This window comes from Myodes glareolus, chromosome 18, assembly GCF_982192425.1.
Source record: "Myodes glareolus chromosome 18, mMyoGla1.1, whole genome shotgun sequence".
NCBI lineage: Eukaryota > Metazoa > Chordata > Mammalia > Rodentia > Cricetidae > Myodes > Myodes glareolus.
This window is the reverse complement of record NC_142043.1, coordinates 18,114,311-18,186,399: the sequence shown is the minus strand read 5'-3', so window position 1 is coordinate 18,186,399 and position 72,089 is coordinate 18,114,311. Positions and strand designations below refer to the sequence as shown.

The 72,089-nt window shown below is 40.6% G+C and overlaps 1 protein-coding gene across 1 annotated transcript; it reads right to left on the bottom strand.

Annotated features, from left to right (window-relative positions):
* Positions 1–15,689: 15,689 nt before the first annotated feature.
* On the bottom strand, positions 15,690–64,263 carry Tfap2d (transcription factor AP-2 delta). The gene is made up of 7 exons (XM_048445823.3): positions 63,654–64,263; positions 60,196–60,256; positions 51,299–51,464; positions 51,003–51,121; positions 35,643–35,784; positions 32,127–32,240; positions 15,690–18,265 (listed from the first exon to the last, which is right to left on the bottom strand). The coding sequence occupies exons 1-7, from the start codon at positions 64,200–64,202 to the stop codon at positions 18,046–18,048; spliced, it is 1,371 nt and encodes a 456-aa protein (XP_048301780.3). The 5' UTR covers positions 64,203–64,263; the 3' UTR covers positions 15,690–18,045.
* Positions 64,264–72,089: the final 7,826 nt, after the last annotated feature.

Here is a 72,089-nt window from a genome sequence, read left to right as displayed (position 1 = left end):
GTGTGATTTCTTTGGGACATAATGAATGCAGGAACCGGGCAGGACAATAAAATTGGTCATCAAAAGAATAAATAATCCAATAGAAAAAGGGAGTACAGACCTAAACATTTGCTCTTTTGAAAGAACTGAGTCAAGTAGTTGAGCCAGACACGTGCAAGTGTCCTAAAGAGGAGGGAACATTAAGGACAGGTCAGTCTGATGGAGGTTTTTCCTCAGTTCTTAACAGAAGTTCCTTCTTCCTAGTAGTATTAATGCTTTTTCAGAGCTGAAAAAAAGCAACCAGCACAGAGAGGGGTGGAGAGAGAGAGAGAGAGAGAGAGAGAGAGAGAGAGAGAGAGAGAGAGAGAGAAACAGAGAAGAGCAGAGAGACAGAGACTGAGACAGAGAGAGAAAGACCGAGAACTGGGTGACGGAATGAGAAGAGAAAAAGAGTTAATAGATAAGAAAGAAAGTCAAAGAATCAAAACAGTCAAGTGCAGACCTGGGAATGCAGGCTTTCAAACATGAAGACACTTCAGCAGTGAACATGAATTTGCACAAATTCTCAACTTTACCTTCATGAGTACTGATGCAGTTAGTATGGAAACCGGGAAGTGGAGCGAGGTGTTTTCCATCGAGTGAAGCTTTCAGCAAAGCTTTAAACGTGGTTTAAGCCAGTTTTCAACTTGGGAAACACAGTTGGGCATGCACACTTTTGGAGTGAATGTAACCCTCCTGGAATTGAAGGAAAAGGAAAGGCTAAGTAGCAAAGAAAGGATGAGTATATACACAATGGAGTACTACTCAGAAAGAAGGGTGGAATGTGCCCTTTGCAGGGATACGGATGGACAATGGATAGCAGATCTTCTCTCATATGTGGAATATAGATTTTGAAAAGATTCATTAAAGTCAGCCAGGTGGTGGTGGGCACGCCTTTAATCCCCAGCACTCGGGAGGGAGGCAGAGGTTGGCAGACCTCTGTGAGTTCAAGGCCAGCCTGGTCTATAAGAGCTAGCTCCAGGACAGGATCCAAAGCTATGGAGAAACCTTGTCTCAAACAAAACAAAACAACAACAACAACAACAACACACACACACACACACACAAGATTCACTAAAGACAAAAGGATGCTATTTGGAAAGGACTGGATCCTGGTGGGAGAGAGACAAAAGAGAGTAATAGATGAATATGACCCAAGTACTTTTTATGAATGTATAAAAATGTCACAAGGGAACTTATTACTTTGCGCAATCAGTATGTGCTGAAAAAAACTTAAACAATGCAAAGACAACTTGGGATTCCTCATACTTCAGGGGGTAATAATGGTCAATCAGCAAGCTGTGCCAGTAAAAAAAAAAAACACAGCATGATGAAATGGCACAAATCTGAGGATGAGCTCTGGGCTTCAGCTTTCACAAGTCTTGGGCAAGCATCCGATGCAGGCTGGCATGACCAGTCTTACCTCTGACACAAAGGGAAGGAGAAGATGGCCTCTTTGATTCTCCCCTGAAGAGGACCTGTGCACAGACTTTCTGGTTGTTTTATGGATCTAGTTCCTGCTTGGAGGAACTCGACAAATGTCAGATGCTCTATAAGCAACAGTTGTTTAGCAACAGGATACCAATGGTATTTTCGTTGTTGTTTTCTGTTTTGTTTTTGTTTTTCTAGATATGTTTTCTTTTTCTCAGTGTAAAAGCTCTGACTGTCCTGGAATTCCATTTGTAGATCACGCTCACCTTGAACTCACAGAGCTCTCCCTTCTGAGCACGGAGGTTAAAGGTGTGAACCACCACACCCAGCAAATGGTATTTTTGTTTGTTGTTTGTTTTGCAGCATAGTCCCAAAGCCTGTCTTCCTGCTCCTGAAGTTCAGAACCTGTCAGAGAGGTTTAGTATCATCTCATAGTCAGACAAATCGGATCTGGAAAAGACGGGTGGCACACGCAGCATTTGGGAGGAAAAAGCGAGAGCTCTTAAACCGCAGCCTTGACTCAAGACTCCAGCGTTCACTCTCAGCCTCTGAAGTGTGTGAACGTAACTTGTTCTCTCTGCCTTCATTTTCTCAGTTCTGTAATGACGTCACCACGGTGCTTCTCTTGGGCAACACTGTGCACCTTACACACTGTGAAAGCGCTTGCTCTAACAGGACAGTTCCTACTAAAGCTGAGATACGAATATGAGCCTAATTAAAGTAGAAATGCACACGGATTTCTAGCCCTGTGTCTGAAAGGACACTCCTGTGCCAGAGTTTGAGTATTGTTTCCCCCTTTCTGCTTCCCCCTCCCCTCTCCCTCCCTCCCTCTTTTCTTCTCTCTTCTCCTCTCTTCCCCTCTCCTCCTCTCCCCTCCCTTTCCTTGACTCACCTTCCTGCCCCAATCTTCTTTTCTCTTATTTATTTATGATCTCTCTATTAAACAGTGATCAAAAGAATATTTGGGTGCTGGAGAGATGTCTCTCTGGTTAAGAACACTTACAGCGCTTGCAGAGGACCCAAGTGCAGAGGTCCTCACCATGTTGAATGGTTCACAGTGGAGCAGATACCCTCTTCTGGCCTCTGTGGGCATCTTCTCGCACATGGGTCACATAAATTCACACGGGCACACACACACACCTTAATTAAAAACTATTTTTAAGTGTATTTACTTTTCTGTGGTACTGAGAATTGGACATTGGTAAGTTTTCTATGATTGAGCTATATCCTAGACACTGCCTGCCTGTCTGTCTGTCTGTCTACCAATCATCGTACTCCTCTCCAACATCATGTATCTTAGGTGGCACATGGATGGAAACGGTAATATCCAGTTGTTGAATTATAATAAAAAAGCACAGCCATCTCTTCCTCAGCAATCTGTGTGAAAAGTGAGCATTCGCGGCATCTTCCAGCAGAGGGCAGTAGAATATGCTCGGTGGCTTACACAGGCACTGGGAGCTGGTGTAGCTGTTTGGAAGTAAATAGCTATTTCCATTATTTTTGAAAACTCGTGAGTTTCTTGTGGAGGAAAAAGAATTAGGGAAAAAGGGAAGTTACATTTGTGGTAGCTTTAAACCAGGACAGGAATTATTTCTTATTATCACCCCTTTCCTCCTTCAGAAAGTTGGTTCTTTGTGTGTGACACACCCTGTAACTTTCTGCTACCTTTTGTATTTAAATGATGTGTGCTGCCTTCCACGTGTGGAATGGGTTTCAGGGAATTTAAATCTTCCCCTAAGTTTATCAGCTGTTTTTTTTTATTAAAGTAAATTTGTACTTTATAGTTACTGAATGCTGCAATAGCCCCACAGCCCTGTATTACAACCCAGGTTACTATTTCGATGATTTGGGTTTCAGTGAGTGATTGAAATTGAAATTACAGGAACATCTTTGTGCTCAGAACTCTTTCTCTAAGATCTAACACCTGGATAACATTCTCCAAAACTTGTTTGCTGTTCCTGCAAACCTAAAAACATACAAGACCTACAGAATGCTCTCTTAGCCTCCACTTCTGATCCTATCATCTGTTTGATTATAGTCTTTCTCAGTCCATCACATGTACACATCTCTGCCCATTAATACTTAAGCTGAGGCTGTTGCTCTTCCCTGTGGCTACCTTTCTCACCAAGTTTTAATTCAGAATGTGAAAGCAGAGGAAGAGAGTCCCTGTGTCCCTCTAGATCACAAACTCTGAGTGAACGCCAGTGTCGGAGCCTGACAGACATTTATACACAGTTACTTGTGGCCCAGCTACTTCCCAGTCATGGTGAGGCTGACACTGGAACTGGAAGAAGCAGTGAGTGGAGGAACAATGGGCCGAGGAGGATACAGAGGAAAGATTTACTGAGCAAAGATGCGAACACAGCCCTGTGGGTAGCTCAGCCGAGTGAGGCTTCAAGTTGATGTCACTTTCACTAATGCTATTTTCGTCTGACTAAGAGGTGAACTTGCATTGCATCCTTGGGTCTCTGTAACTGCAACATCTAGGAAGAACTCCTGTTGCTGGAGTGCCTGGCTGAGTAGTTCGCTGTAACACATACCATCAATATGCTCCTAACGTTTTGGACTGTCCCACAAACTGTAAAATGGAAAGACAAATGCCTGTTCTCATGAATTTTCATTCTGCTAGAACTCAAAACTGAATGAAAAACCACTCTAAAGAACTACATGGCGCATGCCTTTAGTCACAGCACTCGGGAGGCAGAGGCAGGCGGATCTTTGTGAGTTTGAGACCAGCCTGGTCTACAAGAGCTAGTTCCAGGACAGGCTCCAAAGCTACAGAGAAACCCTGTCTCGAAACACACACACACAAAAGAACTATATTGGGTGTTGCTGGAAAGATGGCTCAACAATTAGGCAGACTTCCTGCTCTATTAGAGGACCTGAGTTCAAATCTCAGTGCCCACAGTGGGCAGTAAAAAACACCTATAATCCCAACTCCAGGGATACCCTTTTGTATATGTGTTGCTTTCTTTGGTTGGTGAATAAAGCTCTTTCAGCCAATGGATTAGCAGAGTAAAGACAGGTGGAAAATCTAAACAGAGATATACAGAGAGAGTAGGCAGAGTTGAGGAGATGCCATGTTGCTGCCAAAGGAAAAGGATCTGGAAACTTTCCGGTAAGCCATAGCCTCATGACAATACACAGATTAATAGAAGTGGGTTAATTCAAGATAAAAGAGCTAGCTAGAAACAGTCCTGAGTCATTAGCCAAGTAGTGTTGTAATTAATATAATTTCTGTGTGATTATTCAGGTCTGGTCAGCCAGGAAACAAATGAGCAGTCTCTGTTCACATAATGGTGCCCAATGATAACCTGTGGATTCCTTTAAGGCTAATGTGGTTTGATGGAACAAGACCTTCCCGAAAGGTCTCTATGAACCCTAAAAATACTTCATCCAACAAATAGCAGGAAGCAGTTTGAAGGAAACTACACCTAAATTCCCAAAATGATTGTTTATAAAAGTTTGTTTTCATTTTAAAGAAATTGGGTATAATTGTTAATGGTCATATCCATTCTCTTTTTAAAAAAAATAAGGGATATATGATGTAGAGATGAATACTTTGCATTGGTATGGATCTTGGTCTATTGATACAAATTTAAGGTCAATTTTGTTATACACACTTTTGTTCTTATTTAAGGCATTTTATATTTAGACAGCTCATTAAAAAATGTAATGTATAATTAAGAAGGGCAAGAAACTGCTCTTGCATGAACTGCCTGATGGTATGCTGTATGAACTGGACATACAGAACCCACAGAAAAGTGACTGCTGAACATTCTAAAAGATGAGATGGTCCTTCAAATTTCCTGCTTCACAGAAGAAACTGACAGACATTCTGCAGGATACAGAAGAAAGTGACTGACAAACTGCCAAGATAGGCAAAACGGCCTTCCAAATTTCCTTCTCCATGGAAAAGTCTGTTAGATACTATGGACCTGTAGGCTGAACATGGATGCCACAACATAACAGAAGAACTTTGTTGGGTGACTGTCCAGGCAGAAAGATGTCTCTGTTAATTCTAAAGTTTTGAAAGGTGCTTGCAATGTACTTCCTGTTTACTTAGGTAATATTATATTCTTCTAGCATATTTGAAGAGTTGAAAATAGATAGTTATAGTTATAGTTATTTAGTCATGATAAAAGATAAATTAGACATAAAATTTTCCAGATACAAATGGACTAAATATTGTAAGTGTAATTCTTTCTTCATACCTGTTTTGCTATATGTAATTTTACTTTTTTAAAGTTAAAACCTTACTTTTTAAATAGACAGAAAAGGGGAAATGATGTGGGATGCCCTTCTGTATATGTGTTGATTTTATTGGTTGATAAATAAAGCTGTTTCAGTCAATGGCTGAGTAGAGTAAATCAAGGCAGGAAATCTGAACAGAGATATAGAGGGAGAGTATGCAGAGTTAAGGGTATGCCATGTAGTTGCCAAAGGAAAAGGGCCTGGAAACTTTTTTTTTTGGTAAACCACAGCCTTGTGACAATACACAGATTAAGAGAAACGAGTTAATGTAAAATGTAAGAGCTAGCTAGAAATATGTCAGAGTCATTAGCCAAGCAGTGTTGTAATTAGTATAGTTTCTGTGTGATTTTCGGGTCTGGGTGTCCGAGAAATGAACCAGTAATCTCCTTTACATTCGGCCATCATACTAATAGAGAGTCACCACCTGCAGCAGATGGGAGGGTTGGCCTTCAGGTCATGAGAGTGAAAGAGCTGCTCCTGTCCTTCATAGGGTGCAGAACTTGTCTTGGCAAGCCCTAAATCCTGCACTTTGTCTGGGCAGCACCCTAGAGCTGATCCTGTTGGCAGGGGTGCAGGCAAGCTAGACATAAGGGCATGAGAGGAGGAGAGCTGACCCATTCCTTTCTGCCTGCTGCATTGAGTCAGCTAGAGAGTTTGTTCTGGTAATGACGATGATGGAAAACTGACAGGCTGACCATCCCAGCTACCATACCGTGGCTATGAGTTTACCCACCCTAACATGCACCCATGTATGAACTGCTGAAACATGTGAAAGATTAAGATCCTCATTTTGCTACTGTAGAATGAAAAATTATCTAAAAGAAGAGCTAGTTAACCTAATTGTAATAAAATATCTTTGCTAAATGGCATGATCGAGATTAAATGGTAGTATGAGAGGATAGAGGATGAAGATCGGCCAATGTAGAAAGATGCAGAGAGTGTCTGTGTTAGATGTACTTCTAAAGATGAATTTCCAAGATTTCTTTTCATAATTTCTAGGATTGAGACTGTAGTATGATAATACACTCATTGTTACTTCATATTTCATAGTAAAATAAGTTTACAGATGCAATTAGCGCTTCTAGTGAGTTGGTTTTCTGTTGCTTGGAAGGGATATAGTCAAGGTGAGTACAGACTAATCATGTGATTCCTTTAAAAGCAGTCATATGTTGGTTCAGTGAACTGCTTCTGACTTTGAAAGGTGAAATTATCCAAGTAAAACAAGACCAGAGTTAGGATCTGGGAGCTTCTGCTGATGCCTGATGGCAGCTGGCAGGGACACAGGCACCTTTAGTCCTACAGCCCCAAGGAGGAAGTTTTGCCATAAGTTGGAAGCAGACCTTCTTGAGAACCTCCAGAAAGCAGCAAGACTGTCTAATAATTGTACCTGTGCAAACATATAAGCAGAGAATCCAATCTATTTATTCTCCTCTCTCTCTCTCTCTTTCTCTCTCTCTCTCTCTCTCTCTCTCTCTCTCTCTCTCTCTCTCTCTCTGTGTGTGTGTGTGTGTGTGTGTGTGTGTGTATGTGTCTTTAACCACAGGACCTCACCATATATCACTGGCTAGCCTGGACTTTGCTATGTAGACTAGGCTGGACTCAAACCCACTGAGCTCTGCTTGCCTCTGCCTCCAGAGTTTTGGGATTAAAGGTGTGCATCATCACACCTAATCCTCAAATTAATATTTGGCTAGACTTGTGACCTATAAAAATGTACAATACTTGCTGGCCAATGATGACAAATGCCTTTAATCCCAGCACTTGGGAGGCAGAGGCAGGCAGATCTTTATGAGTCTGAGGCCAGTCTGGTATACAGATCGAGTTTCAGGACAGTGAAGACTACACAGAGAAACTCTGCCTGGAAAAACAAACAAACAAAAAAGTGTAGCACTAACTTGATGCTGAATTAGGCCACCAAACTTAAAATATGTTATGAAGCAATATAAAATTAAGGTAGCTGCACTGGATTCATGATTTCCAAGTTGAGTGTGTGAAAAGAAGGAGCTGGAAGGTGATGTGAACTGTGTAGTACATAGTATTCCAAACTAAGAGCACTATATTGGAAAAGTACTAGACATGAGAATTTTCAGAAATTCAGAAAAGCCTCGGATGGCTGGAAAATGGAGTGTCCATGCATTTACATGTAGGAAGTACATGAGGCAGGATATGCAGGGATGCAAGGAAGAGTGAGAGAAAATTAGTGGAGAGAGCAAAGGCCAAAACTAAAGGACACTGTAAATCATGCAAAAGTGATGGATTTTTATTATAATGGATATAGTTATAAAGATTATTACAGAATAGACAAACCAGATGTCCTCTACAGAATGATGCCCTTCAGTATGCAGAATGAAATAAAGGAGTGAAACAGTTGGAGCGAGAACCCTTAGGAGATTATTGCAGTAATGCAGTCGTGAACTGCTGGTACCTTCCACTGAGGGATGAACTACCTTATACACTGTACAGTAGAACCTAAAATTTAATTTATCAGAGCATTAAGGTACTAATTTTTTATTATGTAGTGATTAAATGTAGACTAAAAGGGAGAAAGAAAGACATTTAAGATGACTAGCAAGTTTCTACTTTGGGCAATCATAGGAAGGAAGGGACATTCAGCAGAGGTAGAGCTAAATTCAACAGGAAACACTGGCAAGGGAGGGGACTGGCTAGGAATTCATATTCTAATATATGCACAGTTGAAGTTGCTACTTATAAGGATGCAGATATTGTATAGGATTTAGAATGTAGTAACCAGAATAATCCAGAATGTATTGGCTTTATGTTAAGCTAGGCTAAACTACAACAAAAAAATCTTCCTGTTCTAACCACCATAAGCTTCAATGATTTGCCATAATAGAACTTAGGACCACAGTAATGTGTTCTTTCCCTCCATTTAGTCATTCAGGGAACCAATCTTCTGGTTGGTGTCTAAGCCATCTTAAAAACAAAAACAAAACAAAAAAAAACCCCAGAGGCTGTAAAATTATTTTTAGTGTGTTGGCATAATCTTGTTTGTCACAGTTGGGATAGATGTTACTGGTACATATCACACCCAAGCCAAGCATGTATGATAGACCTCACAATTCAAAAGGCAGCTTCCACAACGAAGAAGTCCTAGGTGCAAAATGTCAGCAGTGCCATGGCTGAGAGTCCTTGTCCTGGGATTGGAACATCAGTCACTTCATGCTGAACAGACCATAGAGAAAAATGCACAGCTATTTTTATTAGTAAAACTTGAAAGTGGAAAATAGCATTTCTGCCATTCTAGTCAAGACAATTTAATCACATTGGCATCAAGTGCCAGAAGTTGAATCTAAGTCAAGAGTTGTGAAACTACAGAACCCAGAATGAGTCCAGGCTACTGCCTGTTTTGTAGATGATGAATCCTTGGAACCTATCATGTAGGCGATTTTATCAAAAATTGAAACATTTCCTCATTGACTCTCTCATTCCTTCTTGAGCGGGAGACTCTCAAGGTGCAGGAAGTTGCTGTAACTTACAAAATCTACAAGGCCTGTCCTCAGGGTTATAGAAGCAACAGTGGTTGTCTATGAGGGATGAGTTTCTACTTAGTCAAATTGTCTATACGTATGCAGTATGCCCCAGGAATGCATATTCTACCAGTTAACACCAATGCCAGGGCAGCTTTTCAATGATGCAGTCACCCAGGAGTCATCTGTGTTGCTGGAAGCAACCTCTCACCCATGCTCCTGTAAGTCCTTCCCATAAACAAACTGGTTCACTAAGCTATACATGGATGGAACTGTTTCTACGTTCTGTCGTCGGTGTCTTATGTAGGGGGAATAGCCATTTGTTTAGATCTCCCCAAAATCTTTTTGTGGCCATTTGCTCATATATTGCACACTATTCCTTTCACATTGTGCAGCAGTAGGTGAGACAGAGACCAAATGACTATGATACTTCCATGGTATTCTTTATAGAAAGAATTTTCAGACTGTGATATTGGACATACCCATTGAAAAGCAAAAATAGATCACAGTAGATGATCTTTAACGTAAAACGACATGATTGAATTATGGGGTAATCGATAATACCACTTAAAGAAAATGAGCATGTAGTGAGATGAAAGAGTCGAGGGTTTAGAATTGTACTAGCTCACACTGACAGCAATAACACTAGACTTGAGAAAGCAAACATATATTTATGTCATGCCCCAGTGCCCTTTCCCAAATAGCTTTTGATAAGAAAGATATGATTAAGTCTATGCAGTATTGCTAGATGGTGGTGGTGCTTGCCTTTAATCCCAGCAGGGTGATAGAGGCAGGTGAATCTCTCAGTTTGAGGCCAGCCTAGCCTACAGAGTGAGTTCCAGGAAAGCCACGGATACACAGAGAAACACTATCTCAAAAAGAAAACAACAACAACAAAATGTATTAAAGAGGTATATGTTTTAAAACTCAGGATCCAGTTGGCAAAAACTCAAGAGTGCATATTTATTTAAAAAGTTTAGTTCTGCCTTTTCTGTGAAGATATTGATTTATTTCAAATCCCTCAAAGTGTATTAATAATTTGAACCCACTATTGGGCAAATAGGAGTGTGGTGTGGGAGAATTGTCTGTATTCTGTCAATCATGTTATAAATAAATGCAGATTGGCCAGGCAGGAAGTATAGGCAGGTCAACCAGTCAGGAAGTAGAGGTGGGGCTTGAGAACAGGAGTATTCTGGGAAGCAGAAAGCTCCCATGGCAGTTCTGCCCAGACCACTGGAGAGGCAAGATGTAAGCTGCCATGCTGAGAAAGGTACTGAGCCGTGTGGCTAACATAGATAAAAATAATGGGCTAACATAAGTTATAACGACTAATAAGTAGCCTGAGCTAATGGGCCAATCAGTTTTGTAACTTATGGAGATCTCTGTGTTATTTTCTTTGGTGCTTGCTGGTTGTGGGGTACCGGGAAGGACAGATTTAGAGGACTGTGTATGGATAGCTGTCAATTTGGATATATAAGAAGCATCAATTTATTTTCTAAGATTTAATTTCTATCTTTGTCTTTTAAAAAGATTTACTTGACGGATGTACACTAGAATTAATTCTAGCACTTGGGAGGCAGACTCTTTGTGGGTTCAAGGCCTGCTTGGTCTACATAGTGAATTCCAGGACAGCCCCAGCTGATAGTGAGACCTTGTCTCACAAAAAACAAAACAAAAACCAGAGAGAGAGAGAGAGAGAGAGAGAGAGAGAGAGAGAGAGAGAGAGAATTTCATTTTATTTATTTTTTACTTGTGTGTGGGCACTCATGTGCACTCCTGTGCTCTTGCACATGTATGAGCCATGTGTATGCATTTGCAAGAGGACAGAAGGAAACATCGGATACCTTGAAGCAGAGATACAGGTGGTTGAGTTCAGGAATGGTAACCCAGCTCTTCTACAAGAGCAGCAAGTTCTCTTAACCTCAGAGTCATCTCTCCAGACCTCATTCTTGCTTGCATTTTGTTATGGGCACCATACTTCAGTATATGGTCTGACACCAATAAATGTACAGACAGCACTAAATGAACACAAAGGGTATTAAAAAAAATAGAACACATGCAGCCAGGCCAGACGATAGAACAGGAATTGTAGGATCAAAAAAATATTATGTGCATGTATGAATATTATGTAAAGTATTTTTTATATTTTTGAAGAATCGCTGTACTTTAGTGCTTTGACTGGAAGGTCAAAGCAGCTGAATTCTGATGGCGGCCGCAGCAGCAGTAGCAGCAATGATAACAAGGTAGACCTTCCAGCAAGAGGTAAAGGCAGGCAAGCAGCAGAGATTTATTTTTTGTGCTGCTTAATATCTGGGCCACCCATTTGAAGGTAGCAACTGTTGTGAGGAAGGGGCTTCTTCTTTCAGTTGATACTTCCAAATACCCACACAGACCCACCAAGGCATGTCTTTCTTCATTAATTCTAGGTCCTATTACAGTGACAATCAATCTCATCCATCACTGGTGACATTTATGTCCCAGAGGTGGGTGGGAAGGATTTATATAGCTTTAAGAAGTGTGGGCTCACCCAGAAAGAGTTTCTGTTATTATTGACTTCTAGAGATAACCATCCTTCTATACTATATATTGCTGAAGCTAGAAACCAGTATATATTATGTCATAATACTTCTGCAAATGACTTCTTTTATTTCCAGTTTTTTAAAAAAATTTCCTTTTATTAAAAATAGAGTTTCAATGCCAGCTGTGGCAGCTCACGCTGCTAATTTCAGCACTCAGTAGGCATAGGCAGGTGAATTTCTGTGAGTTTGGGGCCCATCTGGTCTACAAAGAAAGTTTCAGGGTAGCCAGAGCTATTATATAATGTAACCCTTCTCAGAAACTCAAAATTCAAAACCCACCTCCCCCTAAAAAAAGCATAGATTTTTTTTCTCACATAATATATCCTGTTTATAGTTTTCCCTTTCTCTGCTCATCTGGACCTACCCTTTTTCTAATGTTCATCAGAATAAAAACAGTCTTCTAAAGGATAATAATGACATGTAATAGGACAGAACAAAAATCAAAACACTAGAATGGTGCAAAACAAACAAACAGAAGAAAGCGAGCCTAAGGAAACCACAGAAACAGATATAGATGTACAGACTCACTCATTTACATATTCAAGAGTCCATAAAAACACTAAAGAGGGCAGACAGTTGTGGCACAAGCAATTAATCTCAGCACTCAAGAGACAGAGGCAGGCGGATCTCTGTGAGTTTGAGGCCAGCCCGGTCTACAGAACAAGCACTAGGACAGGCTCCAAAGCTACAGAGAAATCCTGTCTCGAAAAACAAAAACAAAACAAAACAAAACAACAAGAAAACCTACTAACATGGAAGTCATAATATATATGCAAAGGACCTGTAGGGTAAAAAGAGAAAATATATATAAATAAAATAAAAAGTAAAATTAAGACAATATTTTCAAAAGCGTCAACAAGACATTTGAGTTCATTTTCTGTTGGTCATCTGTTGCTGGGTATACAACTCACCCTTAAGTGTTTGTTTTCCCAGTGAGACTCCCTTTCAGAAAACTAAATTTTCGTTTTCTTTCTATTAAATTTATTTTTGGTTTTTCATGGATATCAATCTGAGATAACTTCTAGGTTAGAACCCCCTCTGGGGCAGACCCAAGCAGGCCCTGTGCATGTTGCTTCAGTCTTTGTGAGTTTATATGATTTTTGGTCATGTGGCCTTGGAGGGCCTTGTTTAACTGAGAATCTCCATCTCCTCTGGCCCTTGCACCCTTTCCACCTCCTCTTCCCCATGGTTCCCTGAGCCCTGAGGGGAGGGACCTGATGGAGACATCCGATTTAGCACTGAGCTCTGTGATGTTTCTATTCTCAGGCTGTGCGAGTATTTGTGTTGGTTCCCATTTGTGCTGTAGGAAGCTTCTCTGATGATGACTGAGCAAAGGTTTAATTTACAAGTAATGCAGAATGCAATAATTCAATTTATTGCTATGTAATTTTAGGCTAATCATAGTATTAGGTTTTGCCCTAGGTTCCTGGTCTATCTAGTCTCAGATTCTTAATTACCCAAGCTATGTCAGATATGGGTTCCATCTTGTAAGGAGCCGTCCAGATATCACCATTACAATATGGCACTGGTGGTCCTGCAGCTTGGAAGTAAACAAATCCTTCTTTGGCAGTGCTGGGTGGGGCTGAGCGCCCTTTGCTTGTACATGTGCAATTGAGCCTTGCTCCTGGCCAATCCCGAGGCTTCGGGCATCAGCAGACTGGTATTCACCAATCAGGGAAGTACCCGAGTTCCTTCAATCTATATAAGCAGATGCTGCTTAGCCTTCGCTCTCTCTCGCTTCCTGTTCTCCTTTCAACCAAGTGGCTCCAATAAAGTGTGATCAGAGAAGAATCCTCAACTCGTGGTCGTTCTTGCTTGCTGGTCAAGCAGCGTGCCACACCATCTCATGGAATGGGCCCTGAGTGAAATCAGGTATTAGCTGGTTTCTTGCATAAACTCTGCCATCTTGTACTAACATATCAGAGAATCAATGGTACTGAAGTTGTTTAAAATCCCCCTTCCCCTCTTTCCCAAATCACTAGGCAATTTTCCGGTCTTTGTGTCTCTGTGCACAGTATAACTGTCCTTTTGGAATAAGCCTTTCAACCCTAAGTTACTGAGAGCCTAAGGTAGTGTTATTGTTTGGGGTTCTGGAGATTTAACTCAGTGCCTCTGAGATGACAGGTAAGTGCCCTAACGTTGAACCATATCTCAGTCCTCGAAAGTGGAAAACTTGTGTAGAAATTTGCCTCTTGTTGCCTGCATTCTTTGTGTTTGAGTTATAATTCTTTTCTGAGATAGGGTGGCCAAAATCTCTATTGCTGCCCAATAGAGGAAGCAGGTAGGGATAACCAGAAAGAGGAAGTGAGTCTGTTGACACTTGCACAGCATCCTTCCCTAAGTGCTTTAGTGTTTAAACTCCCTCCCAGACAGCATTTCTTTGTCCTTATTTTCACATTTCCTCCTTTCCTGATTACAACCATTTTCTTTGATTTTGTTCCCTGGCTCCAGCTTCTGTTTTCCAGATGTTAGACAGCTTTGAACTATAGTATTCTGTATTTGCTTGTGTATGGCACTCACTCCCCAGGTTTCAAAGACTGGTATCGGTCACACAAACTTTGATAAAGTTCTGTTTCCCTCAGGATCCCCAGTCTTTAGAAGATAATTTGCCATAGAAGAGGCTTCATAGATTGCAAGAAACTGATCTGTAAGTAAAAGTCAACGGTCCAAATTTTAAGTATTGAAGAGAATAGCTAACATTTACATAGCACTAATCTTTTCTTGTTTGGAGATAAGCAGTTCTGATAATAATTCTGGGAGTATATGACTGTTAATATCTTCATTTTACAGAAGGGAAGAGTCAAAGGTACAGAAAAGTCCAACAATTTGTTCAAGATCACACATTGCGAAGCAAAGAACCATTGTTTGATCCCAGGTAGCTTGGCCCCAGAATGGTGACGTCAGTCTCCTCTCATACGTTGGCTTGCCCTTGCTAAGAAGATTACAGAATCATTGTTTTGGTCCAATTTATAAAATTTCTTTCATCTAGCATGCTTACAAAGAAACACATAGGGGAGAAAATAAGAGGAATATGGATTCTATTTTTTAATTCATTAATACTAAGGATAATTTATTGACATATTTATCTTGGAAGCACCAGGTGGCAAAGGGTGACATTCTCATCACTGTTACCATCAGATAAGGATGCTTGCAGCTCAGCCTTGCCTGTGACATACCCCTAAGAAAGAGGAAGCAGAGAACCTGCAAGGCCAAGGAGGAATTCATCCAGGGATAAGGAATCTACAAAGAAGGCAGAGAGGGCACGGATCAGCATTTCCCATCGCCTGATCTCTCCAAAGACAAGAAGAGAGTAACTCAGAGTTTTTATTTACTTTTCTAGAGCCACCAAACTTAAGTCCAATGGTAAATCTAATGAGACAGCCACAACTGTGACATTTAAACAGCTGCAAAGCAAAGCATGTCTTCATGTAGAAACTTAACTGACTCCATCAAGTTGAAATGTTAAGTTCTTATTGTTTTCGTAAATTTAATAGGTTTGTCCAATTGTTTTTTCGTCCGAGTAATAGTTAATCTGAATAGGCTCATTTTTTTTTACTTAAAACATGGAAAATCATATTTTTGCTACTTATCCTCATTTTAAACTATGAAAATATTTTAACTTGATTTTTATTGAAAATTTGATATCTAATTAGGTTTCCATGTTGTTTCATATTAAACATATCTATATGTAACGAATGAGATATCATGAAAAGTTTTCATTATTCCAATGAAATTTAGCCACAAATTACCATGGGGGAAGGAAGGAAGCTCAACTGAAACATTGAGCATAGAAAGAAAACATCAAAACTTAGGAGGTCCTTTGGCCCATTTTGGACAAAGAACAAACACACATTCATTTATTCATTTATTTAAAAAGTGTTGATTACCTATTATATACAAGGCAAAAGCTGGTATTAACAATGTCTATTGGAATATGATAATAAATGATGATTCTAAACAGGACCAGTCCATCAACTCATTTATGTTCTCATGGCTGGTTAAGTGAAATGATGGGTGTTGTCCATTAAGGCTCTTAAAACACCCGCAATCCTGGTAAGTAAGAAGCACTGTAGTTGCAGTTACATTTTGTTTCAAGGCTAATAAGTAGCAACACCCCACTGAGGTGTTCAGAACCCAAACTAGTTATAACTAAGGGTGAAGAAGTAGACTGGTAACATAAGCCAGACCTAGAGTTCCAGCTGATGATTGGTGAACAGTTGGCATGGTGTGTAACTACATCAAGTACTAGGAGTACGCATTTCAAAATGCCATATTAAATACACGTGTATTATTAATACTAAATGGGATAAAGAACAAATAGTGTGGAAATTTGATTGAGGAAATAGTAGTCCACATTATCTAGATGTCACTGTCCTACCACTTGCTAAACTGGAATATTTACCATTTCTTGGTGTGTGTATTTTACAGTATGGGAAACTTGCCACATGCGTTCTCTTATTTTCTCATGAAATTTGGAACTGTGGAAGAATGTTGGCTTTGTTTTATTTTTATTTTATTTGAGAAATTAAAGCCATGAATAGTGGTAAAATTTGAAAAATGGAACTAAACAAATGAAATCATAATCTTTTACCTTTACATTTTTTATTTTAAGCTCTTCTACTGTATTACTATAAGTCTCATTGTTATGGAATTCCTCAGCATGTCTGCTGCTGTATACATTTAATCTAAACACTTTAGGTTTTCAGTGGTTATGATTCTTTTCTGTACAAGACTCAAGATAACTGTTTTAAGAATTATTGTCAGGTAAAAATAGTTTCTTTGATTCATACACGAAAATTTCAGATATCTCATCTCATTAGCTATAATGCTAATATTCTCCATGAAGTTATAATATGGCAGAGATTTTTAAAATAATTGAAATATGTTAACGAGAGGATAAGATTTTCATGCTATACTAGGTGTTGAGTGTCTACACATGAAGATAATTCCTTTGTTACATAATGATCTATGTTTTTATTGGCCTATATAGAAGTTTAATTGTTAACAGTAGAAATGCTAGAACAACATGATGGCAATCGACTCTCTTGACATATACAGGTTTATGTGGACCCAACATTCTTTCAATTATCCCTGGCCTTTGCAGCCAGGGACTTCTCATGTGTAGTATCTTAACTAAAAGACAAGAAAGCTATAAGAACAAAAAGGTTCAACATAAATGTCTTCTCTGGGATTATTCTGTTTGTTTTATTTATTGAACATATCCTGGATGCTTTTGTGCCTCTAAAGGCACAAAAAAAAGAACATGTGGAACAGGGAAAAGTAGCAAGAAGCAGAAAAACATGGCTCTCGCTTCAACCACACAGTCTTTGACACCAGTATTTTAAAGGGACCCCAAGTCTCAAAGGCAGGACTTCTCAGTAAGTATTTCTTGTAATTTTCAGGCAAAACAATGTTGCATCCCACTGAGATCGCAGGAATGGCAACGCTCCCCTCTCCTGTGTCCAGATATCCCATATACTAAGTTCAGCGTGTCTTTGAACTGTAAGTTTCGCAAGGAAGAGTTCATCTCTCATCCCTACAGAGTCATATAAATCTTCTGAATATCTTCTTAGAAATGGGGGAGGGGGCCTAAGGGGAAAGAAATGGTAGATAGAAGGGAGACAGTTTCTGGAATTTTTAAACACCACCAAGGCACAGATAATTCAGTTATCTGGGGGTGACCAAATATTTAGAACCGCTGTCAGTCCACAGAACAAAAGTTCCTGACTGCCTTCGTCTGTTCCCCTAAACAAGTCCTAGTGGATGGATTTCAGATTGGCCTGTCTAATGGAAAGAGGCACTCTTGAGTGAGAGGGGGTTAAGTCAAAAATGGTTGGAGCTGCAGTCACTGGAGGCAGACTCCAGTTTGGTCATGTTCTCTGATCCCTAACTACATAGCTGGATTAGAAAGTGCATCAGTTACATGTGAAAAAGCATGTGCTGCCCCTCCAAAGTCCAGACGTGCTTGAAAACTGTGGTGTATGTAATTCAGAACAATCAACTACGTGCACAAAAGCAGTTTTATCATAACATAAAATTAGAAAGTAACAATTTCATCACACAGTTACACTGCTGTTTTTCCTTTTTTTCCATTTTTCTAGATTTGTCCTTTTCTGTTTCATTTTTTTAAAATTTCCATTTTGATTTTATTTTATGGAGGGCTTGGAGAGGGTAAAGATTTTGTCCACTGAAAATTAGTCACCCTCAATGATATATATTTTAGAAAAAAAATATGAGCAGCAAGACTCTCTGGAAACAGATTCTGTTTGATGTCGCTAGTCTGTCTTTTCTGTTTTGCCCTCTTTCACGGCAGCCTCTGAAGCTTTCCGCAGTGGGGCTTTCTCCGAGTTGGCATGTCCTTGGCCAGAGTCTGCTGCGCCACCATTTTTGTGAGTAGTGTGTTTTTCCAAGTAGTTAAGCATCTCACTGAGGACTGTTTGGAAAGTGCTCAGAGCTGCACAGATTGCTGGCGTCCCGAAACCATGAGTGATCAAACTGGAGATGAGAAGAAATAAGAAAAAAATAGGTGAATCATTTGGAACAGAAAAAAAATCCCTATAATTCATAACATTCCATTTGATACTGTGTTCTGCGATGTTTCTGTTTATTATGGAAAACAATACAATTTAATTAATCCCTTGACCTGTAAGATCAATAAGAAGCTTGCACTTTACTGAGACAAAGACTCATTGTTGACAGACTTTTTGTGTATATATTATCAGTAACTCTAAGTAACAGATGACTCGGTTCTTTATCTCATTAGGGAATAGATAGAACATGTGCATTTTTAAACAAGGATCATCTTGCTTCCCCGAGAATGTCATGTATGCATGTGTAGGATAGGTCACACTTGAGGAAGATAATTCAGGATATTGAGCGTAACTATTGGAGACTAGAAGGAGGATTGGCAGGTCAGGTAGTAAGGAGTGGTTGTAATTAGCGTGTCATATGCATCTGTGATATTGTTACAACAAACTATGTGCCCTTTTGTATAACTAAAATGACTCATTAAGAGAGAGTTGGCAGAGTGTGCCTGATAGCTGGTTCCTCTGACTTCATTCTTTCCTTTCATGGCAAGAGTGCCTTTCTAGGCATATACCCATCCACCTGAGGATTGTATTGTCAGTTTCTTCTGTACTGCTTTGAATAAGAGACCAACCTGTATGCAGTAGAATATAAATTAGATAGAGGTACTTCTCATTTCTTATATAAACACTGAATAGCCTTAATTTCTTCTTGAAGGATCTATGCACTACACTGGTGAAGATACTACCTTGGTGATAGAGACCGAAGGAGGTAGAAAAAATCTATATCTAGACTCTGAGATATTGAGAAATAAAGCTCTATCATATACAAGCTGCATTTTTTTGCCTTGGGAGATAACTAGGAGAAAGCAATGTGTGTGGGAAATGTTGTTTCAAACTCAACAAAAATACCACTTCCAATTATGAAAGATGTCTCTCACTGAATAAACATATAACTGTGCATTAACCCTCTTGTGAAGAAAACCATTCAGATTGCTCATTTGTGCCTAATTGTCCTGAAGAGATACTGTCAATTTTTTCAAAGCTTGTATCTTATAATAATAAAGAATACACGTGTTAGATATATATATATATATATTATAACATATAATACAACATAGTGTACATATGTATGTATGTATTCTATATCCAATACAAAGAACTACTAACTGTGTACAAATACAGGTTGTTAAAGTTATGATGGTGATGACAATAATAGTTTTTCATTAGATACTCCCTTCTTAGTATGTTACCTCAGCTAGTTACCACTCTTAAGAATTATAATCCTTATTACTAAAAAATGAGATGTTGAACAATACAAAGAGTGTGAGTTAGCCTACTGACATACCTTAGACAAAGTGCTAATAGGATTGGCCATATTGAATGCCGATGACGTCAAACCATGAAAGTGGTGAGGGTGACACTATAGCTATAGTGTCCTGGCCCCATTATAGTGCCATAGTGCCCTTTATTCATGCATACAACTGTGATATACTCATTGACAAGAGTAAAATTTTTGCATGTCCTTCTTGCTGTTCTAGAGATTTCCATCATCTTTGGGATAGCTTGCAAAATTTACCCTGTCCTTAGCTGACATTAATATATGTTGAAAAGGAAAACCATGCTTTGGTCACCGATAATTTAGTAACTAATAATAGTCAAGACTTTAAGCTATTGTTTGCAATAAAATTTATATTAGAACGTATCACTATACTTCAATCAAATATGTATGTTTTTGCTGCATTCTCTTATGCTGAAAACAAGGCAAACTTATTTAATTCAATTTCTACAAAGAGCCAGCTTCAGGAAAAACACATGATAGGAGATATAACAGGAAGTGTGGATGGTAAATGGAGTTGTTGAAGTTATAGGTAAATCTATTATGGTGGCACTCAACAAGGAGATCCTTTTGGGCTAGACAGTTATCCCCAAGAATAAAAAATACGCGCGTTTTATTTATAATAGCTGAGTTACAGTGTTTAGTGTCACTACGGGTAAATGGTAAACTTAACAGCCAGGATTGGAACTGTGAACATGATACTGGCCTCATTCTTAGTTCTCTATCTGTGCCACCTCACATGTCCTACCTGTAACATCAGTGAGAAGACATGGCTATTTTTAGCATACAGGTGAACTGAGACTTAGAGGATGTAGCTAAATAATTTGCCTGAGAAACCAGATATTCTGTATTTTGTCCTTCTCAGCCTGAAGGCATATTTTACTCCTTTCCTTTGAGAAATTTATTTGTAATGCATTCATTTTAATTAGCTACATCTATATCTGTGTACCATGTACTTACAGTGCCCACAGAGGTCACAGAGGCACTGGATCTCTTGGATGGAGCTCTAGATAGTTTCCATCAGTCATGTGAGTCCAGGGAACTGAACCTAAGTCCCTGAAAGATCAATGAGTGCTCTTAACCTCTAAGACAGCTCCCTTTCCTGATAATGGTGGAAGCTCTTTTTTTCTGAAATAATTTTGTCCTGTTCGTTTTGCTATCATCCTTCATATGCCTGTAATCCAAGTACTTGAGAAACTGAAGCAGAAAGATTGAACGTTTAAGGAAGCCGGTGTCACATAGTAAATTACTGTCTCCCACAGATATAAATAAAATACAGACTAAACAGATATGGTTCATGTTCTAAAAAGAACTGTCATCAGGCTAAAAGATAGGATTTTTTGTGGGATCTTCTTCCTGTGTTCAGAGAATGCAGTTGGCATTAGTTTGTGATGTCATCTTTGCCCTCAGTTGAGAATAGCATTTTCAAAATCTTCATATGGAAAACCAGATGGTGATGGCACACACCTTTGTTTCCAACACTTGGGAGGTAGAGGCAAGTGGATCTCTGTGTTTGAGGTTAACCTGGTCTACAGAATGAGTTCCAAGACAGCCAAGGATACACAAAGAAATCCTGTCTCACACAAACACAACAACAGCCACCACTTCCCATTGTCTCTGGTCTTAGACTCTTAGTGATTTGAGAAAATTATTAGAACTCCTAAGAGAACAATGGTCTGATTAGAACACCTATATTTTCCCCAACTCTAAGTTTCAGAGTAGGGGTTTCCTTTTTACAATCTAAAACTTGAAGAACTTGGTGCAAGCTGAAAGTTCCAACTTTACAGAAATGCCTGCGGTCAACTGCACAGTTTTCAACATAAACAGTGTACGTTCACTGTCAGTTTCCTGCATGGAAATCAATGTGAAAATTTCATTGCTACCTTAATCAACAGTATTTGTTCATCACTGCATGAGGCAATACCAGCTGCAAGGTGCTGGCACCTTCCTAGAGGTTTCCAGCAACATTTATATAGCTAGAAAATTAAAGTGATACAATATCAACTTAAAACTTCTCATGAAATTATATATATAATTTAGAATGATGGACAGGAGTACTAATACCCTCATATTATTCTGCTGGTAACCTCTAACAGAGGCAGATGGGTCTCTGTAAACTCAAGGTCAACCAGGTCTACATAGAGAATTTCAGGCCAGCCAGGACTACAAAATGAGACCTGACAGGACAAAAAAAAATTATTATAGCAATTTTTATAGAACTTATTACATGTAACTTAGCCCACATTTTCTAAAACATATCATGAGTTTCTCTCAGTTTTGGGTTGTTTATTTTTCCAGACAATGTTTCACTGTGTACCCTTGACTGTCCTTAAGCCTCACTCGGTACCCCAGACTTTGAACTCAGAGATCTGCCTGCTTCTGCCTTCCAAGTGCTGGGGTTAAAAGCATGGGCCACCACTACCTAGCTTATGAGTATTTGTCTTTTATCTTCATTATTTCTCCAAGATCCCTTAGCTACTTCCTGTTCTCCATAACATCCTCCTGCAAACTTTCTTCCTTTCTTTTTTTCTTCCTTCCTTCCTTTCTTTTCCTTTCTTTCTTTCTTTCTTTCTTTCTTTCTTTCTTTCTTTCTTTCTTTCTTTCTTTCTTCAGTGACTGCCAACTGCAGATGGGTTTTTAATAGCTTTTTTTTTTCAGGCTACAAAAATTGCTGAAAACAGTACATTCTGTTAGGCTATACACCAGGAGAATGAACCAAAAGGAAAAGGAAATAATCATTCAGATAGATTAAAGCTAATTTAATTTGTAAGATTTCAACTTTTTCTTTTTGACTGTAGTGGACGTTGAACCCAAGACATTTCAAATGCCAAGAAAATAGTTTGCAGTGAGCTATATCTTCACCTCCAAATTTCCATGTAGAAAATGATTTGAATGCACATTTCTCTTTCCCCCACCTTCTTCAGGTGTCTGAGAAGGCTGAAGTAAAGTGTGGATTGTTATTGCTACTGTGCTGTTACACTATTTTGCATCATTCTTGAGTGTTTGTTTACCATGGATCTTGTGATTCCTAGTGCTGTATGTGGCTGCTGCTTGTGCTTTTGCTTATGGGAGGTGAACAAGCAGCAAGACAGCAAGGGAAGACCAGCTTCCCGTTGCACTCTCCCCATACTTCCTCAATGAAGACCAAAACTGAAATGCAGTCTGAGGCCCCGAGTGTGCCCTTTCAGGTACAGTACTAGGTGATGTCTGCTTGAAAAGTGCAACTTGCAATCATGGGAACAACAACAGGGCACTTGTCTTGGGAATAGACCCCAGGAGAAACCTGCAAAGGGTTCTGGGTCTTCTCTGCCAAATTGTCAATGTAGATGAGGTGTTTATTTGATCTGGAATCAACAGAGCATTTAAATACAGGCTGGGGAGAGAGACCCTAGCTCTGGGGAAAGAACTGGGGGCTTACTTTTGCTATAGTTTGAGGGATATTTATTTTTTGTAGCCTAAACAAGAAATCAGAAGACAGGCAAACACCAGCGGGTGATACTTACTCCTTCCATACATTATCTTATCTTATTAAATAGAATTCGATTAAGGTACATAATGAAGGTATTTGGTTTCCTGGTGGCTGGTGGTGGAGAACCACCCAACGCTGCTCATTACAGTGGCCTTGGCAGCACTCACGAGGACGCCATGACTTCTTAAGCTGTTTCTTCCCCTTCAACCATAAACACACATTAAAAAATTACCTTGCCTGCTCATTTCATTTTGTGGATCTTACCCTAGAGATCCTGACTTAAGTGGTTTGGGATGAGATTCAAAGTATCAGTACTTAAAAAACTATTCCCCTACAACTTAAATGCAGCAGGGGAATTGGATATATCTCCCTAGGGCTAAAGTACCCTCTGGGCTATGTCTTCTTCAATGTCTTCAGTTTTGCCCCAGAACAGCTGCAGAACTTCAGTTCCAGGGAAAGCTGGTAAGTACAAAACCTTTACGTGATCAAGTTTTAGAAACAGGGAGCTAAACAGCACTTCAGCTTCAGAAAAGTCAGAAAACCAAGGACAGGTGATGATGCATTGCAACAATTCTGTATGGGCACAACAGACAAATGCCCTTCCACCAGAACAGCTAACAAACACTTTCGAGAGCCTTCCTGTGAGACCGGAACTCTAAAAACTCACTTTGGAGGTAAGCTCCCTGGGGGGAGGTCAGTCAGATTAGGAGATGAATGTCCTGCTGCCACTGTAAGGCCACACTTCAGCCTCTTAATTGCCTTCTTCATTTTAAGAAAGAAACGTAAATAATTTAACATAGATTAATAAAAGGAGGACTCCACGACCGCTCTTAGGTGCTAACTAAGCTAACGCCTTTGCCTGGTTCAAGTTTAAGCTCGCATTTTTGATGGTAAAAGTCCTTGTAACTGTAATACAAATGCAGGCCTCAGTCCTTACGGGCTTCTCTTTGCACTTGTCCATGACCCTCATTTTGAAGTTGAAGTTAAAATTAAACGTCAACCCTTATATAGAAGTTAATGTGGAAAATAGGACTTTTTTCTTCCCAATTCAGACTGATGATTCCTGGTACTCTTTAAAAATAATTGCATTGACTAGAAGACAAATTTCCCCACACAATTAAGTATTTCTTTTTCTGCGCATACACGCTTGAGTGCTGCAGCTCATGTGTGTATGTCAGCAGACGATTTTCTGGCATTAGGTCCCTCCACCATGTGGTACTGGCAATGGAATGCAGTTATTCAGGCTTGGTGGCAAGCCCTCTTCTCCACTGAGCCCCCTTGAGGGCCCAAGAACTCTTTGAAGAAGGTTTGAGAATTTTGTCTCTTGTCTGCTAAAATTAGCTGTATACTTTATGATGTCTTGGTCCCGGATTGAAGATTTTAAACAAATTCTCCACTGTCCTATCACAAGAAAACATAAAAGCAGCAATCATAAAATGTGCGCACTTAAGGCTCCGAGGACGAAAGTGAATATGCTCACGGCAGGACTGGGACTGTTCTCTGCTTATATTGTCAAGAGGGGAGCACTTAGAACATGGCAGTGCCGTTGCCTGGGATGCCCGTCAGACACGGAACACCAAAGGGAATGAGAGTGAAAGACACGAGGAGCAGAATCTTGGGACGTGAGAATTAGCTGTTTGTACAAACCGGAAGTAGGAAGAAATTGACTGTGTGAAGCCCTCCAGGAGACAGATGTTAGAGGGAGAATTCTATCAATGGGAGGATGACGTTTCTATTCGGCATGTTAGATGTAGAAGAGCAGGCTGTCATTAAAGTTTTCAAGCCTGCAATGGATGACAGCCTGACAGCAATGCTGCGGAAAAGATCTGAATGTTGAAGGGGAGTCAGAAATGGAAGGGGCCTCCCAACACAGAGATCCAACCAGGACGCCATATTCGCCCGCAAAGCACGTCTCTATATTTTCTAGTTCGGAAGCATAACAGGAGTGGTGCAGGAGTCCATTTCTGAAGACAGAGAGGCGTCAGCAGATGCTTTGACTTATACTGAAGAATTAAATGTGTCTATCACTTCCTTTCCACAGCTCGTGACCCTGGCAGGCGAACCCATGCTAGACATATCCAAGACCCAAGTGAAATATAATCATAACGTTTGATATGGGTTAGATAGAAGACAAAAGTCTTTTGGCCTCATGTAATTATCAATACTGTGTTCATTCTCTTCTTTATGGGTTTTTGCTTTGACTGATTTCCATTTTGAGACAGAGTCTTAGTAAGACCCATAACCCTGACTCACCTGATATTCACTATATACCCTAGGCTGGCCTTGATCACATGCCAGTCCTTCTGCGTCTGCCTCTTAGCTGCTGGGATTATAGATTAGAGCAACCATAGCCAACTCGGTATGAATTATTACTCGTTTCCATTAATTTAGAAGTTCCTGAAGAATGTGCCCATCACTCATCCTTCCCTTGCTCTCCACTGGCACGGTGGAGCAGAAGAGCGACTAACATTTCTGTTGGACAAGGTCAGTGCTGAGGAAGAATCTTCCTCATGTGTCTGATAGACTCTCCTCTCGGAGCTGATCATTAGTACTGTTCTAACGTCTCATTTATATGAACACATGTGCTCCTGTGACCTCATACTCAAGGAGATTATGAGACTATGAGACACGAAGAGTGGAGAGAGTGTTACAGTTTCTTTGGACCGTGAGTTCAGAAAATTCGGGCTGTGGTTTTGACTTGAGTTGTCTGCCCTCTCCTGGAAACCTGATGCCATCTCGCACTAATTGACATCACCAGGTCTGGAGACACCGAGTCCAAGGGAGTAGCCTGCAGATTTCAGTCAAATTGCTTCTCTTTCTGGAGGATGCTGTGGTGTCTGCTGTGTTCTATGACAGGTCTCACTGCTGGTGGGACTTGGGAAGTGATAAATGATAAATAAACCTGCCTCCTGTCATTTTGATGGAAACAAGTGTCTCCGAAGGCTGAGTCCTGAGAGCGGTCGCTGCTATTGTCACAGCTTTCCAGAGCACAATGATATGTCATCTGCTATAAAAACCAAAGATAGTTATCTCTACTTTACAGGGTCAGATCGCTCCCTGTCTTTGTCTAGATACATTCAGTCTCCGGAGAGTAAGCCAGAGCTCTCAAGATACTGAGTTGAAAATCCAATAAGGTATAAGGAAAATTAATGATCTGCTCCATGACTTTGATTAAACAAAAGAGTAATGTAGACAGATGTTGCTAATGACAGAATCCTCTATGCCTATCCAGTCTTGCTCTTTCTTGGCTCCTCTCCTAGCCAGTACTAAAAATAGTAGAGAATCAGACTCAGCAAATTGTCTGTGTTAACTGCAATGCTTTTACTCTTGAGCCCCATTTACATCACAGTTGCCACTTTCAGCAAAAAGCAACCAAAGAGATACTCTTGTCTAGTGCATTTTACCCAGACTATCAGCAAAATATTATATGCAGAAACTTTTAAATATGCTACTATCCAAGTCACAAATCCACACTGTTTTTACTGGCTCTTCTGAACAATGAATTTGTGTGCCAGAAGGGTGGTTTGACAGGTGAAGAACTCGCTGTCCAGCCTGCTTTCCATTCTGGGGAGCTAAATGATAGAAGGATAGAACTGGCTGCTGTAACCTATCTTCTGACCTCTCAGCATGCCATAGTGTGTGTACATACATGCATAATAAATATAATATAGTACAAAAAGCTTTATAATGTATTAGAATTATATTTCTTTCAAAGTATGAAGAAAATGGCTGAAATCCTAGGAGCATCTAAGTACTATGTTTCTTCAAACTTGCTATCAGATTTTGAAAAATAACATAAATCCCTAGAATTCCATTTTTTGACATATAGACTCTAATTCTTGAGTTTTTTTAAATGGAGATTAGCTGACAATTTTGCTATGAGGCCAAGTTTAAGGACCATAAACCATATAGTCTTTCCACGACTGGTCAGTGAGCCTACATATACTAACTTTTGTTAAAATATGTTATTGTTGCCTTTAAAAATACATGCAAAATGAAACAGTCGGTACATTTAAATCCCACTGAAGCTTCATCAAGAGCCTTCAGTCTGAGTTTTACCTAAAAATGACAGTTGTGTTTAAAATGATATAATTTTGACATGGTAAAGAACATAGCTGCACACTATAAGCTACTTATAGAAATTAACACAAAATGGATCAAAGATCTACATATAAGATCTGAAACTGTAAACTCTTAGACAGCATAGGAGAAAGATTCAAGACATTAGATTGAGCATGCATTCTCTGACAAAACACAGAAAGCAGAGAGAGTCATTGTAATAATACAAAGAAAACAGTCTACATTTAAAAAGTTTGTTTCAAGGACCCACATTCAATGGAGTGAAAAGGCGACCTTAGGAAGCTAAGAAAGAATTTGCAAGTTGTGTATCTAATATTTTATATATAAAAGGTTTTTGTAAAGATAAACAATGAAGTACTACAGGTCAGCATGGAATCAAATAATTCAATAATGAACCCGAGACTATTGAATACCAGTTTGTGACAAATAGCTAACAAACTTAAGAAAAGATGTTCGAACTCATTAGCCATTAGGAAGATGCAAGCTAAATGTGCCATGAAAGGGGATGATTATTAATGTTTTTAGGTAAACAGGAAGTGTTGGGAAGGATGTTGAGAAATGCAAAGCTTTGTGAAACTTGACTCCTCACATTTCTATCGGTAGATAATGGATACAACAGATGTAAGATTTACACTAACGTTGGAAAATAATGCGGCCTTAAACAGAAGGGAATTATGCTATATTCGGCAACATTAATGAACCTGAAGTGAGCTTTGCCTGATTGAATAACTAGTTATAAACGACATCTATTGTATAATCTGCTTAGGTGCAGTCAGAGTCACAGAAATTAAAAGTAAAAGACCACCTTTCAGGGGCCAGAAATGGTGGGAAATGTGGAGTTGCTAAATAGATACAATGTATCAGTTTTGTAAAACACAAATTCTAGGAGCTTGTTCACACAACAATGTAAATATGCTTATCTCTAGAGCTGGATCCTACTGAAAAATGGAAAGGATGTAAATTTTATATTTTTAGTACAATTTAGAAAAGATTGACTTTAGGAGACTTGCTATAAAATAAATTCTAACCCCAGTGACTTCCTGAATCCTAAGAAACCAGTGAGCTTTATACAATAAACAATTTGGAATGTAAGAAAAAATAAACGAAAATGAAATCTGACAAATGTTTAAAAAGCAAAATAAGCAAGAAATCACAACTGAGATATTCAAGATCTTAAATATATAAATATCAAAATTTTTGAGATGCTGCTATTGCAAAATCACTATTACTTACTATATTTATTAATTATTCTTAAAACTATTACTGTACATTTATTGTTATTAAGTATGGAGTTAGAACATTTAAACATATAATAGGATTTTTGGTTTTTTGTTTGTTTTGGTTTATTGTTATGAGACTGGGTTTCTCTGTGTAGTCCTGGCTTTCCTGTAACTCCCTCTGTAAACTAGGCTAGACTCAAACTCACAGAGATCCACCTGCCTCTGCCTCTCAAGTGCTGGGATCAAAGGGATGTACCACCACCACCTGGACTAGAGGCATAGTTTTTTGTTTCAAATTGTGATTGTGAATCTACAGCCACTTATTTTGAGATTTCTGTATCTCAGCTATAATCTCATTTTTCCTGAGAGTAGAAGCAGCCAGTTATCTTATTTAGTTCTTTTGAGACAGGGCTTTTCTGTGAAGCTCTGATTGTCCTGGAAAATGCTCTGTAGAACAGAATAGCCTCAAACTCAGAGATTGCCTGCCTTTGCCTCTGGAGCGCTGAGATTAAAGGTGTGAGTCACAGCTACAGCATGGATATTTAGCTCTTTAGTTCCCTAGCAAACACTACCCTGTTACCACATTCTAAGGAGGGAGATTAAAAAAAAAAAAAAGAGCATGTAAAGTCCATAGCACAGGTGCTTACTTGTTATTTTATAAATAAATTGATGCTTTCTCATAGAATTTTGTGGGCTGGGGAAATGATCCGCAGGCAAAGACTGTCTGCTTGCTGTTGAAGAATTAGAATCTAAGTTTGATTCCCAGCACTCACATAAAAAGATATGTCTGGGCCAGGACCTGTGCCCACCACCAGCTGCGGGGGGGGTGGGGTGGGATAGAGACAGGAGAATTTCTTTGACTTGCTAGGCAGCCAGTCTAGCTCCAAAGGAGCAGGCTTCGGGTTCATTGAAGGACCCAGTCCCAAGGAAACCATGTGCAATGTGATAAAGCAGGTGCTTTATCACGCCTCCTCTGGTGCCTCCTCACGCGCATTTGCACATATAACACTTACATAGACACACAAACACATACACACACATTACACACACACACAAATTTTGTGACACTTAGGTTTATAGCTTGCACAAGTATCAACACATTAGCAAGCCAGTCATGCCTGTACTGAACATGCAACTCTTCTACCTATTTATTCTCACAGAAGCTAATATTCAAGTTAAAGCTGATTTCACTGTGGGCCAGAAGAGTGAGGTCACCGTCAATTGAAGACATCAGCATGCCTAGGTAGAAATGAGCTCCTCATTTTTTATGGTGGAGGCTCTTGATTCTCTGTATCCTAATAGTAAATTTGTAACTTTGCAGGTTTCTTTTAGACCCCAATTTGGATTTAAAGAAAAAAACTAATAACTTCTGAATCTAATACCTGTAAAAAGTTCCAATTCCCTTTAATGTGTACACAAACACAACTGTGAAGATAATCCTGGGTGTGTCAGTCCTTCTTAAACTGGTGTGATCGGTGGAAACAATCAACACACCATTTACTAAGTGTTAAATTTATGTTCCTTATCTCATCACTACACATAGTACAGAGGATCTATGAGAACCCAAACCAAGGTTTGAAAGCCACCCCCATGCAACTGACTTCACACCTCTAAAGAGACCTAGGTTTAAAGATGACTCTCTTGATTGCAAAACCTTGTGCTCTGAAGTACCTAGGCATTTGATTTTCCTCCTCATTTCATTTCACTTGTCCATACTATTTCCACTGAGGGGCAGGTAAAATTCTAAAAAGAATGTATTCGATATCAGGTGTAGTTTTGAAAAACAAATCCTAAGTAGCTCAGCGGTTAAGAGCACTGCCTATTCTCTCAAAGGTCCTGAGTTTAATTCCCAGCAACCACGTGGTTGGTTACAGCCATCTGCAATGAGATCTAGTGTCCTCTTGAGGAAGGGACCTGGTCAGTTGTCCTCATCAACTTAGACCATGAAACTCAATATGGACAAGTTCAACCATATACGGGCTGCCCATGCATGCATTACCAGGTACAACAGAATCACCATATATGGGCTGCCCATGCATGTTTTAGCATTGCCAGGGCATACATTTCATTTCACTTTTCAGAATTCTGGAAAGATTATGTTTATTGAATCTCGCTTAGACTTGTGATATGTGAAGATAGATAACTGCATTTAAAATACTGTTTTTGCAGCCAACATTATTTCAGCACCTATTATGTAGATAATTGTGTGTCATCTTCAACAGCCTTATAATCTTAAAAAGCTTTCTGTTTCATTGTTTTGTCCTACTCTGTTTTGTTTTTACTTATTATTACTATTGATTATTTTTATAAGACCGGTTGTATTCTAATGAGAGAGAAAGGGCATGGATTTGGAGAGCTGGAGAAGTGGGGAGGATCTGGGAGGAGTTGGGGGAGGGAAAATCATAATCAGGATATATCATAAGAAAAAATATATTTTCAATAAAAGAGATAAAAGAAATAAAAATATTTTAAAATAATTCACAGGTTGACCGTCCTGAAATTTTCTTCTTAAAATCTAGTAAACTGATCTCGACCTCAGAAAAGAACTCAAGCAGGTAATGGGAACATTTTAATCCTAATGATTATTATTTTTTGCTTGTTCATTTTTGCATGGGGTCTCTTTAGTGAGCCGTGAACTGTTCTTGAACTCCTAACACTCGCTGCCTCAGTCTACCAAGTACTGGGATTACACGTGTGGCCACTACCCGAGCTTGTGAATCAATCTTTTATTAATATTGCTTATATTTTTCACCAAATGATAACTCAAGGAAGATGAAATATTTTCTGTGAAGTAGAAATATTGCAAAGCACTATAATTCTAGAGTTTGAAATGGAAAAGCACTAAGCAGTGACCATTTTTCTTGCTCCTACTACATCTAGAGAATAAATTTGCCAGAAAAATTCTATTTATTGCCAAAGTATTTCAGAAATTGAAACGTAAAACGTGCAGCTAATAATGCATTTAAGGATCCTGTGTTTAAGAGCCATCTATGCTTTCTAAGTATGTAGAAATTATTAACACACTCCTAAAATTGTCAATGATATTTAGTGAACTTTCATCATGTCTGTTCATTTAACAATTTACCGTTACATCATAAGTAATCATTTAAAAGATTTCAGAATCCTGGTCCAAAACTTCTTAGCGTTCTTTGATCTAATACTATTAATTTTCATAAAGTCATCGTTTCTTGAAAAATACAAATAGCTATTGAATATTCTGTTCTAAAATGCTTCAATTAGTCATTTTGTTTTTAATTCAAGCTGTCACTGCTATAGCGTGAATGTTTGTGTCTGTGTCTCCTCAGATTCATGTATTGAAACTAAACCTCCATACAATACGAAGATGAAGAGCCCCGGGAGGTGATTAAGTCACAGAAGATTGGATTTCTGCTCTTAAGAAGAGTCTCCTGGGAGGTTGTTGGCCCCTTTCATCATACAGTCCAGCTGTTAAAGGGTCTGAAGAGAGAGAGCCCTCATCGGATACTGAATATGCCCACACCTCTCTCTCAGACTTCTAAGCCCCAGAATCTAAACTATATATTTATATCGTTGGTGTATTATCCAATCTAAAGTATGCTGCTATAGCATTCCTAACAGTCCAGCAGTCTTTGCTTTAGCGTATGAGCATATCTTTAACTGGAACTGTGATACCAATACAAAACCCTGGAGGGGTGGGTGTGGTTTACCCACTCCCAATCTGAACAGGTGGGAAATCCCATCTTACCTGAAATGCGTTAAGTGCCTCTGGATGTCCAGGTCTAGAATGGGAGTGGGTCTGGAGGACCCCAGCGGGGATCTGTCTTGGCTCAGGAGGTCTTGGAATTCTTTACAAATTTGTCTACAACGAAAAGCACAAGACTGAATTAGAACTCTTGAAATGGACATTTAGTTTTGCACGATACTATCTACCAAAGTCTGTTCCCCACTTTAAAGGGGATCAGAAGGATGTTTCAGACAGCAGTCTAAAGTTCCATAGGCAGCATGCAGTGACTTTGGTGCTGAAGACCACAGGATGATGCTAAAACGGTTCCAGCAAACAGCTGTTTCCAGATACTGGATCCATGTTGACTCTTAAAGTGAATCTTTACATGCTAATCTCAGGATAAAAGAAAATTCATATGATAAAACTGTAATTAATGTTCATCTTTTAAAATCTTGCAATTTGTTCTTAGCTATCACATCTGTAGAAAAATTTAACAAAAGTTACAGGCTTGTGTTATTCAAAGTCATAATTCAAGTCAACTTTTGAAAGTTCTTTTCTTCAATATTGCAATATAATTTACTTTTGATCACTGTCATGCCTCAATTTTGGAGCAGATAATCTCTTGCTCCAAAATAACTTCACCAGTTTCAGCTTGCATTTGACAGAGAATTTTCTGCCGCTTTTCTTGTCTTACTATGAATTCTAATCCTTGTTTAATCAGAAACCTTGCTGTGTGTCATGACTAACATTTAAACTCTTGTAATGATGGCATTATTGTAAAGAAATGTAACATTTAAAAGATATTGTTTTAAAATCTTTTTAATGGTGTGTGTGAGCACATGCGTGCACATGTGTGCACTTTAGTGTGTGTATGTGGGTGTACACATGCCATGGTGCACGTGTTGAGGTCAGAGAAAACCTTTCCCATTTTTACAAAAGTACCTCTGTTGTTTCTGCCCCATGCAAACAGAAGGGCAGCTGACCCATGATCACTTTCATGATTATCCTGTCTCTGCCTCCTCTCTCACTACAGGAGCACTGCATTTACAGACCCCTGCTATCATAACTGGCTTTATGTGATTTCTGGGAATTCAAACTCGGGTCCTTATGCTTGTGGGACAAGTGATTTTTACCCACTGAGCCATCTTCCCAGGCCAGAAAATTTTTAAAAATCTAATACACTGAATTAAGTTAGCAGATATAGAATAAAGTCAATAAGCATGGAGAAATTTCTTGAAAGCGTTCTTCATGTATGACAAGAACACCTGACATTCAAGGGACAACACAGTCTTGTACATATGCTTGTTTCCAAAATGGGCTTCTGTGATGTACAGGGGTTTGGCCTTGATTGTCATCAAGAGCCTGTACAGAAAGGTCAAATCACCTCGAATGCTCATGAAAGCAGTGACAGCTCTGCTCCAAAACATTTGTTCCAGCAACAAATATTTATAAGTAGTGACAGGAGGGCTGGCCAGGTGTCTCAGCAGGTGAAGCTCAGATATGCACCTCCGAGACATGGAGGAGCAGGAGAACCAGCTCCCTGAAGGTCGTTCTCTCACCTCCACTTGCATGCCTTGGCATGAGCGCGCGCATGCATACACACACACACGTAACAAAAGTCTAAAAGTGGCAAAGTATGATTCACTTCAGATGAAGTTTTAGTGTGGTTTCTTGCTGTTTGATGGCGAAATTTTGTTGAATTTGGCAAGAGGTCATTTCTCTTATGAAGAGTAAGACTCAATTTTTTTTTATTTTTATTTTTTTTGGCCAAGTGGGCTGTTGAGAATTTTCCTTATTTTTTTTTGATGGGACCCCTCTCTCTGAAGTGAAACTGGATAGGTCTGAGGAGGCTAGTTGAGTTTTAATAGTTGAGTGAAACTTTACCTATGGATTTGAAGACATTTTATGCTGCCACCATCTCCAGGGTTTTTATCTTACATAAGAGTGAAACATTGTTACTTTTGTTTTAGATTTCTAACTAAAAAAAAACAAATATGGCCTCATACCCCAGGTTTTCCTTTTGAACAAATGGTATGAATTCTTATGCAGCCGGCCACCATTACAGTCCCCCATCCCCTCCCTCCACACAAAGATTAGACTGTCTTCAAATTTCAAATCAAGTCTTAACTTTTTCTCAGATTGAAACAAATTTTAAGCAACCAAACACGGATGACTATTTGGGCCACTGAATACATCACTTTACAGTTTTCCAAGCTAGGCTTATGCCTGTCTGAACTACTCTGCAAGCTATAACCAATGTGGTCACTATATGGAAATGAAAGCTCTGTTGGTGTGCAGCCCAAGACACCACACTCTAGCAGAAGCAGCAGCCGGGCTCCCAGTTGAATTTTCAGTCTTGTCCCTTAACTTGCTGACCTCAGACAGCGAAGGTGCTTAAACACAGAAGACAGTTCTGCAGGATTCAGGGCTAATTACCACCTTCTCCCTAGGACAGTTACAGAATTAGCATTCTGACTACTTTCATTCTTATTTCAGTATCTTGTTTCTGAAGCTTAGATATGAAAGACTCTTTAGTCTCTAAACAAAGTGTCATATTATGAATTATGTAACAAAGATGATCTTCAGTGACTCACAGCGTTCTAACTTTATCACTTGCGTCATTGTCCTTAAGGAGGTAACATTTTTTGGCTGATTTCTGGATTTAAAGTTTGGTGTTTCTACTGGTGATGACTGCTAAGGTAAGGACAGTGAGGATCACTAGCTTTCCTGACTTTGCTTACCATCCATCAAATGGGAGGTGTACTTATTTCTAATTTAGTGATGAGACCGTTTTATGTTTTCTATCAACCAAGCAAGCAAGAATCATGTCTAGTTTGAAATGTGTCTTGTTTATATCTTTCTGCCTAAACAACTATCCAAATTATACCAAAATATTTGGTCAATTACTAAACAGAAGAAATAAAGATGGTCTAGGAGGGTAACTGCACATAATCAATGCTATTTATCTGTAACTGTGTATTTTATTAATTATACTTAAATACAATGAAATCTATTATTTATCAAAGTAGCAAAGAGTCATATGGATCAATCTCCAGAAGCAAATCGGTGATTGAATATCTCACTGAAAGAATTTTGTAGTACATGTAGATTTAAAACGTTTATTATATTTTACATTCTGTGTGTGAGTGTGTGTGTATTTGTGCATGCACACGCCACAACACACAAGCGGAAGTCAGATGGTACCTTGCAGCAGTCTGTTTGCTTTTTTCATAATAGGAGACGTTGGGATTCAACTCAGGCTTGTTAGCCTTGAAGGTAAGTGCCTTTAGCTGTTGAGTCATATAGCTGGCTTAATTTCTGTATATCTGAGAATTTCCTTGATAGCCCCATGTCTAATCATGCGAACCTTGATGCCTTGGTACAGATGGTAGAGAGTCCTGGTGAATCTGTTTAGATACTGGAGTGTGAGCTCCCTTGTTTTTTTTTAGAGAACTCTTGCTTTCTAGACTGTCTTCAGTCAAAGGAAACAGGAGCACTGGGGATGGGGGTCCACAGCGACATCCCTACAGCACTTACTTGGTTGCTAGGATCATCTTTTTCCGCGCTGTCTGTTCTTTCTGTTCCATATGTTGTCTGGCGAGATGTTCTCCTACTGCCTTGGCTGGAAACTCCGTTTCACATGTGTAGCCAAAATCCCGAGCCAAGTGCAAAGCCTCACCTGTAGACAGAAAGCACAGGTCAATGTCATAAGGATACCCTGCCTTATAACAGCACTGCTGCCATCTTTCCCCAGCTCTCACACAGGGCTGTGCTCGGATACATCATTTCACTTCTATCCAACTGAAATAATGCAAGAATACAATTGGGAGGGAATGTCACCTGTGAGGAATGCTGATGAAAACAAAGAGACAGAGGACGTCCCAGGCAAACCCGTGGACGACTAAGAAGAAAAGAGAGTAAATGCTGTGGCTCAGGAGTTTTGACTCCTTCCTTTGAATGTCTCATGGCCTGACAGAAGAATGACTTCCAAGATTCTACTCAACAACCACAAAGAGAAAAGCCCCTTGGGTGTAACCTTTTGCTGCTCCTCAGCCCGACATCTATAATCTACAGATGAGCCATTCTTATGACTTTTCTATGAGACTGATCAAAATATCCAGAAATGAGTTCAAAAGAGGTTGTAAGTTGTTACACTTAGCAAAATTAAATGTTACACCAATTTCACAGCATCAGAGATAGATTATTATGTATATAGTACATGGGGCAGGGTGACCTGATACCTACATAGTTAATCAAACCTTTCCAGGTGAAGCCAAGAAAAAAAATCAGGCTGATGACAATATCGTGTGACCCTTCTGTAATACCTGTCCTGTGTAACACTCTTAAGTAGTTACAGACTTGAACCCGTGGTGTGCTCACAGAACAACAGACTAGATGATGAATGGACACTTGGAAGTGCATAAGGATAGTTTGTAGACTAGGTTAAGAGGAGAGACTGGGTAATATAGTTAAAAATAGCCTTAGTAAAAAAACGATTTTCCTACTTAAAATAAGCCCTTTGGTTTGGAAAATTTACATTCACAAAGTTAACAGTTGTAAAAAGCAGGAAGGAAGTTGAGGATCACAAAACACTGAGAAACTAATAATATTCAGGAAGTAGTTCCCACAAGAAATTACTCTTAACCTTTCTTATAGCTAAAAATTATAAAAGACTTTATTCTCAGACACATTTTTTGAAAACACAGAGCGAAGTTGAAAGAATTTTGCAATGAAAACCCATTTGTCTATTCTTCATACACTAAGTATGCTCTGTCACATAGTTATTCATTTTACATCTATGTTATTTCCAGAGGAAATAATAAATATCACGCACCTCTCAAAGACATCAGTTTGTGTATCACTAACCTGGGTTCTATATTTAGTCTTTTCAGACTTTCCCCGTGCAGTGTGCTAAATAAAAGAAACGAGGCTAGAGATGCCTTAACTGTGATATGTTGATATGATGTGCAAATACGTTGGATGAGAGAGAGGGAAGGAGTAGGAGAGGATATCATCAAGTCAGGGACATGCTAGACAAGCATTTTTGCCCACAAGACCCACAGTTACAGTCATTTATATGCTCTGCGCCTACTGGCTAAGTCTGAACTGGTCGAGCACTGGGGTAGGGGGCTGAGCCGTTGGGCATGCGCACTGCTCTCACTGAGGTGGTAAGTTTGCTTCGCAGCACGCCACATGGGGTGGCTCACACCTGCCTGTGACGCCATCTCTAGGAAATCCCACACCCACTTCTGGTCTCCTCAGACAAGCATACTCACATGCACATCCTTATACACAAACTCACACAATTAAAGTTAAAATAATACAAAAAAAGAGAAGATTTTTTTTAAATGGAGGTTTTGTTTTGTTTTGTTTTTGTTTTTGTCTATTTCAGAAAAGAAAAGAGCATTTGAACAGCGAGGTAAACTGCTGTATCTGACAGATGTAGTTGGGAACCTGCTTGGAGTATTCAAAGTGAATAAATGTCAATAAATGATAAAAAATAAGGCAGCTTCATGGATGTGAGTATATTTACATCTTATTTATTATTGATAGATGCTAATATTGCCAGTGATTTTTCTCATCTAATCTTGCATGTTACGAACATTTATCTCCTCACAGTATGCGATAACATCTTCTAGGACTTTGCAAAGGAGCCTAACTCAATGAGGGGAAGGACTCAATGAAACAAGCCTATCAATACAGACAGCGTTTTGTGAATTAGCTGACTAAGGCATGCCCCACACATCACAAATGAGCAGTTCGAGTACTTGTGTGGAAACATCAAGTTTCCCTGCATTTAAAACAGAGATGCTGTGGCTAAATATAAAGGGTCTCTGTATACTCAGTATTTAATGGGGGCCATTGTTTTGAGTAATGCTACAAGGAACAAGCAGCATTTTAAAATGTTGGTTATCAACCGTTTATCTATTGCCCTGATTCAAGAAGAAGACATACTTATATTTTGAAAAAATGAAATAAGGATTTTTAAAGGATATGGCAATGTTATGCAGTGATCACTTTTACTAGAAAAATGACAAAATGAGTTATTTGTGAAGTTTCACAATTGAAGATCAAAAGTTGGACCCATCAAATACTGAATGCTATTGCACCTGACCAGAAGATAAATGTCCAGTTCTTAAGTGCAAAGGTCACCTCAAACCTGCTCAATGACAGTATGGACCATGCTATTTTGCAGCTTTATATAGCAAGCCAAGTTGCATATGTCAGAGTAGCCACACATACCATCCTTCACACAGATACAGATACTTAACTAACCTTTTACCAGAGACTTTTACATAGTTCAGTGCTTCTCAACCTTCCTAATTCTGCAACCCATCAATACAGCTTCTCCTGCTGTGGTGATAACACACACATAAAATTATTTTTGTTGCTACTCCGTAACTGTAATTTTGTTACTGTTATGAACCATAATGCAAATATCTATGTTTTTTGGTGGTCTTTAGGCAACTCCTATGAAAAAGTCGTTAGACCCCAAAGGGATGGCAACTCACAGGCTGAGAACCAGCGACAGATAAACAGTGCGAACAGGAGGATGGCAGTAGGCCTCTTGAGTTTGCTAGAATCTGGTCCTTGATGATTTGTCCCATTCTATGCAAGGCTCTCACGATGTGGTAGTTTTAAAACCAGTTTAGGGAGAAGAGCTGCTGTTTTACATTTACACTGACAGCCCTACCCTTCCTTCCCTTAGCTCTGTTTACTGCTTTCTTTAGTTTGCAGTATAACATTGTTACAGGATCTATAGTGATGCTACATCAAAGAAGCCCCAAGTGAAGACATTCTGATATGTAGTTTAAACGTGTGTATCATGCCACAAAAGCGTTGTGTGTGGAAATCTAAGAATGAATGGATAATCCTTCTGTCAATTAAAACACAGTATTCTAAAACAATGTAACATACAAAGCAGAATTCTTTATAGCAGATGGCTTAGTGTCAACACGCTTAAGGAAAACAGAAGTATATGTATAAGCATCTATGAGTTTTGATTGGTTTGTGCAAAAAGGATCTTTGAGTTTCTCTGATTCTGAGCCATAGGCAGTTACCTGTGGTGGAGAGAGCGTCTCTAGGAAGAAACAAGAACATTTCCCCTCCCTGTCTCATTAGTGGCCACTGACACCTTCTTCACTAAAGGATGAGGTAAGATGCCATGGTTCTGAGTGGTTTAAACTCAGACCTGTTTATTTCAATTTATTGTGCCACTTGGACATCTATCTACCCTTTAAGCACAAACAGCGACATCTTAACTTTGAAAACTAGATTCATTTCATGTCAGGAATGTCTCCCTCCATATGTGGGAGACAGTGCTAAAACTTGGAGTATCTGAGGGATCAATAGCAGTAGGATCAGGATCTATCCCTGGGGCATGAGCTAGCTTCTTGGAGTCTTTTCCTTATGGTGGGATGCTATGTTCAGACTCAATGCAGGGGGGAGGGGCTTGGTCCTTTTCCAAATTAATGTGCCAGACTTTGTTGACACCCCATGGGAGCTCTTACACGTTGGGAGGAGTTGATGGGACATGGGCTTAGCGGGGGATGAGGGGGTTAGGAGGAGGGTTGGAAGGGAGAACTGTGGTTGGAATGCAAAATGAAATTAAAAAATAAATAGAAAAGAATATCTCAATTGAGAAGTCCACACTGACGAGCTCAAGGCTTGCAAAGGCTTTAGGTGTATGTGCCAATTGATAACCCATCCCCATCTGTAAAATGGGCTGCCACAGAGAGTCAGAGAGTTGATACAGTGTTTTAGGTGATATTAGCAAACAATGCTCTTAAAAAGCAGGTACAGGTAGATTCCAAAACATGGGACGAACTCCAGCTTGAAACTTGCTTGCCAGGTCTCTGCGGATTTGGTTTTGTATACATCCAAGCGAAAGTAAAATTCTGGGAGAAAATATTAGACAAACACTTAAGCGGAAAGATAAGGACAAAGTATTTTCTGATAAAAAGTCAATTGACTGTTGTACTGAGGTTTGGGCTTCTATAGGACTGGATCTGTATTTATCATTTTTTTAAAGATTTATTTTCACTCACTTGTATGTGTGTGTGTGTGTTTGTGATTGTATACTGTGTGTTTATGGGTGACTGGAGGGCAGAAGAGGCATGGGATTTCCTGCAGCTGGAGCTACAGGCAGCTTTGAGATAGTTGATGTTGGTGCTGGGAACTGAGCTCTTGTCTTCTGGAAAAGGAGTATGGGCTCTTAATTGCACATCCATCTCTCCAGTACCTGGATTTATTTTTAAATTAGAAATAAACGCACCTGATTTTTGAAACCTGTGTATTGCTGTGAAGGATTTTTTTTTTAAATAATTCTATTTTAGGAAAAGTGTTCCTTCTATAACTAAAATTTCAACAATGGTCTGTGGGAAATGAAATTGCAACCTTATAATTTCTTAGAAAAACTTACCAATGGTTACTGTAAAAATTTTACCGTGAAATTAGATTTAATTTACTATTGCAGCATCTGATAAAAACAAGAACTCATATATTTTAAGTACGCTTCACATACAATTTCAATCTTATTTTCATGTATGGGGAAAGAGCAGGCTATTTCAAGGAGTACTTATTAGCACTGACAAGTTTTAAACCTAGATAATTATATTTATAAAACCCCCCCTCTTTCCTGCAATATTGGAGATTCAACCCAAGACCTTGCACTTTCTAAGAAAGTATTCTAACACTGAATTCTCTCTCTTTCCTATCCTCAACTCTTTCCACTTTCCATTTTGGGATAGGGTTTCATTAAATTACCCAAGCTGGTCTTGAATTCATTCTGTAGCCAAGACAGGCCCTAAACTTATAATCCTCCTGCCTCAGTCTCTTGAGTAGCTGTGATCATGGGTCTGCACTGCAAGGCTCTGCAAACAAATTTTCTTGTAATATGAATTTACCATCAAATCCTAGAGCTGAAACACAAAGTTAACATTTCTGCTGTGTGTTCTAGCTTATTCTGAAAGGAGAGCAGTCTAAGCCCCACCTCACTGAATCTTCGACATAACGATGAGTCCCATAATCGAGCGTTTCTCCAGATAAGTGCTGACTGGTTTCAGGCATCCACATTGTGTTTTGTTCTACACCCATGATCAGAATTCCTGACCTCTGACAACCAGTCAGTCAAATATTTTATTGGTTAATCATAATCATCCTGTGAGGCACTCCAACAAATATTGTACAAAAGCCAAACCAAAGAAATTCGCTAGAAAGATTGACTTCCTACTACAAACAAGAATCTATCATTATGTCAGTGGAGCTATTTAATAAAACAAGCAACACTTGAAGACATAGTTTCTGAACCCTTTCTATACTTCTAACTCATGTTTTTGCTTAAAAAAAAATCACCGGATTTCACCAATATCAGTTAATCTCTGGTATTAAGGCATGAGCTTTTTTCCGAAAGCTCCTCAAGTTGTTCTATTCAGCTGTGGTTGAAAATCTGTCTCCTAAGAGGAGGGGAAAGCATTAAGCAGAGGGACTACACATAATCCCCCCTGTAAGAATCCTGTGGGTTCCATCAGGGGAAAGCAGTAGTCACTGAGTTACCGGTAAGTTGTATGAGTTCTGTCTACCTCTGTGTTCTTAAAAGACTGACAAAACTGGCTGATATAAATTCTGGAAACAAAATGGGGAATGTAGTAATAGGAATAAAAATAGCATAATTAAGGAAACAAAGACATTGCTGTATTAAAAAAAGAACACTCAAATTGAAAAATGTAGTAAGGTGTAGCTTGTTTTTCTAGTAAAGAAATGATGGATTACCAATAAAAGGTGTTAGGACAACTGGGTGGCCATCTGGAAAGAAATAAAATTGGACCTATACCATATATCCTAGAACAAAACAAATTCCAGATGGATCAAAATTTAAGTATAAAAAGTTAAACCACAAAGTAATTGAAAAACTGGGATGATTCTTTTGTGATTTTGAATCTGAAGGTACTAAAATCAAAACTGAAACTTCAAAAACTGTGAGAAATATGATTTCATCAACAGACAAGTCAAATGCCTGAAAATGTTGAGAAGAAAGGAATAAAAGAGGATGATGGGATAGGGATTATGATTAAAGAACATTATAAGCATATATGGCTGAAATTATTAGACGATGACTAATCCCTGTATTATCCCTGTAATAGTAAACAAATAAAATCTGGGGGTTAAGGAGGTTTGCAACAATCAGTTTTGCTATAATTTGAAAATATCAAAAGTTCCTCTCTAAACACAAAATCAGCACATAGAAAATAAAGCTCAGAAATTTCTAAGCATGTGTTGATTCTAGATTTTAAGAGAGATTTTCTTTAATCTATTAATTTAGCAAACATTATAAACCCTAGAATAAATGATTTATGTTCAAACACAGGAAAGCTCCCATGAAAATGCCTTACTCACATTGCCAAAAGAATACACGTTTATGGGTCTGGAGAGATGGCTCAGTAGTTTAAGAGCACTGGCTGCTCTTCCAGTGATCCTGAGTTTTATTTCCAGCAGCCACATGGTGGCTCACAACTATCTGTTGTGGAATTGGAAGCCTTCTTCTGACATAAAGTCGTATGTGCAGGTAGAGCACTCATATAAACAAACAAACAAACAGATCTATCTTCAAAAATACACATTTATAACAGCAACTGAGAATAATCTGCCTATAGTCTATCAATATTGCAGATGCACTATCCTTTGAGCCTGAAACACTGTTACTAAGAATTTACCATAGATGTTCTTGGTTGTCTATATAATTAAGCCTATAAATAGGAGGGTATTCATTCTAGCACTATTTAAATTGTTAAAAGCTGAAAATGCTTTAGAGATATTAAATAGAAGATTCATTAAATTGCAATGTGTCTATGTTCTTCCTTACATAAGTATAATTGACTTAATCTGTATATTTTACTTGTATGTAAAAACAATTAATGAAAAAAGATGGCATGGATCTGAAAAAGAACAAGGAAGAGTATACAGGAGGTTTTGGAGGGATTAAAGGAAAGGAAGAAATGATGCAAATATATTATAAATTTAAAAATAATGTAAATAATTAAAATGAAAATAAAATTAAATATGTTAATTAAATATATTGTCATCAATGCTTAAAAAAATCAACAACTCACATATATGACTAAAAGAATGAGTATTAAGACAAAGTACAAAAATATAAAGCCCAAAATCACATCATAGACTACTATCTCTCAAAAATGAAATAAACACATATATGCATATATCCTTGGAATGAAGTAGAGTGACAAGTTGTGTTGGCTTTCTTCTGTGAAAATATTTGGTTGCCTTGGAAAAAAAGTGTAAATCCCTTTACAACATTTGGACTTTATATTATTTTCATGTGTTGCTTGTTTAAAAATATTTTCATAAGGGAATAGAATCATTCTCTACCTTAGAAAGATTTCATTCATTTTGAACTCAAGAATTTCCTTGTAGGGCTGGAGAGATGGCTCAGAGGGTAAGAACACTGGTTGCTCTTCCAGAGGTCATGAGTTCAATTCCCAACAACCACATGGTGGCTTACAACCATCTGTAATGAGATCTGGTGCCCTCTTCTGGTCTGAAGGCAGACATACAGGCTGAACACTGTATACATAATAAATAAATAATTCTTTAAAATAAACAAACAAATAAATAAATAATTTCCTTGTATATTAAACAAAGATAATTTAAAGACTTCGTTATTTCAGTATAATCTATAATTTGATTAAAGGCTGATGAATTTCAAAAAAAAGTAAGGAATAAAAAAAATCTGAAATTAAGTCTTTGAACAGCTCATCAGCTGAGCCACAGTCTTTGTAAAGCAAATTGTTTGAAAGGGTGAAGAAAGAAAGTATAAAATGGTGTAAAGATTTACATTCTTCATCAAAGTCTGCTAAGCATGAGGGTGAGGAACGAACAATGGACCAAAGACTGAGGTCAACAGACTCACACATACCCTGGAGGTCTCTGTCAGTAGGAAGAAGAAGGAGTACACAGACCCCTTGAGCACATTTTTAAGTGGAGACTAAATTGTGTAGCCTCCTGTATCCTCTGCCTCAGTAAACAAGTACCTTCCCTCCCCACAAAATGAATCAAAAGGTAAAATGAAGAGGAATAAGAAGAGAAATCTGGGGAGCAGCAAGGAAGAAGAGAGTTTAAGGAGATAATCTCCAAGTAGTGTTATCCTACAGGACAGACAGATTCGTTGAGGCCATTTACTGAAACCTGAAGAAAGAGACCTCAGATATTACATAACAATATTTAATTGTTACCTAATTATCAGGTATCAAAGCAGAATCTACTTCTTAGGAACCTTTTTGAGCTAAGAAGAAATTTATCTGTAATTCTCATCGGCCTGAAGGGGGAAAAAAAGCCCAAAGAGACATTAGAATGAGTAACAACCATAAGTCCTGCTATAATTAAATATATTGAGGTCAATTCCACTGTTAGCTTTTGAAATGCAAAACTATGCCCCCAAAGACATGACAGTGTCAGATTCCCTCTGTGCAGAAGGGAAAACTGGGGTCCCCTACTTCCTGTTCTTCCTGGCAGTTGTGTAACTAAAGTGAGCCCCAGCAGAGGTGTCGCAGCTTTGCTTTCCACATTACATGCAATCTTAGAACGCAGGTGATTGTGACTAATGAGGATGCGATGGCTGGAAGGCCTGGGAAGGAGCTGTTTGGAGGGTGATGGCCCACTTAGACATACACACATGCCACGATCATTCCAGGTTAGCCCTTTAGCCATGTTTATCAAAATAAGCCCCTGTTACTCATGGCTGTGTGGAGGAAACTCCTAAACTCCCTAGATGTATGACCAGGGTTGAGCATGGATTAAACACATGGTATCATTGAGACGCAGGAATAATGATTCTAAGGGTCTTTATTTTGCTTTTTTGGTTTGGTTTGGTTCTTCTCTTCAAGCCACAAGGGCAATAGTTCTCTCCAAAGGGAAAAAAAAATATCATGGACTACAATACTTAGTAACTCCCTCTACTTGCCAGCTCTCTCACCTATGGGAAAACTTTTTCTGCTGTGGAAATTATGTTTTCTTTATTATTGGAAATGCAGACATACGAGTTCAGGATCAGAGACACAGTAGATCAAACATCGATGACAAGATCACTTCTAATACGTTGATGCAATGCCTCGGCTGGTAAAGCAATTGCTGTTCATAAGGAAAGACCTGTGTTTGGATACCCAGAACTAAAATAAAAGCAATGATGTAGTCCTTTTCAGTTATTCCTGCACTCTATGGCAAGATGGGTGGTAAAGAAAGGAGACTATCTGGGAGTTCATTAACCAGGATAAACAAGGTGGAAAGGGAGGACCACCATGGGGTTATTCTCTGAACTTTGTATACTTGAGCAAACACACACACAGACACACTTTTCACTTATTTAGAAGATACAAGTCTATTATGTTTTTAGTGGAAGAGTTTTGTAAATTTTGTTTGTAATAATGTTATTGATTACTACAAATTAGAAGAACTTTGGGGAATTAAGTGGCAGACTTTACAAACTTATAGTTGGTAAAGGGAATGCCTGCTTAGAGTTCACAGGGTTGGCAGGGGTGCTATGCAAGGTACAAAAAAAAAAACCAGACTGTAGCCTCCAGCCTGTTCTCTCATTCAAGTGAAGACTCAAATCTGTGGCAGTTCACTCTGCAACAAAAACAAATGAGAATGGAAAACAGACTTAGGGTTTGCAAAGCTGAGGAACTGGGCTCTTCTCCCTGTGGTCTCCAACTGTATAATCCTATACAGCACAATTAATCTCTTCCCTTTAGTTTTCCTGTTTGAGAATAGTGATTACTAAGACATTCTGAGCGCTGCCTTTGGGCTGCTCATCATGCTCAGGGGTTTGTGGGTATTGTGCTGAATCTTCACCACCACCTCTTTAGTACGATGCTGCTGCTGATGCTGCATCTTAGATAAGAACACTTCGAGCAGTACCTCATGCCCCTCCCTGTAGTAAGCAATAGGTAGACATGAGTCCAAACAGACTCATTTGTCCCCAGAAACCACACTCTGAACTTGTTTTGAGGTTTAGGTAAAAGAAAACTAGAGTGTAATAATTAATCTGCTTCAGGTGTTTCTGGGCCGGCCTGGCACCAAATGTTTAATTGATGTTACTATCATTAATTATACAAAAGCCATAAAATACAGTGTTGTGCATATATGGTGTTAGATTATCAAAACATTATCTTTTTGAGAATATATTTTTAGTGAAGAAGTTACATTTTGAATTTTTTATTTTCTGAGGGAGGGTTGAGGATGCACGTGAGACAGCATACCTCTGCAAGTCAGGTGAGTAAACTCGGGTCACTGGTAAGTCTTGATGGCAGGTATCTCTATCTGCCCAGCCGATACCAAGCCTTGGTTACTCGGTTCTTTTCTTTATATATTCTTGAGCTATTACAGAGATGTCTCTGCTCACAGAGAGGCAACATTTTCTAGCACAGCCCAAAGCTCACCCTACATTCAGCATCGACCAAGTCATGGATTTGGGTGTGATGATCAGTTGCAAAAGGGGTGTGATGATCAGTTCCAGTCCCTTGCCCGCTTCGGGCTGTACGAACAAGTCTCTTGGGACCCATAGACAGAAAAGAACTCTGGGTTCTTGGTCCCTGCTGAGACTGTGAGAGAAAGAAAAGCTACTAATGAGGAACATGTCTGACTGCGGCCAGGGAAGAGCAAACTGCCACTGTGTTAGGCTGCCGAACACAGGAGTCGGCAATATCAGGTGTAACAACTAGCACCCCCCCTAGCTGTGTTAGATGCTATCATCTTTGTTCATAAATGAGGAAAATTGAATACAGACAGGTTAACCAACCACTCCAAGTTCAATACCAGTTTCAGACATGATACTATTCTTAGTAGGTCAAGGAATGAGCCCTAATGATTAACAGATTTTGCATGTGGCACACTAGTTCCCATGAAGTAGAAAACAGAGTCGGTCTGGAAATGTACGTATTTGAAGCTGAAGAAGATGCTAACAGGAATAGGAGTTCCAACTAACCGAGTGAAGGGAGATCACATGCAGTCTTTGGAAATAAAACATTTCTCTTGCTGATGCTTCTTCACACTGATGAGAAAGGTGGAAGAGCAGGGAGGTGAAGAGGAAGAGGGAGAAGTCAAGTGAGAACTTGGCCTCTGTCGCCACTGCTATTTTAAGCGTGTCTATCAAACAACTTAAATGAGTGGCATTTTGGAACCCTGGAGGTCGCCTGGCAAGCGACACGCAGTTCCGCAGAAGCAGCAAGACGGACCCACCTAGCATTCCACTCTGGTGAACAGAACTTCCCTCCCACCCTAAGTGCTGAAGGCTGTGGGAACCTGCTTTCAAGAAAAAGGCAGTGGACAGCAGGACCTAAATCGCAGATTCCTCCTGCACTTTTGTACCACTGTCTCCACAGAGGCTGTTGTAGTGGGAGCTGCGGGGGCAAACTGATGCTTCCAGCCTATGATAAACTAATAAGCACAGAGCAAAAATGTCAAAAATCACAACAGAAATGTCATGGTCAAGTGCTTTGCATGTTTTCTAGAAAGAGAAGGTGCTGAAATTATTTCAGGGTCTCTTCAGGAAGACAAGCCCACTTGATTGAACAACTTTAGACCATTATATGATTGAGAGGCTGACAAGCATTCTTTTACTCTAGGTACTGAAATGGACAAGTGAAAATTGAGGGTAGTATAAATAAGAAGGGGAAATGAAGACCAAAAGCTCATAATAGAGATGTTAGAAGATGTGCTTAATCCTTAGTTGTGTATTTAAATCTACAAAGATAAAAGTGTACGGGTGAAATGGGAACAAGATCTTGCCTCTTTTGTGGTCAAATATACCAAACTATGAGGATGACTGACCGTCATGCATGTACTGAGTCTCAGAGATGTCTAAAAATCTCCCAATCTCATCTTGGCTGTTGGTTGTGAGAGTTCAAAGCATGGTGTTAAGAGATCTTTAAACGGACCCAAGTGGTTATTCCTGTTCATTAAGATGCATGGATGGGGGACTGGAGAGATGACTCAGTGGTCAAGATCACTGAATGCTCTTCCAGAGGACCTGGATTCAATTCCCAGCACCCACGTGACAGCTCACAACTGTCTATAATTCCAGTTCCAGGGGATCTGATCTGATAGCCATGGCAAAACACCGATGCACATAGAATAAAAATATTTTTTTAAAAGAAGATGCATGCGTGGATAAAGTAGAAAATCCAAGAGACAAAGAAGTGCATAAACGATAGTGAAGCAATAGCATGACCTGTAACAAGGTTACAGGGTGTAAAGAAAGCTGACAGAGACGCTGGAAAGGTGGCCCAACAGTTAAGAGAACTGGTTGCTCCTCCAGAGTACTCAGGTTTGATTTTCAGCACTCGCAATGGTGACTCACAACTGTCTGGAGCTCCAGTTTCAATGCCCTTCATAACCTCAGTGGGTACCACACAGACACATAGTACATAAATATACATTCAGAAAAGATTGTCAACACTAGAAAGAAAAAGATCGTCGTACATACACCTTAATTAAAAATAAATAAAACTTCAAAATTAATAAAAGCTAATAGACAATTTTTAGATGTTAAGAAAATAGCTTTAGAATTTTTTATGTGGGGGGAATGAATTATTCATAGTCTACCATTTATATAAGTCTTAAATCTCTGCTATTACTTCTACTTTCTTTACCTTTTAAAAACTACAATATTTTTTGCCAGGAGATGGTGGTACATGCCTTTAATCCCAGTACTCGGGAGGGAGAGGCAGGTGGATCTCTGTGAGTTTGAGGTCAACCTGGTCTACAAGAACTAGTTTCAGGACAGTCTGCAAAGATACAGAAAAACTCTGTCTTGAAAGAATCAAAGAAAAAAAAACCTACAATAATTTTTTATATATATTTACTTAAAATGAGCCCCAAACTATCTCCCTTTTAGTCAAAAATTAGTCATGTTCTTGTAACCTTGTTCTACCCTTGCGAGTACATGAATATGGATAATAAGTAAGATGTCTCTGTCACAGATCAGTTCCCAGCAGCAGTAAACACAAAGATTCAGGACATAGAACCGGTCAGCCATCCTTTATCCTCAACACTCATGCCCCTGGTGTTTTGTGTTTTGGAAGTTCCTTTCCAGATTTTAAAATACTTGCACACAAATACTAGTTGAATACTTCTGACATGAAATTCTAACCACAAAAGAATTCAGAATGCCAAACTTTTAAGTATCGTATTGGAATTCAAACATTGGGTTTGGGAATTCAGCTCAGTGGTAGAATGCTTGCCTAGCAAGAGCAAGGCCCTGGGTTAGGTCCTCAGCTCTAGGGGAAAATAAAAAGACAAAATACCCAAAACTCTAAAATTTAGATCACTTCTGCATTCACATTTATGGTCAGCAGTGACCAACCTCTAAGAGTAACTTTGATTAGCATGAAATGCTTGCTACCAAAAGTCTTACTGTTGTGATTGTCGTTGTTGCTACTGTTGGGCGTGTCAGGAGCAAAGAAAACTGTTATGAACCCGGGCTTACTGGTGGATACCTAAAATCTTATTGTTCAGGAGGTCGAGGCAGGAGGATTGATGTGAGTTTCAGGCTACTCTTTCCAAGCCAATGAGACCTTGTCTTAAAATGCCAAACCAAACCAAAACCAACTAATCAAACAAAAACAAAGACAGCTATTGACAACAGAGTAAACAAAGCTTTTTTTGTGTGTGTGTGCAAAGACCAATGTTGAGAATGCAGTCAATATACTTTCCTTTCAGGTTTTTTGTTTGTTTGGTTTGGTTTGGTTGTCGTTGTCAACAGCATTTTGCTCAGTAGCCATAGGTATTCTGGAATTTATTATATAGCGCAGGCTGGCATCTTGCAAGTCTCCCAAGCTAGGCTACTATCATGCGCTCATTGTCCAGCTAATGTCAAAGAATTTCTTAATGCTGCACAAATACATGTTACAATGTATAAGATGGGAAAGGTCAATGTGACAACCTAGGCCTTTCACATACCTCTCCCTGTAGCATCACATCCACAAGCTAACTGATGCAATAAAGTCACAAAGCTGTGTTTTTAAAACACGTGGCCAGGACGGGAAGCCGTCCACCATTTGTATTTAAAACACCATTCTGGATTTTGAAGGAGCTTTCCTCTGGCATTCAAAACCCACAAAACCTGAAAATCCCTACAACCACTCCTTAGAAAAGGATTGCATGCAAATGTGCAGGTAAGTCCTGTCAGGAGAGACGAAGGAAAAATATGAGGGAAAAAGTAACTCTTGGCAGTTCATTACCACCTCCCTATATACTTCTTAACCTCAAGCTCTCCCGGACTCAGTTTACCCCTTCACAGAAGCATGAACTTCAATGTGCTTTAAGTATCTACAAACTTCTGACTATGGTGGCCTACATGTTTAATCCCAGCATTTGCGGGGCAGAGACAGACAGATCTCTGTAAGCTCCAGGCCAGTTAGGGTTACCATATTGAGACCCTGTAAAAATGTTCATAATGTTTAACGCAATGTGCTTTCAAGCCCAGTAACATTACCAACCTCACAAAGTTGTTTATCGTGTGGCTCTTGTACTGAGAAACAATGGATTAAACTAGATTTATTCAAACTAAGCTAGTAAAGAGTTGAGAAGACCATGGCCATGCTGCTGTTATCTGAGGAATATTTGGTGAAGTATCACACACCTTCCAGTGCCTTCTTCCATCTTCCCTATGATTGACAAGTTAGTAAGTCAATAACCCCACGAATTAGCTATATATTTTTTTAATTAAGGTAAAGTCAACCACTGTCAAAATTAATCAGAAAGTGCCCCTATTACCACTGACTATTGCCCTTAACAGAACTGCAGTAAAGCAATAACGTAAACCAAGGCTTGCAGTACCACTGAGACCAGTGTTTCATTATTTCTTCGAGAACGTGAAAGTCATACCTTCAACCAAGGAAGTGAGGAGGGTGACATTGGCTGCTTTCCGCCTTCCGGCTGGCAGGTTTAGGCCAAGCCTGTCCAGCTTCTCTCTGAGGCAGCGGCCACCGTTCTTGGATTTTGCTCTGTCCAGAATCAAACGCAAGTTCAGTTTGGTTAGTTAAAACTTGGAAGGAAGTCTAAGACAACAAGCTCTCGTGGGGATGATACCACAGTGGATGGGGCATAGAAATACAGGAGGCTCGAAAGTGGTATCAGTTCATTTACCAGAGACACAGTGGCAGGAAACAGCTTCATCTTACCTCCTCAGAATGCCTCCCAGGAGTGAAGCATTGAGGCACTCAGGTGGCGAGAGACGCCTCTTTACCTCAGCAATGGTCACCTTGTATTTGGAAGTAGAACTGAGAAGGGACAATCGACCAGGAACTGAGCAGAACAAGTCTGTGGGGTTGACCACACAGGTGCCACCTTGGGAGGGGAAAATGTACATGTTAGTGATAGCAAAAGAAGAGAGTTTTATAAGAGGCAGGTAGAACTAGGAGATACACGCAACAGCTGTGTCTATCCACATATATATCATATATGTGGATATGATATCCATATATATCATGTCAGGCTACTCCAAAGATATCCTTCTAAGAACTAACTAGGATTTTGTATATCACACAGAAAATGAATCTGTGTGTAACTTTGTAATTCTTGACAAAATTAGCACCTCCGACAACACAGGTTGACTCTACAGTGTTAATGTTGACATTATTACATCAAAGGTTTGCAAGTTATCTTCTTCCTTTTCTCATCTTTCACCAGCTAAAGACACCAATCCCCATGTACACTAAACATCATCTGCCCGTCACCAGAAATTTCCAATAGGTACAGGTGACAATACAGTCAAATCTGTAAGCCATGCTTCAATCTTCATGGTCTGCCAGCATAGGTAGACAAGCACAGTCTAAGACCCAGTGTTAGCTAGTTACCTACGTTAAATATGTCTGTTATTATCATTATAATGGTTGCTTCATCATTACTGTCAGGGAGCAGGGAAATGATAGGCATTAAGAACATCAGCAAATGATTTTACCGTGATGGAGTTCCTAGGACAGGAATACCTATCTTCAAGTTCTTTACCATCTCTTGAGCCTCATGTTCCCGCACAAGCAGCATACTCCATTCTCTAACCTCAAACAGCTCCCACTGGCTAATGCAAACTTGGATACTCAAGAGTGAGCAACACTAGTTACAGTTTCTTGATGCCCAGTTGCTAACTTACTGCAAAAATCCCCAGCCAAAGTTCACCCTGCAAAGATGATGGGCATATGAATTTGGGATGTAAAGCTACCTTCCTATGTGCCTAGACCTCTGAGGCCAATGTTCAAAGGTCACTGCCAATCCAAATTCAGAACTGTATTTTCTTTAAGACAAACAAACAAACAAACAAACATTTCCTACAAGGTCTCTCTCTCTCTCTCTCTCTCTCTCTCTCTCTCTCTGTGTGTGTGTGTGTGTGTGTGTGTGTGTGTGTGTGTGTGTGAGAGAGAGAGAGAGAGAGAGAGAGAGAGAGAGAGAGAGAGAGAGAGAGAGAATTTAATATTTCATTATGGCTGTTTACATAAGCGTTGGTGGGGTATTATTTACTGGAGCAAGGGCAAGGGAGGGGCTCATAAGATCTATACGGAACTATTTCCAACTAGTGGTTGCGGAGTGGGTGGGGGGGATATGGTATCTTTCTTTCAGTAATGTTGTCACTGAAAAGTTGCCTATGCTTCAGTAAGTAACCTACTCCCCAAGTTAGCTTTGAAATTGCTAGTGCTCTTTCTCCCTTAATAATTCTGAACCAGTTTATATGGCCCAATATTTTGACAATACAAAAGAGAAGGAGAATAGCATGTTAAGGCATTCTGGCAAAATCTGTTGTATATTCCAAAAAATTCCTCGTGTCATTTTCTGGAAACAAGACGTAGGTTTTAAAGTCTGAGAGGTCGGATGGTCTGTGAACTAAATTCTTTTCTTGGAGTCAAATATGGAAAAACTGAAAACTATTTTCTTCAGCAAGTAGAAGCATACAAATTTGCTCATTCTTTCCCATTTGGAATTTCTAAAAGTAATAGTAGTAGCAAAAATGTTAGGGAAATTCCACAGATTCTTGGGGCCATGGCTGTTTTTCCTCATTCACTTTCATTCCTTCTTGCACTGTGTACTTAGAGATACAGAGCACCCTTATAAAGAAAGGAAAGTGACTTTTCCAAAGCTGAAATGAACTGAAAATCAAGGTAATTCCAGTGAATCAGAGTCATGATTCTGATTGCTTGAGGATTCAGGTAAGTGTGAAGGAAATATCAAAAAATCAATAAAAATAAATGTCTTTATACAATATCCATCCACTCTTCTGAAAGGAGGACTCTAGCTGCGGTCACAATGAATCAGAAGCAGACACAGATCTTAACAGTTGACATATCACTCAGTATTTTACTGAAGAAAATGAACTGGTGTTGTGTCTGAGCACTTACATGAGGGTTTTTCTTTTCTTTTCCTTTCTTCTATCTGCATGAAACTAGAAACATACAATTTTAGGCTTTTCCTATCCTTAGTAATCTGTGAGTTAGAAACCCAATTTAGAGAGAAAATGGTCACAATTTTTGAAAAAGGAGTTAAGTCTAGCTTTCTTACATTCAAAATTTATCACCTTTTGGCTTAGTTGAAAGTAGGCTGTTCTCTGGGTGGACTACCTAGCCATCCTTGAGGCCCTGAGAGCTTCTGCTCCTCCAACCAGGTTGGGCTTCTGGTTTATGCTAACATAGGCCTGTGTTGGGTAAGTTACACAGGCTGCATGTTAAGAATATACTTTATGCACACACAAATTGCCTCAAGGATTTATTTTGTATTCAGGATTATCCATCAACTCTAGACTCTTTTATTTTTTATGTCACGGAATCTTTAAAGGGAATTTCTGTTGCTTTGATACGTGGCATCGTTGCAGCCTTGGGGAACGCTCTCATTCTGGCTAAAGACTGGGCAACTTGTAGAGTTTACATCAACTTGGGGAACCTGATATCTTTCTTCCCAGTGGGTTACTTTGCAGGAGGGCAGAGAAAAAACAAAGGCATGAGAGCCAGGGTTTTGCATTGGTAATGAAGGTAGTGACATGGTAGAACCCAGCTAAGGGAATGGAGACTATCAGCAATGATGATGAGAAGCCAGAGGACAATCAGAAATGGACCTCGCCAGGCTATTAGCGTTGCTCATTCTGTGTTCACCACTCAGGGTCCTTGTGGTGTCTCTGAGGCTCTTATAGATGTTGGGTGACACTCATTTCCTCTTCGTCATTCCAGTCGGGGATGACAGAGTCAAATAGACTACACAGAGCTTCTCAAGAGTTCTCCCCTCCCACATTCATAGTACATGGAGAAGCGATGTTTCTACGGAGGTCGGTGCTTGTAAGTTTGGAGCAACCTCCTCTTTCTTGCAAATCTGCACATTTTAATGAGTAGCTATGTAAGAAGTTAAGAATTATCTACTCAAGATCACTTGTCTAGGGCATGCCATATACAATTCTGCCAAAGTTATAAAAAGAAGTTAGCCAAATTGTGTAGTTATGAGTATACCTGGCACAGAGCAACATGGGTTTAGACTGTCCTTCATACCCTGATAGATCCTGAATATCTTGATGAAGTCTGGAGCTGCATTCTCTTGGTTAGCCTGGGGGAAATCTATCTTTCTGCCTTCAGACCATGGGGTGGTGTGGGGGTAGGGGGTGGGGGGTTGGGCGGGGGTGGGGCGCAATTGTGACAAGTAGGGAATTGGCACACTCGCTTGGAGACCAATTCTTTCTTAATTAGTCTACTTGAAAACTGAAGGTGTTTGCTCTTATTCTACTTCCCCCTATGACTGATGAGATGTTACAGGAAGTGGACAGTGTACTCAGCAGCCTGAATAATGGTACCCAGCACCAGCTACCACATCACAGCTATAAAGCTGGATACTCATTTACCCACTGTTTGTACTGCGACCTAATGAAAAGCCAAGCGCTGAAAGTCTCTTCTGCAAAGGGGAGTGGTTGTCTCTAAAGAGCGACCGCTGAGTCTTCGTGCCCCACCCACCCCTAAGAACACCCTCAGTTGTGCCAGGAGGCCCCCTGGCGCCTCTGCAGGTGTGATCAATACTTTCTCGCCTGCTTCAGTTCGCTAGGCCCCACTGCGCGGAGCAAAGCCGTCGCACCTCAGCACCGCCCCACTCCCCCGAACGTTGGTGTTGACATAATTAGACCAAATCTTAGGAGCGAAATAAATGTTCTGTTCGCCTTACAGCCAAACAGATGTTTACAATTCAAATGAAAGAAATACAAACGGTAGGGATTTTTTTTCCTCCCCTTCTTCATCTCCAGTGATCGCTCTTTTTTTTTTTTTTTGACACATTAAAAATGTGTAAGCGGTTATAAGAGTTTCCTGTGCCTGTTTGTTTTGTGGATTTCATTTCCGCGAGGTTTTCTTGTCCGACAGGTGGGGTAGAATCTTTCTGGGCTGTTTTCCCCCTCTAGCCTTTACCAACGCTCTAACCCCGCCCGTGAGATTCCCCACCCCCCCCCCCGACGGCAGCAGATATTAATTGTAATCAAACAGCAAAGAGGTGGGGACTTAGTTGCCTCCACACAAGTCTTTGATGGTGTGACAGCAGCGAATTGGACTGTCCTGATGGAGGGATGCGCTTTTACAGGTGCAGTTGCACCAGGTAGCTGCTGCTTCCTGCGGAGCCGCACCAGGCCCCAGCAGAACAAAAGAAAAAGAACTGGATGCAGGATAGATAACCCCCGCTTTGCTGGTTTGTGCCCCGGGATCAATTCCGAGTTCCCAAAACGTAACGGTGCTTTGGACGGTGGTGATTTTCTGAGCAGGGGAAAATTTTTTAAAAAATGGCAAAATACTTCTTTCCTCATGAAAAACAACTGTCCAGCAAACCATGCTTCTAGATGCTTTGGTGTATGCGTTTCGGCTAGAATTTCAAGTCTTAAATATGTTCATTTTAGCGTCAAGAGAGCTCGGGTGTCATTTCCAGTGTCCCACGTGCTCTGTTTTCATTGACAAAGGTTGCAGAACCAAAGAGATGAGTTTGAGTCACCTAACTGCAGGAGATTCGGGGTTGTCGCTCACTGATGGAAGGCTGACAGAGGAAGAAAGATTAAGCTACGTGCGGCCTTCTGCTTCGCCCCTTTTACAAATTGCTAGGAGCTACAGCTAGAAATTCGCTATCCCAAGATCCAGACAAGGCCCAGGAGAGTCCTGGAAAAAAAAAAAACCAAAGCAAGGCACGTGTCCTCCTGAGGAGGAGCAGGCCAGTTGCTGTGAGGGCAACAAAAAGCAGAGAGTGTCAGTTCTGTCCTGTCCATTATTGGTAGTCAGGGCAACTGAAGCTAAGGCTGCTTTTGCGGAAAGACTTATTTTGAAAAAGAATTAAATCAGTTTGGACAATGTTTGCACCGCGGTGTAAACGTCTCAGCCTTGGCGAGCTAGTCACCTCAGCGATCTGATACACTCTAGCTCCCTTAAAACGTGCAGAGTTCAAATCATATTAATTCCCCCCCAAATGTTTTGATTCAAAGTAGTTTGTATTTTGTGTAGCCAAGGGCAATCGGGAAAGCGCTCCACCCGCTAGTGGCCGGTGGGTTCCCTCTCCGTGGCCCAGAGGCTACAGCGGTATTTAAGCTTCGGAAATTAGCCTGGGGCTGCAAGGCAAGATGATCAGAAAGCGAAACAAGGGCGCTGCCCCCTCTACACTTTTTTCATACCCCCCCTCTTTTTTTAAAGTTTGCCATCCCGATTGCTCAAAAGAGATCAGGGCCAAAGAGTCACTACTATCCACCCTCATACAGGAAGCCTGAGTCTTCTCATCTCAAACTCGTGTGTGAAGACCAGAGCCCCCTTTATCCAACTGATCCCCATAACATGATTCCATTCAGAGTCCATTCATGATTAGCTTCGCCACAGTCGTGGTCCTCATCAACATTGCGTTATTAAATGCTCAGAGAGAAATAAAAGGTCTGGGTGTCTGATAAAAGGGAGGAGCCATGAGGATGCCTCTGAAGAGTCACCAGGAAGAAAAGAGTGGGCTTTCCTTCCTTCCTTTTTTTTATGATTAAAAACATAGGCGACTCCTGTAAATAGAAGCCCCTTTCCTTCAAGAGGTGCCTTTTGAAACCCACCGTCTGAATATTCAACGAAGGCAAAGCTCCACTCTGTACGAACAACATTAATATGATCTCTGCAGAATTTGTTACTCAGAAATATTAACATATCAAAGCCAACGCCCGGGGCAAAAGAAGCTATCGATACGCGAGTGCAGGCTAAAGTAAAGATTATTGGTTCTGATGGTCGGAGCGGCGGAGCTGCGGGCAAAATCGCGCACACCATTAACCGGGAGTGAGCGCGCAGGGAGCTGGGCCTCCGAGGCGGCCGCAAATATTTTATCTAGGTGGTAATTAGCTCACTGCTACCACGCTGGTCTGTCCACGTTATCTTTTGGCTATCAGACCTTCGTTTACAAGGGGGAAAAATGTAATCGACGCTTAACAAAGTTAACCTGAGAAATGACATTTTGTTCTTTACTACCGATTTAGTGAATGAACTCTCATCCCTCCACCCTCTGTAAACCAGGCCAACTTCTTTCTACCCTCCTCAGGTATGACCATTAGGCAGGTATCTTTCCTCAAGGCAGAACTATGACATTCACAGGGCCGCAGGGTAGTAGAGATTTTGCAGGCTTCAGGGCCATAGAGATTTGTGGGAGAAAATGGGGAGCACAAAGGTTTTAAGGGAGATCAGTCTGTGAGTCACAGACTTTGTTCTCGCAGGAGGAATGGGAAGGAAGTAGCTGACTTAATGATTTAGGTGTTCTATTTTTTATTACCTCAGTTATCGATATTAGGAGTTCTGTGGTGTGCGTGCCTCACCACGCCAATGAAGAGAGAGGCTTTCTTAGGTGTTTTGACCTAAGGGGATTTTGACAGTGCTTTGAAAATAGAAAAGTGCTTGCTATCCACTTGGAAATTATGAATGCTGATAGAGCTATAAAGTCATTCACCTAATCAATTCACACTCACACACCCACACTCTCCTCTCCAGAGCCGAGACTGTTCCTGTCCTGTAAAACCTGGGAATGGGAAAAAGTGGTCAGATGCCGGGTTCGAATTTCTCAAAGGTGAGGACTACTGATTTTATTGTTGTCCAACTCCTACGCGATCTTTTCTCCTACACAATCAATGTTTGGCTTAAATTAGCAGGCTAAGAGAAGGAGTAAGAGAAGGATTTTAAAAGGTGAAACAAATAGGCACTGACCCATACAAAAACAAGACAACATCACCCAAGGAGCTTCGCTTCTGCAGCTGTGATAAGGGTAGAGCGCACTTCCATCTTTTAGGCACCTTTTGGATGCCAGAAGAAAGGAAGGTGTTCCTATTCTCCCAGGAAACTATTGATTCCACAGTATCTACAGCTCCAACTCGCTGGCTGAAATTCTTCCTGTCAGTTATGCTCCAATCATGTGGATGTGATAGTCAAGCCGTTGGGGGAGGTACTTTTAACAAGAGCGGAGCAGAATGTACGCACCGCCGCGGAAAGCTCGGCTCGCCTAGCAGCCGGCCTCCTTCCCTAATTAGTGGCGCTGTCCTTCAGCACCACGGTGTCTGTGCGCCCTGAGCGCTTGGCTTCACCTTTAGTGTTCTTTCTTTTCCAACAGACCCCGATCAGCAAGACTTACTGAACCTCTCTTTCACTGTGTATATTTTACTTACTTGTGTTACAGTTATGAACAGCTAAATTGAATATTCAGAAACTTGTCTCTGTTTTTTGTTATTCCAGCATGGCTGAATACAGGCCTGAATGGAAAGTGTAATATTGTTCCTTCTAAATATCTATAAGCAGTGATATTCATACTCTAAAAAAATATTATAAAATCTCAAAAGTGTGCAACAACAGATTTGAGCAATTTTTTGCAAATTCAACATAAATTCCAAGCACACACTCTTTGGAACAGCCAAATTCCCAAAGAAAAGGATCCTTTTTTTTTTCATCTTCCGATGTTTATAGTGGATGCTGGGTTATGAGATCTACATGCAAACAAAAAATTTCTATTGCTTTTGAAGAGTACACTACTCTCTCAGAAAAGAAAAAGCAAATCATTTATGAATGATTCAATGGAGAGGGACTAAAGTACATCTATTTGGTACCATCAGAAGTTTAGTGGTTTGGTTACCAGAAACAACTGTGGCCCTGAAGCAGGAATTAGTCTTGGTGAATAGGCCACATCTTATTAATTCGTATGAAGTTGGGATAACAGCTGGTCCCTCTTGCCTCCTGTGCTCCTCGGGTTACTGGGCATGCTAGGAAAATAAACTTCAGAGGCTCATGGTACAGTTAAGCAGGGAAGCCAGCAAAATCTGCACTGCCTTGAGGCCTTGTGAATGTCATAGTTCAAAACCTTTTGTCAAAATGGAACATCTGAGATACAGCCCCCTTCAGTGCCTTGGCTGAAAGCAACAGCTCTCTTCTCTCGCCTCACCCCCCTTTCCCATGCCATGGGTAACTCTGGATTCAGATGTTTCCCTCAACAGATGGGAACAAGAAAGCTTTATCCAGTGCACTTAACACTACCTCCTCCTCCCACACTCCCATAATAAAAGAAATCCTCTGGACGCTCCAAAAAAATTAAATAAATAAGGCAGTTACAATATTGGTGACTCATTAGCCTCCTGGAAAGCCTCAATGATAGAGTCTTTCACAGAATCCCTCAAGGCCCATTGCTAACACCGTCACCCCAAACACTAAGGCGGTGGCTGGCACATTAGGTCTAAAAGAAACCAGATATCTTGCTCCAGGATGTGGTGCTGGGAAGGGAAAGAAGTGTGAAAACTTCTGTTTTTAATCCCAGCCATTTTCTCCCCAACTTTGATTCTGTCACCTTTCTGTGAGGAGGAATAGAGAGCTCCTAGCATGAGACTTGGGGCTCGCCCAGCACTGAAGGGTTGGTGGAAGAAAGGGGTATTTTTTTTAATGTACGTATGCTTGTGTGGATCTGCAATAACTCACTAACATAACTCTTTTTCGTTGTTGTTGTTTGCTTGTTTCTTAATCATCAGACAAAGAACCTGATGTTTGCAAGTCTCTCCAGATCTTCAAAACAAAGAAACTGAGGTCAAGTTATTTCTACTCACCTCTTCTTATCACTCCGCCTTGGCCGTTGAGAACAATCCCACACTGGGCTTCCACAGAACCCTTCACAAGAGAAAAAGGAAATAGAAGCATTCAGATACGGTAGACATGACCACCGTGCAGGTGAAATATTTCAGACTAACCTTTCCCTGACCTTTCTATCAGGAGACCATGGAAGGCATCAGTGAGCAAACACATGTTAAGGAAAATATTTGAAGAGAAACTACAATCTACAATTTCTATCCATCTTAAGGTATGCATTGTGCCTCACTCCCCAATATCAAACTTCAGAGGTTTTAAGAGATTTTTATTTGGACCTAAAAGAACAAGAAGTCCTTTCAGTTTTAAAGAAGGGACAGGGCATACACACAGGCAGCCAGGCAGCGCATGCTCACTTCTTCTCTGGTGAAGCAAATTATAGCTTATGTGTCAAGTCTGGAATTGTGAGGGTTTCTTTTTTTGGAGGTTCAGAGGAAATATTTCACATAGAGGGTTTAGACTATCTTCTCATGATTCTGTTTTCCCCCAAAGCAGGAGCATCAAATAATCCTATCCAAAATAGGCCTCCTGGAGGAAACACCTTCAGGTTCACTCTCTGCAAAGCTCCAAGCTCCTAGGGTGCTCCCAGAGTGATCATTTGAACTGGAAAACTAAAGAAAGGACTTGCTGATTTTTTTTATTAAGAAAAATAAAAATTTCTCTCTGTGTCTGTCTTTCCCTCCCCTTCTAAATCAAAATGTGTTAAAAGCTCATTTTCCTTTACAAACAAACGAGGTATTGGACATGAAAGAGGCCTTGAAGGGTGTTAACCTACCCAACAGCCCGTGAAGAGTTAAGTAAATGCGGAGAGAGTCGGTGCATAATAAAAACCCACTTTACAAAACAACCTTTACAGCCCTGGCTCCCTTTTGCCTCCCCATTTTCACCATATTGAGGCAGGCCCATAAGACCCCCCTTTTCAACCTACTCACCAGCTCTTTCTTATTTTAAATGTTCTGCCTTAAAGTGATTATCAAATCAATATGAAAAAAAAACTTGGAGACTGAGCATAAATTAAAGCGGTGATGGGAAAAGGTGTGACAGTTTCCTTTGTTGGCCATAGCAAATCTTTTTAGGGGACTCAAAGATGGAACTGAAGCCACAAGACCGCTTGCATCTGTTAGGCAGACTTAGACTGCCCTCTAAACCATTGGACTTCCACTTAAAATTCTGTGCAGGGAAAAGTATATTTACATTTGTTGCATTTGAAATGAGGCATATGCTGATGAATGTTTTAAAAAGGAAGAAATAAAAGGAGAGAGATGGGTTTCCCCACACACTCCCTCTTTATTTCTCCTCTTAAATGTAGCTATGGTTCTTTCTTTTCCACTATACTAAGTACATCCAGAGGAGTAGAATAACCTTATAGAGTTATAATCTTCTCCTAGTCTTCATATGCATTACAATATATGCAGTTACATACATGTAGAGAAGTCTTTATGACCATGCATGTGTACAGGCATCGCACATCATACACTTTCATCGAGTATCTTAAAGAGTTTTTTTTCTCAGTATGAGTAATATTATTTCAACACAAGGAACAAAAAGAAAAGGAAGAATAAATATATAAGGGATAGGCTGAAATAAAGATTTTAAGATATCTAAACTGTAAAAGGTAAAAGACAGCCAAGTTCTCCAAAGAAGCGGGAGCAATTTCCCCTCTCACTCTCAGGCGCACTGCTAAGATGTTTATTTTCTCCGAAGAAGCAGATCTTGGTCTCTTCACTTAACAAACTTTCCCCCTCATAAGTAAAACATGCTTTTTGGTCAGATGACATTGCATAAATGACCAGTTGAATGGCACTAAGTCGAAAATTGGATAAACTACGGTGTTCTTTTGCACAGGATTCTGTCTTTGTCCCATGCTTGCAAATGTTCTAATCCTCTCTTTTGAAAAATGCCCAGCTTTGTGCCTAGCACAGAAAAAAAATTTGTACAGATACAAAAAAATCAGCAGCAGACGTGGCTATTAAAAGGAGTAAATAGGTTTTAGTTGAGCTAAGCATTGAATGGCAGATTTTTTTCCCCTTCTGAGACATAAGGGGATCCTTGTGAAAAATGTAAGAAAATGCCCTAAGCGTATAAAATTATTTTGTGAATTTAAGTATAGCAAGTCAAGCTTTAAGGAGTGAAATCTTCTTTCTTGTGCTTGAATCATGTGGTTATGGCTCTTTGTTGGAACTGTAAGGGCTTTCACTTTAATTTAAAATTAATCTCTTGCTCAGGGGTAGAGGAGGGGGAAAGATATTCTGTGCGCAACAAGAGACCTCTTCTGTCTCCAAGTTGTGCTCCTGGAATATCTTCCCGGTCTTCAGGAGTGTGTGGAGGTGGCAAGCTTTATGCAGACTGGAAAAGGGAAGGAGATGTGCTCTCCACTAAAGGAAATTTCAGCTCTTTGGGTTCCTACTCTAGACCTTTGTGGGTTTATTGATTTGAAATGTGTCTAAGACAATGGCATCACTTAATTAAAAATTCTATTGTTGGCAACGAACGTGGAAAGCATGTTAAGAAAGTAGGAGGAGACCTGATAAAGTGGTGGCCTCTGCGGTGTCTGAATTCATTTCTATTCTTTCCCCTTTCTTCCTCCCATCCCTGTTCCTTCCTTTTTTTTCCCCTTCCAGCTCTTTTTCCTCTATTTGTCTTGCTTCCTTTATTTCATTTCTGACATAATAACAAGTTGCATCTTACGTAATATGGAGTGACCTGAAGAGAAGGAATAAAGAAAGAAAGCATGCTGTTGGGCTACCAGCTTGGGTATGCTCAGGCAGAAAGAAATACAACTATTTTGCAACTATTTGCAAGTGCATCGTGCAAATTACTTTATTGGGGCTGGGTTTTGACACTTTGATTTGTGGTTTCTTACTTGACACAGCAATCTAATTTGTTTGTGAAACTTTTGCCCAAGCTTGTTATTCCAACAACTTCTTAAGAACAACCTGACTCCCTCAACGCATCATGAAATTCCACGACAGGGTCCTGTCTAGGCCAACTCTGGAAATAGGAGAATACACCCTGTGAATTATGGAAATTGAGGATATCATTATCGGGCCGTCAGCTTTTAGGGTCTTGCTCTGACAGCGCTAGATTCAAACGCAGCTTCACTGACCTCACACACCTATCCTCTCAGGGTCAGAAATGTAGATTCATAGCTGACTTTTGATGACTGGCCCCAGGTAGGGGCTGCAGCTATTGATCCAATGAGAGGAACGCAGTGGGCACAGTCCTCCTGTAATTTGATGCCTTTCCCTAAATCGTGTTGTGTGTGTGTGTGTGTGTGTGTGTGTGTGTGTGTGTGTGTGTGTGTGTGTGTGAGAGAGAGAGAGAGAGAGAGAGAGAGAGAGAGAGAGAGAGCGCATTAACAGAGAGCGGAAGGGGGAGGGCGAGGGGAGGGCGCAGACAAATCCGCTGCACGCTTATTTACCTGCAAGTCGTCGGCTCCCGCGGCGGCCAGCCCCAGGCTGGGGCCTGGCAGGAGTCTTTGATCTGGGTGCATTCCATACTGAGAGCCATGGCTCATGAGGGACAGGTCGTGGCGGCGGTAGGCATCGAGGCAACCCAGCTCCCGCCTCTGCTCGTCCAGGCAGGAGGACTTGAGCGCCCGCGCATTGTGCAGGTTAATAAAGTCGGTGGGCTCCCCGTGGTGAATCTGCTGGTAGTACTGTTGTGAGTGGTGGAGCGAGTTCAGAGAGTAGGCGTCGGGAGTGACCGCCGGGTGACTGTGCTGGAACTCGTAATGGAACGACTGGTGATGGAGCGGGGTGTACTGGTGGTTAGTGGAGAAGTAGGGGGACGCAAACTCGGTGCCGGTGGTGGAGTAAGTTAAAGGAGAGGAGGAGGAATAGGCAACCGTGGAATTGGCTACGGACTCCAGACAGCCAAGCTGCATCAAACGGTAGCTGTTTGATCCGTCGTGACGTATCTGGAAGGAAGAGGGGGAAAGGGGAGAGCAGAAAAACTTGAGGTTTGTCATTTTGCAACCAAGGCGCTACTCTCCCAGAGTCGGGAGGTTTCCCTGGCTCTCCTAGGAGAAAGAGCAAGCAGACTGGGTTCGGGAGAGAAGCCGGGGCTCAGTGAGCTCCTTCGCCAAGCAGACTTCCAGAACAGTTGAACTGGGGGTGGGCGGCCTCGTCTTCACAGTGGAGAGAGCGAGGTGGGGGCAATCCCCCACCCTATATAGGTGGGGGCGATATCACACACACAGTCACAGACAGACAGACAGACAGATACACACACACACACACACACACACACACACACACACACACACACACACACACACGCTTTTCCCTTCCCAACTTGTGCCTGGAGCTAGGGGTCCAAGTAAGGTTTGCAGGTGACTGGGTCTGCTGGGAGCAGGAGAAGCCACGGGCAGAGAATGCTAGGATGCACCTCGCCGCTCCAGCAAATCCTCGCGCCGAAAACGCCCGCCTGACCACGCAGAGATGTTCAGCCTGGGCTGCTCAAAAATATCATCGTCCACATATATAATTATATGTATATATTAAATATATATTAAAAATTCCAGTCTGCAAATCGTTCAGCTTGCTCACTTCTGTATCCGTCTCTATCTCATTCCTTGAATAAGCCCCTTTCAAAAGGGGTACGTTTTCTCCCATCCCCCATGTCCACCTACCGCCCCCCATTAGTCCCTTTTCTTTGCTTTTCGGAGAATCCTTTCTGTGTCTCTAGCTTTCTCCCTCATCCCCGCCTTATTGTTAGGATTATGTTTCTCCCTCATTACAGCAAATGGTGCTTAACGTGGAGAGTTGCCCTCCCTGGCGACAGATGTCATAACGAACTTTCTCCCTTCCCTTCCTTAACTTCTCCCGAAAGCCAGATTATAATTAAACGTAACGGTCCAATATAGATTAGAGGCAGGGGAAGCTGCCACCACAGCCGCCACCACCGCCGCCACACACTCACACACTCACACACACTCACACACGCGCGCGCGCTCACAAAAAAAGTAATAATACCTCCGCATCGTGGACTAGTCCGGGAAAGGTAGTTGACATGTTGGGTTTCTCCAAAAGCTTACGATGCAATTTCCCCCTCCAAAAAAAGAATCAGGAAAAAAAAAATCCAAAACTTCTTGTATTTTCCAATTTTTTTAAAGGAAAAAAAAATGCTCTGTAGATACAGATCTAAACTGTAATGGTTTTGCCCGGATCGGATAGCTCCTTGTCTCGTACCCACTTAAAAACCTGTAGGAACAAAATTTTCCCTCTGCACAAAAGCAGCTCCCTGGACCAGATTTTGTACTTGCTGAGAATTTCTTTGGCTGATGTCGTAGGTCCCTTGGTAATATAGAAGTTTTGAAAATTAAGCATCAGCACTGAGAACGGGGAGGACAATAGGCAGAGGAGATTATCCCATGAGACAAGGAATAAATATTGTATCTTCGCCTAATAAGGAACTGGAGCTTCTTTCAACATTTTTATCCGTTTTCCCCAATCTTTATCGTGCTTTTCTATACAGACTGAGGTGGGGACTCATCTCTGCTGAGAGCATTTACACATTTTTATTGTGAAGATGGAAATCTACCCCCAATAAGTACACCTTACAGACAGAAATATATATTAATTAAACCTTTCTTTTACATGACTGAGCATTTGTTCCTATTGGTTCCACTCCCTGGATACTAGAAGCTGACTTCTCCTACAGACATTATACTCAATCCTGCCCAGTTGGGGTGTCTGCCTTCTTCCAAGTAAAACCAGTACTGTTTTTCTCATGTTTACATTGAATTTGGGTTCTTTCTCCTTTTTTGAAAGGCAACACCAGGTGGTGGCTAACATTTTTTCAGCAGTTTTTTAAGATAAATAGCCATGATGGACAGTCTTAAGTTTCTGTCGCAAGGAAGAGGGACAACTGGGGAAATTCAAGAATAAAGACGTGTGAGGAGACTGCACACTTAAGTAATTACCTTTCACTTGCAACTCAGCCTATTTCCCTTCTCTTTTCGTACTTTCCTTCTTCATCTTGTAAACAGTACTTTTCCTTTCTGTTTTCTGAAGGTGTGGACCATTTAACAGTGGGATCAGGTATTTGAACACCGTTACCGCTGCATAATCCCCAAATACTTAGAAGTTACATTTTTACAAAGAGAGGACTGGAAGGAGACCACACACACACACACACACACACACAGACACACACACACACACACACACACATTTCCTTTTCTTGGTGGATTTCTCAACTTTCAAACAGTTTTAGTGGTTTACTTCATTCAAAATTTAGGCGGCTCCACTGAGTTAAATACTGTTTGAAGGGTGTGAGTGTGTGTGTGTGTGTGTGTGTGTGTGTGTGTGTGTGTGTGTGTGTGTGTCTGATGGCTACAAGTTCAAAATATGGAGGTTTTGCAAGGTTTTATCAGCAAACTTGTCTATGAAAGGGGGGGAAAAAGCCTGGCCGGCTGACTGGCCCCACTGGCTCATCTCAGAGATAGACAGGCTAATTCAGTCTTAATTGATATTTCATTTGGTTAGTTTTTAAGTGTTTAAACTGAGAAGGTGTCTTAATAACAAGCCGCAGGCAAGCAGACATGTGGCTTTTTTTTTGGTTGGGGGGTTTGGGAGGGTTTATTAGGATATGCTCATGCAGGGCAACTGGGGCTGTCACTCAGAGCTTTTGACTCTATACAAATGGACAAAGGCACATGACAAGACTTGAAATGCATTGTAGGAAATAGAGATCGGAGATACCTTACTTCCACACAGGATCAGCAACCAATATTTGTTCTCTATGTCAAGGTGGACTTACCACCCCCTCCCTTCCCAATCCCACATTGTAGTCTAATGAAGTCAGAAGACTTTCCAAGTGAGGTCAATGAAGATGAAAAAGAAGACTATAGAACATGGTCTTTAAGTAGAAAGGGAAAGAGGAACACTGTTGATACTTAGAGACTGTGCCCCTAAATGTTTGTACTAGAGTCTTTGCTTGCTATGTCTGAGCCCAGCTCCCATAACTTAACAAAAGTGGACCTAAATAATATGATCATACATGACAGGTTATGGGATCTGAGGACTGATTCTATAATCATATCTCAGAAATCTTGTCCCCAAGAAAGTTCAAGCCCATTCCCTCCAGAAGACTACAGTAGAGCACCTGCTAGCTGTCTTGTGAGTAGTGAGACACATTTTCTGGTAAAGAATGTTAACTTCTTAAGTAATCTGCACTCAAAAGGAAAGGATCAAACCTCTCAGGCAAGCAAAACCTATCTTTCCTCAACCCTCCCAACCACCAGGAATATCTTCAGTTAAGGCAAGGGACGTTAGCATTTAGCTTAGGTCTGAAGAGAGGATGCACAACCTTCTGTTCTAGGACAATCAGGATTCTCAGGACAGCCTGGCTGCTTACTCAGCCTGCAGTGGAGCCCCTTGGATCCATATAATCATTCCTGCCTTCAGAGACAGCCAAAGACATCTCCTCCCTTAAAAAAGAGAGTCTTATGTTGCTTTTGACAATGAAGCTGAGAATCTACCAAAAGAGTGCCTTCTAACTGCCTCTTCTGTCTTGAGTACTTTATGACATTACTGAAATTCTAGTAGTTGTATATCTTCATTGCTTTCCCAATTCCTATCCCACTTTCCTGAGTGACTTTTAAGCACCCAGATAAAGAGTATGAAGGGTTTCTTTTTCTTTGCTGCTGAACACCATTGGGCTTGGAGGAAATGAAAGACCATAGACTGAGAGAATACTTTAGTAGACTTAAGAGAAATGAAACAGAAAGAATGAAGTCTACACCAGCTTGTTGTAGGATCTGCTTTGACAGGCTCCAATGGAACATGCTCATCTTTCCCCCATGTCCCACTCCTTACGTCAGCGTCTTAGACAAAGGGAAACTTCCGTTGTGCAACTGCTTCCTCCCATCTATACCAACATTTCATTACAAAAAGCTGTTCCACTCTGACGGGATAGTTGGGAAAACCATCTGTGCCGTATGCACGAATTGGTCAGTATTCCTTCCCATCTGCTCTGGGGTTGCTTAGTATGCCCTTTTATAAATGAAGTGATCGAGGCAGGTGTGTTTGATGCCTTCTGTGTGCGAGGTGCAGCCTCTGGATTTGTTTCTGTTAGAAACCCCCCCACCTGTCCCCCTGTCCTCCAATTAATAGTCTTGAGCAATTAATAAGTGACATCGTGCTTGACCCAAAAACACTGGGCTTTTCAGCAAAGTTAATTCCTCTTTTTCTGTTTTGCTTCTTTCTTGGAGCGTGATTGGCCACACATTCTCCAGGGGGTGTTGTAATTGAATTAACTGGCCACAGCCTGCTGGATTCATGGTGACAGGCTGCCTGGGGGCCCCTTCTGAGGGAACACTGGTGGTGTGCATCCTAGTCTGAACTAGAGGCCAGTCCAGTGCACGCCCACTCAAAATAGCCCGTGTGAGCATGAGGCAACCTTGCTATCTACCACCTCTGTGGCAGGAGAGGTCTACCTTAATTGTCATGTTTTTCTTCCTCCTTCTGGTTCCCTGCTCTACATCACAGATACATATGTGACTGTCCCACCCACAAAAATCACCCTTGGAATCTTCTAAGAAAGCCTTCTGCATATATATATATATATATAGTCTTGATCAGGAACCTGAAGTGGAAGAATTGTTTAGGAAGTTGAGGTTCCCTTTCCTGAGTTTCTAGGTGGCTACCATGAAGTCTACCTTAGTCTGGATCCGTTCTCAAGCATTTTCACTGAAAGGATCTTTATCTACTGTAAGTCTCAGATGGGCAAGCAATTAGCAGACAGCTATCACAGCCCATATCCCTAACTTTAATAAGTATTTCTTCAGTCTTCCTCCTCTTCCTCTTCCTCTTCCTCCTCCTCCTCCTCCTCCTTTTTCTCCTCCTATTTCTTTTCCTTTTTTCCCCCTTTCCCCTTACTTGGGGCTTCCTCGTACCAGATTTCTTGTGTCATATTAAATAAAGTAATGGTTACAATTCTTTAATATGATTTATCCTGAGTGTGTGTTTATCTTGGAATTAAAGCCAAACTTTATACTAGGTATATTGCCTAGTATTGAGCAACAGCATTAGCTTATAGTTGGCCACTCTCCCCCTTCCACTTAATACATTTATCAACATGCATTAACAAATGTATCTTTTTTACTTTTCCCCTCTATCCCCTTCTTTCTCCCTTTGCCTTCTCTCCCTCCCTTCCTCTTTCTTCTTTCCTTTCTCTCTTCATTTTTTTTTTTTTTGAGGAAAGTAGAGGGAGGATTGATCCATTAATGTTATGCCTTAAGCAAGTATCTGTGTACATTTTCTAAGAATGGAATTCAGTGTGTTCTGCTCCACTGGTGCATGCAGCTAGCTCCACAACCCAAGCATGAACTTGCAAATAAGAGACGTTTTCCATTGTCACGAAGCCCCTGGCTTCTAAATTGTTCTTGTTCAGGGCAACAGTAAAACACTGAATACCCCAAAGGGTAGATGCTGCTTATCACACAAAGCAGCAAGTAGAGATATCTATAACACAATGACTAACAAGAAGTGTTTGTGTGAATGTGTGGCCCTTTACGTCTGTGTAGCCTTTTTTGAGAGGAATATACAAATGATACTTTCAGAACACAGAGCAGCTGAAAGACCCCAGTGTCCTACTTGGGACTTGCTCTGACTCTGTCTGTCCATAGGTGTCTGTCCATAGGGACCCTGTTACCTCTTCGAGGAACTCTTCCTTAAGAGGTTTCTAATCAGACCTTTGACTCTACACGACAGTTCTCTCAGTACTGTCTACCTCTCAAGGGCCCTTTCAATCACTCAGGGTTTTAATGACCTGGAACCTCTCTTAGTCCGTGGGCTTATAATGGGGCCCTCCTTCTGATTTCCTTCTTCCCTCACCACAGGTGCAGGGGGCTAGTGAGCAGAGCATTCCTTCAGGGGGTGAAGAGGCAAGCATGTTGGACTTCTCACCCAGTGTCTGAAACCCCTGGTGGATTCACTTTTCCTCCACGGGAAAAGTGAGGAGAGAAGGGCTCCAGACTGTACTGAAAGGGTCTTAGGATGACTCATTTACAGAGACCTCTCTGTCTCTTGGATCAACACAGGGACCCCCTCTTGACTCATTTAAATGTTCTCCTACCTCTTGACTCATTTACATGGACCGTCTTTCTCTTGACTCATTTACATGGATTTTTTTACACGGAGCCCTCCCCATCCCTTGACTGATTTACATGGACCTCCTATCTCTTCGGGTTCCCCCACCCTACCCCTCCCCTCTCTCGTGAGTTGCTCACTTCCCCTTCTGGTTCTGTTTTTCAAGCTCCTCTTTCTGCTCCGTGTACCTCACCACTTCACCTTCAGCAACCCAGTGGTCACTTTACATAAAAATGTTTCCCAGTTGCAAAGCAGAAAAGGCAGGCCATTTTTGAAGAGATGACTTTAGAATACGTAGGGGAAATTGACATTTCTGTCAGACTCTCGAGTCATTTCGGTTTAAGGACTGTCACCAAATTTTAAAATTTCCCTTCCGTCCTCTTTTTCTTTTCTCCCTCCTGTCCGACTCCACCCCCGCCCTGCGAGCTGTTTGTCAAAAGCCTAACCGGGAGGGGATCCGTATTCTGTCTCAGATTTACAGCCCGTAGGCAACACAGATTCCATAATCGTAAAGAAAAATGCATTTACACGCAATTAAAAAGCCTTGCGAACGTATTAGTCGAAAATTAAATAGGAGGGCTCTTTCATCTGAAGTCTTCTCTTTTATAACAGTGAAACTCGGAGCTGAGACCCTAGTTTGAGTGACTTCTGGCTCTTCGGGAACAGCTGCCTAACCAGAGCTAGATCTCAGACTGAGCGCGACTCGGCATCCCTCTGAGTTCCTCTCTGGAGCTGTCTGGCCTGTCGGTCTAGTCTGGAGCGCGCACCCGCAGGCAGCAGGGCGCGGTCCCCGAGGGCGAGATGCCCCGCAGGCCTCCCGACTGGCAGGCAGCTCTCATTTAGACTGGCAAGCAGGTCTTTCCGCTCAATGCCTTGTTTTTTCCGTGAGAAATTTCCTCCTTTTTAAATGTCTGCGTTCCAAAAGAGGTTGCTCTTTACTCCATTCTTTTAAGAGGTTTTGAAAGTCCGTTTGGCAGCCTTCTGGTTGACTTTATCACCTCCATTTACCAAGCGCTTTAAAAAGTTTTATGCCAGCCTGACCAAAAAAAAAAAAAATGTATTGGCTCATTTCATTCCAAGGACAAGTGTCTTCACCGCCTAAATTGACAAGTTGCTGTAATTTTTATCACCTTTGTGTAGATGAAAGAATAACAAAAAATCCTGACCGTACTGCTAAAGTTTATCGAGGGCTTATCACGTGGCAAGACCAGCTACCAGCATTTTACAAGCATTCTGTTGTTTCGTCCTCACAACATAGGTAGGACCCGAGGTTGCTAACCCATGCCTCCACCTTCCAACCCACTCCACCCCATCAGCTAGGCTACCCAAAAAAGTCAAAGCTAAAAAGATTTGCATAATCGGCCAGGCTACTCAGGACTTTGAATTTGAATGTGGCTTCATCTCCAGAGCCTGAATCCCTCGCTGCACCTAAACTTTTCCAAAATTAAAAGTTTTCTTTCTTTTTTTTTTTCTTCATTCCTTTTCAAGCGTTTATAAAGAAAACTCTCTATGTGCTGTCTGCGTTTCTTTTGCAGCAAGGGACAAGCCATTTTGAAGACTTAACGCTGGAAGTCCTGTGCGTTCCGAGGCAGATTCAGCCCTCAGCTTTTGGGCTGGTTCTGACTTACAACTTTTAGATGTAGGAGCTTCCAGTGTGGTCCCTCATCCTGGATGGCTCACTAGCGTTTGAAGCTTCCGCATTTCTTCCAGGTCTTCCAGCCTTGCTGCAGGTACCTGTGGGAGACAGGTCTTCAAGGGTC

Bases quoted from the DNA above. Each gene is read 5' to 3' on its own strand.
- Tfap2d (XM_048445823.3), bottom strand. From the start codon at position 64,202: ATGACAAACCTCAAGTTTTTCTGCTCTCCCCTTTCCCCCTCTTCCTTC. The intron at 35,785-51,002 runs GTATGACTTTCA...TTCTGTCTACAG, and splicing joins CCTCACTTCCTTGGTTGAAG to GTGAGGCTTTGCACTTGGCT. The intron at 18,266-32,126 runs GTAAGATGGGAT...TCTCATCTCCAG, and splicing joins AGGCACTTAACGCATTTCAG to TTTGATCACTCATGGTTTCG.